The sequence below is a fragment of the Aquila chrysaetos genome, chromosome 13 (assembly GCF_900496995.4).
Source record: "Aquila chrysaetos chrysaetos chromosome 13, bAquChr1.4, whole genome shotgun sequence".
Classification (NCBI taxonomy): Eukaryota; Metazoa; Chordata; class Aves; order Accipitriformes; family Accipitridae; genus Aquila; species Aquila chrysaetos.
Window position 1 is genome coordinate 17,143,774 of NC_044016.1, and position 71,448 is coordinate 17,215,221.

General features: G+C 40.2%; 3 protein-coding genes across 7 annotated transcripts; 2 read left to right on the plus strand and 1 right to left on the minus strand.

The window, feature by feature from the left end:
- Nucleotides 1–463: 463 nt before the first annotated feature.
- On the plus strand, nt 464–27,364 carry RHOQ (ras homolog family member Q). 3 transcript variants are annotated; one of them, XR_005933793.1, is made up of 6 exons: nt 558–791; nt 933–991; nt 16,732–16,896; nt 17,640–17,735; nt 18,484–19,210; nt 25,988–27,364. XR_005933793.1 is itself a non-coding variant. In XM_030034358.1 (5 exons), the coding sequence occupies exons 1-5, from the start codon at nt 650–652 to the stop codon at nt 18,637–18,639; spliced, it is 618 nt and encodes a 205-aa protein (XP_029890218.1). In that variant the 5' UTR covers nt 464–649; the 3' UTR covers nt 18,640–25,541. The 3 variants fall into 3 exon arrangements, 2 of the variants coding, with proteins under 2 accessions (XP_029890218.1, XP_029890220.1); XM_030034358.1 differs by lacking the exon at nt 25,988–27,364 and having other exon boundaries at nt 464–791; nt 18,484–25,541; XM_030034360.1 differs by lacking the exon at nt 25,988–27,364 and having other exon boundaries at nt 631–791; nt 16,799–16,896; nt 18,484–25,541.
- Nucleotides 18,820–41,323, minus strand: PIGF (phosphatidylinositol glycan anchor biosynthesis class F). Of its 2 annotated transcripts, none has more exons than XM_030034356.2 (6): nt 41,272–41,323; nt 40,548–40,797; nt 38,855–38,946; nt 38,110–38,226; nt 30,183–30,291; nt 18,820–19,192 (listed from the first exon to the last, which is right to left on the minus strand). In XM_030034356.2, the coding sequence occupies exons 1-6, from the start codon at nt 41,277–41,279 to the stop codon at nt 19,079–19,081; spliced, it is 690 nt and encodes a 229-aa protein (XP_029890216.1). In that variant the 5' UTR covers nt 41,280–41,323; the 3' UTR covers nt 18,820–19,078. The 2 variants fall into 2 exon arrangements, with proteins under 2 accessions (XP_029890216.1, XP_029890217.1); XM_030034357.2 differs by lacking the exon at nt 41,272–41,323 and adding an exon at nt 41,127–41,259.
- CRIPT (CXXC repeat containing interactor of PDZ3 domain) lies at nt 41,287–46,520 on the plus strand. Of its 2 annotated transcripts, XM_030034361.2 has the most exons (5): nt 41,287–41,384; nt 41,641–41,706; nt 42,108–42,162; nt 42,799–42,902; nt 45,769–46,520. In XM_030034361.2, the coding sequence occupies exons 1-5, from the start codon at nt 41,369–41,371 to the stop codon at nt 45,831–45,833; spliced, it is 306 nt and encodes a 101-aa protein (XP_029890221.1). In that variant the 5' UTR covers nt 41,287–41,368; the 3' UTR covers nt 45,834–46,520. The 2 variants fall into 2 exon arrangements, with proteins under 2 accessions (XP_029890221.1, XP_029890222.1); XM_030034362.2 differs by lacking the exon at nt 42,799–42,902.
- The last annotated feature ends 24,928 nt before the right edge of the window (nt 46,521–71,448 follow it).

Below are 71,448 nucleotides of genomic sequence, written 5' to 3' on the forward strand. Positions count from 1 at the left end.
CAGTGCAGAAAAAAAATCCTTTCTCGTCCCGTTGCTTATTTTCATACTGACGCAGTTACGGGCTAACGCCAGAGGATGCGACCGAAGTTTCCTTTGCACACAGTGGGCGATGGCGGGAGTGTGGGGGGGTGTGGGGGGGGGGGGGTCAGCGCAGGAGAATTCACGAGCCCCCGCTGCTTTCTCGGGGCAGCAGCTGCCCGCAGCGCCCGAGTAACTTGCGGAGCGTGCCTGCGCCCGGGCAAGAGCTGGGTGTTGCTGTGCATGCGTGTGCGGGCGGCGGGGCCGGGGCCAGCGGCCGCGCACGCACGCCGGCTCCAGCCCCGCAGCTCCGGCGGCCGCCCGCCCGCCCGCCTCGCCCCGCCGCCAGCCCACGGGTGGGCCTCCGCCCCGCGGAGGGGGGGGGGGGGCCGCTCCCCGCCTCCGCCCGGCCCCGCGCCCGAGCGGGCGCTTCCCCTGCGCGGCGCGGCCGCGGCCGGGGGAAGGCGGCTCCCGCCGGGCCCAGCGCGGCGGCGGATGGCGGGGGGGGCCGCGCCCGGCGGGGGCCGGCGGGGGCGCCCGCTGAGCGGCGGCGGCGGCGGCGGCGGCGGCGATGCCGGGGGGCCCGGCGCGGCGGGGCGCGCCCGCGGGGCCATGAGGGCGGGCTCCGGCCATGGCCCATGGCAGCGCGGCGGTCATGCTGAAGTGCGTGGTGGTGGGGGACGGCGCCGTGGGCAAGACGTGTCTGCTGATGAGCTACGCCAACGACGCCTTCCCCGAGGAGTACGTGCCCACCGTCTTCGACCACTACGCAGGTGAGCGGGCGGAGGGCCCGGCCGCCGGCGGTGGCAGCTGCCCTCTCCCCCCCCCCTCCCCCGGCCTTACCCTGCCGGGGGACGGGGGGGTCGGCCGGGCTTTGCCCCCCTTCACCCGCTGTGTTTCTCCCCCCCTCGCAGTCAGCGTTACCGTCGGGGGCAAGCAGTACCTGCTGGGGCTGTACGACACCGCCGGCCAGGTGAGTGCTGAGCGCTGCCCGCGGCCCCGGCCCCGCGCTGAAGTTGTTTGCAGGGCTGCGGTCCGGGCTGGGTGATTCAGAGGCGGGTTGGCGGCGGGGGTGGGGGTGCCGGGGGGGGAGGGCGACTGATAAAAACCGGCTTTAAAAGAAAACCATGGATCCGACCCTTATTCTCGAGGGCGGGCAGGCGGAGACCGGCTTTATTTTTAGCGGTGCGTGGCCGGTTCCGGGGGAACTGCGGCCGGGGGGGCCACGGCATCGCCCGGCCCTGGGCGAGCCGGCGCGCCCGGCCCAGGCTGTGCCAGCGCTGGCGGGGCATCGCCCCGGGCCGGGCATCGCCCCCGGTCAACCCCCCCCGGAGTGCCGACCCTCCCGCCGGCCTTCAGATGGGGGAAATGTGCCTCCTTTAGCTGGGAGGGAACTTGCTGCCTCAAACGCGGCGGGTCGGATAGAGACCCAGAATGCCGCAGCTTGCCTTGTTTACGCTTTACAGCTCTTAAATAGCTAAAAAGAGTTGTCCAACTTAGAGGTGCAAAATAATAAAATGTAATTCTCAGCCACTGCCTTTCAGATAACCTGGGTTTCTTCTGCTATCCCAGACAATTCAAGTGACTCATTTGGTTAAGATTATTACAGCCTGTTGTGAAAGACGCTATGTCAGCATGTATCTTAAGTAACTTTAATGATGGATAAAATGCTTGATGCTTGGAGGGCTCACTGGTGTAGCGGCTACTGAAGGGCTCCATTATTCAAGTCACTTCTTGGCTAGCTGAACTTGCATGGCACCAGCCACGGGCCGAGCACGGTCTCCTGGCTTAAAGCAGTCCCGGCTCTCTGGAGATGCCTTGTCGGAAACAAAATAGTTTGTGAAGGGCCTGACCCTGGGAGGTGCAGGCATCTCCCAAGGAGGTGCAGAGCATATATACGGAAATGCCGCATGGGTTTTGTAAAGTTGTGTATTCCTTATATTAAAACTTCTTCTTGTGGTATGAGCATGTGTTTTGGTCTCACATGACCTCAGACATGCTTCCGTGTTGTAAAGAGCAACTAGTAAGATAATCTCACTGGACTTGCATAGACTGAAGCCATATTTTTTAACCATGTTATACCTATACTTAATTGAACAGCTGCTGCCTAAATTAGTGTACCTTTTTAGATCTGCATGCAGCCTTAAGTAAGGGAAGCAGCATTTAACCAGTCTTTTATATCTTTGTTAGGCCTGAAATCAGTAATAAAATTAATTCCATGAGAATTGTAGGGAACAGCTCCGTTTCCAGAAAGCTGATACCTGACGGGTATTCCCAAAAAGACTGACTTCATGGTTGTCATCTCACTGACGTAAACACAAACTAGTCAAATTTATGCCAACTAAGTGCATTTCTTATTACTGTCATAGTCCTGTTTTTCAGTAGTAATTGGTTTAAAACACAGCTTGTAAAGTATTGCTTAAGTAGGTTACAAAATGAGGATCTAGTGCTCAGGCAAATAAAGCACTTGGTTAATATGCAACTATTTTTCTCTTTTTATATAATGAGCATTGGAAAATGTGAAAGTGACCCTAGCACTACTGTACATATGCATCACTTATTTGTGGATGCTGTCTCAAACTGCTTGTGCTGGCTTGTTGCTATTAATGGGAACGTGTGCTGTTAGCTCTGTGTGGTTTTGTGGTATCCCACTCTGCCTGAATGTGCTGAGTACAAAACCGAGTGACCTTTGGCCTCCTCAAAAGCTAGTAGGGTAAACCGGCCAGTTTACAGCAAACAGCAAGCGAAGGTATTCCTGTTATACTAAGAAAAACTTTTTAGTGTGAAATTGTATATCCAGATGTGTAAAAAATTCAGGTAAGCTTTTTTTTTTTTTCCCCCAAATTCTGAGAAGCTGAAAGCTTAAGTTTGAATTACAGAGCAGTTTCTGATGTACCCAGGACCAGATCTTGCTGGCCTAATTCAGAGGAGCATCAGCTCACATAGGGTGTTTTAATGAGGCTACCTTTACAAATATATCTGGTCTTGGCAAAACTTCCCTTTTAGTCAGACCTGCAGTGCTAATAAAGTCTACCATTATCCCCATCCCACTTCAGCATGTTTGGGGAACTGGTGGACATCTGGGGCTGCCCACAGGAGCCCTGTCCCAACATCCAGCACACCTAAGGAGGGGAGTCTGTGTGAAGATGCCAGTCCAGCAATTTCATTCAGCTAAAAGCTTCTTTGTCAGAGAGTGTGCTGACAAGCTCATCTTCCCACAGCTATGCCATAACAGAAAGCTTCCTTTAAAGCTTAAACATATAAAGAGCAGAAAAGACATGAGAACAGAAAGCTTACTTTAAAGCTTAAACATATATAGTAAAGAGCAGAAGAGACATGAGCTGATGTTGCCTTCTCTGTGTTGAGGAAACAGCGTGCTGCATCTGGTACACACCTGCAATCAGCAGGTGCAATTGCACAGACTTCTGTACGGCTCGGATTCTTTGGTGCTTGAAGTCGGGATTTCTGTGCCAGCATACGTCAGTGCTTCAATTTCTAATTCTGTCACCCCCAAATAGTTTTACTGTAAAATACTGGCCTGATAGTATCATTTTATCAAAACTTGGCAGTGCGTGATCACTGTGGTATCTAAGCAGCTGCCAGTCTTCAGCATGTTTATACTCCCGGCTCTGCACGGAGTATGTAGGTACAATCTGCAGATCTCATTTTAGGGGGGAGTGAGGGGATAAATGGAGGTTCAGACAGTAACCTACTCCAAATCCATGCAGGAAGCCCATAGCAGAGCAAGGATTGAAGACCTTTTGATTTCTAGCTGGTGCACAGCAGGCTCATCGCACTGAAATACTGACTTACCAGCCTGTGGGTCTCTTTAACTTGCGTGGTTATGTATTTAGAAACTTGTGACAGGCTTCTCTTTGGCAGAGGAGTTGCAAGCTTTTGAGTTCATGGCATTCAGTACTCTTTCTAGCTCACTTCTTCACAACACACACAGGATCACGTGTAGTAACTATACTGATGACATAATGCCTCATATCTTTGTGAGTTTAAAGGAGGTTGAGAATAAATCTATGAAAATCCCATTTTTTTCCAGGTTAAATATAGCAGGGAGAAATGCCACTAGTGGTTCACAAACTTCAGTTTATATGCAGACAGACCTTCCCTGCTTTGGGGGTGTGTGAGTTCAGGCAGGCTTTTCTCTGGCTGAAAATACTGAGGCCCTGGTTCAGCAGAAAATAGCCAGTACAGCTGCTGGGTAGTGGAGGCTCTTGGAGCCCCTTTGGGTTTGCAGCTGTGGAGGCAGGCTCCCCCCGCCAGGGAGTCAGGTGGGAATTCAGTGCCGGTGGTGAGAGGGCATTCCTCCAGCAATTCCTCCCAGAGGTGGAGCCAGCAGCTCCTTTTAGCCTTGCTGCTGCACATAGCCATGCGCTGAGTCTGGGTGGGCTTGGAGTGGGTCCTGGTTTCCCCAGGAAGATGAGAACTGCAGAACCTGCCTGTATTGCCTGGAGCTGGGAGCATCAATGCACTGAAGTTTAAACGTGAGGTGCTTGTAAGACTGATGCTTGGATGCCTTTGGCGTTGCAGTAGCCTCTCTTGCTTTGGGAGACTAACTGCTTGTCGGTACTGCTCTTCACTGAGCAGCGGTATGTGGCAAAATCAGCCTGGGAAGAGGACCGTGGCTTCATCAGGGGTCTGTTAACTTCACTATGTTGGAGTGCTTTTGAACTAGTGACAAGTGATTATCCTTTTGATTTTCCATAATACTAAAACAATACTGCCAACTCTTATGATACTAAAACTTTCGGAGAAATGTCTGTAAGCACTAACGAAGAGGTGTGCTGCGTGTCCCCTTGCCACATTCCAAATGATCAGGATAAGTGGGAGGACACACAGGATTTACGTCTTGGAGATTTTGCTCCATATTGAAGGCTGCTGCTTAAAATGGCAGTTGGGGTCCATCCTCCTCTCAGTCTCTTTTGTTGTGGGGTTTTCATTCGTGGTGTCCCTTTCCTTCAGTATGTACTGACCACGTAGAGATAGAAGCCTTGCTCTGCTCCTGTGTCTTGGCTGTGAAGGACTGTCAGGACCAGGAGGGAGGATGGGGGGGGATGCAGGAGCAGAGCCTGTGCTGCTCCCACTGCCCCAGGAAGAGAGATGCTGAGGCATAGCATTGCTGCCTGGTGCAGGTTTGGCACCAAGCCAGCATCTGGGCAGTGCAGAGTGGGGTACAGCCAGAGCAGAGTGAACCTTACTATGGTGCAGTGCCTAATAATAACATTTGTATCCCTGAGCATCACTTACGTTGTGATACTAGCGTGGCCTGGTTGGACAAAGCTGAGGTAAACTGTGTTCCTTGGCTTTCCACTTGTATTTCTCTGCCTTAAAGGCCCTAACGTGTAAGGGCAAGCTGTAGGTCTGATACAGGGATGCACTCGGTGCCTTCTTAACCGTCACCAAAAGAGTAGCCACAAAACATGCTAAAGCACAAGAGCAGACCAAGCCACTTCTTGGTTCCTCTCAGCTCAGATACCAATGGCTACTCTGGTTGCAGCCGCAGCCATCTTAATTCAGACACACTGATTTTTCGGTTGTAACGGAAGCCCTGATGTTAAAAGCAATTTTATATTAAAGTTGGTTGGGCTGCTAAGGTGTGTAAAGCTAACTCAAATATTAGCAAGATCAGTGCCTGCATTAAGGCCAGGTGTAAAACCAAATGGTTATAACTGTGAATGTGCCTGTGGGAAAGAGAGGGGTGGAGGTGTGGTTATTAAAATGGATGGTCACCAAACTTGCAGTGGTTGCTATAAATAAAACAAGAAATAGCAATAATCTTTCTACTTCTTGCTGGCTATTTGTCTTGGCTTTGGTAGGTAGCCCTGGTCTAGCAGGTAGCACTTCAGTATCCTGCTGAAAGGAGAGGCAGCTGCTGATCATTTTGGCTGGTCCATTGTGAAATAGAAACATCCCTCCTCAGACCACATTACTCCTTCCGAGTTGCACCTACGATGCAGCTGTAGTGCCAAATGTGAGCCTGGAACATGCAAGCACGGTCTCATGCAACACGAAGCCTGCCACCCTTTACTGTAGAGTTGTAAACACCGAAACCTATAATGTGATTTTGGCAGACCTAAAAATGACATGTTAGCAATTAACATCCTGTCCCCTCTCTGTCCCCCGCTGTGCCTCCCTCCTCCCACATGCATTTTCCCTCGCTCCCTTTACATTGTCCCAGCCGAGCTGGCAGCTGGCGCTGGGAAGCTGTGAGCTCACTCACTCAGTCCCTCAATCCCGGCCGGCCAGCGTGCTGGCCTATGAATAGCTCAGCCTCTGCTGAAGCTGCTCTGTGCTTCAGGATGTTGCCAGCCACGTAGGTTTAACGGCTCTGCAGCAACAACTGGATGTATGCAGATAAAATAAAAACTTGCCTAGATTCTCCCTTCGAAATGTAAGTTTTTCAATGCAAAAAGAGGTGAAGTGCCTGAGCTTACAACCTCTACGTTGAGAGTTCTGTAGACAAGTGTGTAAGCAAAGACAGGCTTTCCCTTTAAAAGGAAGGGGACTTGTACCTTCAGATTTGCTTTTAAAAATGGCCTTCCAACAATAATAGCAGTGCAAAGCTTACATTCAGACGCCTCATTGTGAGCTGTGACTCACACTTTGAAAGCGTTGTGGCTTTCCTGTAAAGATTGGTAAGTATTGTTATCGCCAGATGGGGAGTCTTAGGATAGGAGATGCTGCTCTGAGTTCCCCAAAGCATCCACTAAATACGTGTTGGAAACTCAGGACAGTTATGTTCATTTTCAGTGTGTCAGAAGCCCCACGGCACTTCTGAATAGCGGCACTCAGTTATGTTAAAATCAAATGTAAGGGATGTGTTTGAAAATGTAGATCCAGAATGTCTTTGCCAATTTAACAGTAAGTTAATGGCAGACCAAAGTAAAGAACCCAAAGTAAACCAAGTTTGAGAGGTTCTCTGAAACTTCAATTTTTGATATGTTAAAAGCACATTTTTATGAAGACTACTGACCTAGACAAATTCTTGCTAAACATTGATTATGTGGTCACGTAAAAATCCCTTTTTCCTGGGTTAAAAGTCAGTACATATCCTTTAGTTTGTGACAGTTCTCTCTGAATTTTACTCATTTATAATTTCTTCGAGGTACAGTGACATCTTTCACTGCTATCCAAACATCACCAGCTAAAAAGGCAACACTGAATACAAGCAATAATTATTGCTCTTCCAGCACAATGTTATTGCATATCCTCTTACTTGCTGACTTCATTTTAAGATGGTGTGTGCATCTGTACTCATTTGAGTATCATATAATCTACAGCTGTATTGCAGGAGGCAAGAGTCATGGAATAGGGACAACTGCGTAAGGTGGCATGAACTGGCAGAGTTTTTCTGATAGAGAACATATAAGACCCTGGGAATTTTCGGCAGGTCCATAGTCAGACTTCTTGATTGAATCCGTTTCCTTTGCAAAGAGCTCTTTATATTTTGGTAAATACGAAAAGTATAAAAAATGCATATTTTTCATTTATAGCCTAACTCCTGATTCAGCCTCTAAATACATCTTAAAACAAACTAAAGATAATTTAGACTAGAGTACTGCCTCCATAGCACAGACCTGCAATGCAAAAGGACGTACAATGTGTGTTAGGGTCTGATCCAAAGCTCTGTGTTAGCAGGCACCCCATTGCTGATTTCAGTAAGCTTTGTTCCAGTTCCTTTATTGAGAACACATGGACAAAGTGGATGTAAAACTTCAGCAATACTGAGGTTTTGTCAGTCCCAGGCATTCAAAATGATGAGTCAGCTATTTCTATCCGCAGACACCACTACGTAAAAAACCCTAGGAAATCAAAATGGTTTGAGACTTTTTCTTTTGCCCTTTGCTGGATGTGGGTTTTCTTTAAGCCTTTGGGCTTCAAGTGTTCAAGTTTTCTTTGTATCTGTGGGGTACTAGAAATTTATCTTTCATTTAAAGGCAAAAAGGATGTGATTTTTCTTCATAGAATCATGAGACTCTAGGAACCTGGGCTTTAAGAAATAATATAGAGCACACTGATTCCAAATCCTGCAGTTTTATTGTGAATTACTAAAACCAACATTACTAAAATGGATGCTTTGGGACAAAGCTTCAGGACTTTTTTTTAAACCTCCAAATTAGCAGTTACATTTCTAACAAAACTGCCCTTCCTCTAATTAGAGAAGATGCAAAATGAGGGAAGAGAGGAGGGGAACTGTATCTTTTTACTGCTCTGTTCTGTGGTTTTATAAGCAGTCTATTGGTTTGGATTGGCGACTGCATGATTTGTGTTAAGAAAAATGTGTCTGAACGCTACACAACACTTTCAGCAGTTCTGAAGAGGTTGTGTCATTTGATGTGTTAGCGGCTACTGTCCTCAGTCTGTTCTAGTCCTGCTCTGTGCTGCATCCATGTTGTGGCACATGTGCAATAATTCTTTGCAATGGCTGGCACTCACTGGTGTGTGTATAAAAATGCAAGTGGCAGCATTATTCTCCAGAGAAAAGGACCATCTATCAGCATTCTAGGTGAGCTTACTGCTTCAGATGAATAAAACACAGACTGAAAGTGCCTCAGGCAGCTTGCGCTCTAAATTAGATATAGCTGTGAATGCTAAAAGATCATCAGTAGGTCTTAATGCTAGTTCCTTGTTGGTCTGATTTCCATTTGGGATGCAGTGGTGGAGTCAATAAGGGATGGATACCAGGCATGAACTGGGTGGCATCTTTAGCTATGACCAACAGATAGCCCAGCCATGGGCAGTGAGATGGCTTACATATTCCTCACTTAAGAAAGAAAAATTGTAGGCAGTTTTTCAAATGCCTAAACATCTGCTGCTGTGAAATCGTTGAGTGTTTTACTACCTTCTTCCATGGAAGCTGTTAGCCCTGACAAATCGGGACTTGACATAAAATAAGGTGCAGAATACTCTTAGGAACTCCTTTAATTCCAAAAATTGTTTCACTGTTATGTGTTTATTCAATGTGCACATGATGGCACCAGTACTCTGGCACTTCGTCTTCTGAGAAGTTGCGTAATGGGAATTAATCTTGAGGAGTCAGGGTGAAGGCTTAGTCTTCTGTCTTACAAAGCTGTTGCTCAACAGTGGACTGAAGAACATGGGTTTGGGGTTTATTTGTAAAAAGTGAAAGGGAATGAGACACCTAACTGATCAGTCTTTCTTGTCTGGGCAGGATTTATATAGTTAGTAAATGAAAAGACATGGCTGATATGATATGGAGAACTATACTAAACCATCTTTATTCCATAGTCTGTTTTCCCTGTGAGAACAGATTTATTGATGGTCACATTCTTCTGTAAAAACAAAGTGAAAGAACCCATCTTTCCGAAGAGCAGGTTCTTCAGAGGGTAGATCTGACCAGATCCCCTGAGCCAGGGTGAATTTTATATTTTTCCTTTGCTTGCCCATATCTGAAAGAATGGAAAATCCTGATTGTTCATGGCTACAGTCACCAAAACCGGGGTGAATTCCTTTACTGGAGAAAGTGGAAATCCTGTGTGGGAAGAGTGCTGTTCATAAGGTCATTGTCGGTGAGAAAGGAACCAGCACAGGAACACACCGCAGCCTTGTGATTTCTCATGGCTAAGGAGTGAAAGGGCTTGTCCACAGCAGTTACTCTGCCACTTCTTAAGAGCTCCACAGTGGATAAGCAACTGATACAAGGTTTTTAAGCAAAATTGCACTTGGTGATACTGCTTGCAGTCAGTTGAATCCATGTTCTGTTGTTACAGATGCTAAAATAGTAAGTCTTACAGAGAAAATTCAGTGCCTTCCACTTTTATAAAACCATGAAGAAGCCAGCAAGTTGAAGTTCCTTTGGTGATGGAGTGGAGAGAGGGAGTGTTCTGTTGAGACTGTCTAGGAAAATAGTTTAGCATCACCACATGGCAAGATGTAGGATTTGGACAGTATTTAATCCCACATTAAGACTGGGATCAATTCGGATTGCCTAAAGGCAATTTGGTGTATAATTAAAGGAATATTCTGTCCTTGTCTCTAATGCTCTAAAATCCATCTTACTAGGCTCCAGATTCCAGCTAGTTACTTCTGTCTATACAGAAAAGGTTTTCAGACATGTAAGCAGCTGCACAGTCCTCAAATATGCCAGAAGGAAAGTTTTGTCAAAAAAAAAAATATCCGTAATTCACAAACCCTGGGCTTTTTCAATGTATAATTCATACCTCCTTTGAACAGTCTTCCTCACAGGAATTTAGAGATGGATTTAGATCAGCTTACTTCATTTTTAGAATACAATGGAAGAGCACTTACCCTGCATTCTTGCAGCCTTTTCTATAAATTAAAAATAGATGCTGGGTCCAAATTGGCAGCTTTTTGCACTCCCTAGGAAACCTGTGCGAACAAGCCACAACAGGACAATTCTGCTTTCTTTAGCAATGCAAGCTATATCGCCAGAAGCCTGTGAAGAGACAGAGGGTCTGTAGTGCACTTTTCCCCTGCAGCCAGGGAATAATCACCACATCTTGTTTTGCGTGTTCAGAAGCTAGTGGCTACAGATGCAGGCGACTGAAAAAGAAAATGTAGCAATCAGTGTTAACAGGGCTTGGGTTGCAGAATTGGACAAGCAGATGTTTTATGGCAATGCTGTGTCAGACCAAATTGCAGCTTGCCAAGTGGTCCTGCATTAGTGGTGCCTTGTGGGTGGCAGTGCCAGGAAGCCAGCGTCCTGGGGACGCTCCACCCTCCTTCCTTGCAAAGGGTTACAGCATTATACAGCCCAGACTGAAAAAATTTGGAGAGTTTTTTTAGCCAGGGAAGCAGTTTGTGCTTGGCATGGGGCAGTACAGACCATTTCCCTCTTTCTCCTGCCCCACCCAAGCATCTCGTAGAATCAGAAACCACAGGGTGATTCAGTGGGGTGAAGTCTGTTTCCTGGTGTGCTTCTGGAGTAGGCAGTTGCTCTAGGAGGCTTTGCCTGGTGCTTATGGCAAAGCTGCAGATCAACCTTTAATTCTAAATAATCTGGGGGAGATGGCAGGATGTCTCCACTGGGGTAACTGTGAGCTGGTACCAAGTCCCTGGGGCACATGTTAGATACAGCAGTCGTTATGGTTCACTTGTTAACGTTTTCTGAAATATTACAGGGGGCCTTCTGAAACAAATTTATTTTCAGGGAGGAAAACTATGAAAAATGCAGTCTTGAAGGACAGCTTTGAAATGCACTTCAAAAGTTAAAGCATGGCAATTCATATTGAGAGGACTTTCGACTGTCGTTACCGAGACCTGATATGAAATGGGTTAAAACTTGGACTTTTAGCTGGGATTTTGCTCTGCAGAAACCAGCTAGTTACATACGTGTGCCTCACTGAGACCCTCTGAGCAGCAGTAGTGATTACCCTTCACTGCATGAAGGTTGGATTCATCTAGCAACTCTGCCTGATGTCTATTTTTGGCTTCCCCTCTAAAAACAGATGGTTGGGAGTGAGAACTCCCTTTTATTATTGCTGTTGTAAGCTCTGAAAGCAACAGATGGTTGCTAACACAAGAGATCACAAACCTAGAGTTGTTGAGCTCCAGTTTTTCTTCCAGTGGCACAAGCTCTATTTTGTTCCCTCCCATCCACTTTATACCTTCTCAGAATAGAACAGAAATAGGCCTAGCCTTTGTTTATAAGAGTATGTCAGTATGATATAACTGGAGATGTATTGTTAAAATTTTGTTCCTAAGCTGCAAAACACATAAAATCATTAACTACTTTGGTTCTATCAGAGTACAAAACACTGGGCCTGGATTAAAACACAAGCATGACACACCTTGCTCAGGGCCCCTGCCACAATGTTAATGACATACCAGAATTTGGTTTCTCCTGTTTGCTTAAAGACGCTAGCCCTCATATTTGCAAGGAAAAAAAAAATCAAACAGATCTAGGTTAACATCTTCTTTGCTACCTGTAACAGTAGATCTGAGAGGTATGAATTTCCCCAAAGGTCTTGGTCAAGGTGTGGGAAGGTATTGACTGCAAAGGTGACTCCTCTAATTGCCTTTCATCTTTCCAAATTGGATAAAGAGACCCTAATACCATTCCAGAGGAGAAAGAGGCCTGTGGTCTTACATTACTGAGAGAGGGTAAGGACCTCTGTCCCCATCACTTTAACTTGGGCAGGGAGGAGTGTGATACCATAAAACAGGGGAGCTACAGGCACTCTAGTACTATGGGATCTCATGCCTGCACCTCTTCTGTTTTCTAATACAAGGAAATAATGCTTTTTGTGGGTCAAGGAGGTTGTCCAGAAATTATTAGACTTCACTTTGTCTTAGCTTTTTTTTTAAAAAAATATCCCACTGCACATAAGCTATGTACATCAAAGGCTTTTGGAGTGCTTTACAAAGGCTAATGCATTATTAAGCTAGCAATCCCCTACAGATGGGAAGATGCAAGTAGAGAGAGGATAATAATTTGCTAAGGGCTACATATTGTGTCAGTGGCAGAGTTAGGAATACAGTTTGTGTGTTTTTAACTATGTCTCTCAGGTGATATCCGTGGAATTGGGCAAAAGTATTAGTTCAAAATCAGTTGTACAGCTTGAAATACGGCACTGCATTCCGCTTTTAGTCTGAGAAAACCCTTGAAATGAAGAAGAACATAATGCTGCAGAATTGCAATACCATTCTTCAGTCTGCATACACTCAGGTTCCTCAAGACCTCTGTTTTTGAGCAGGTAAATGTCAGGAAAAGAAGTAGCCAAATTTTGAACATGTTAAAACAAATCCACCTGAACATCCAAAATACAATGAAAATTAGTGATTCAGTATTCAAGTACCAGGCAGCAGAAAATCTTAAGAGGCAGATTAGGAGATACTGTAACATGGAAAAAGAGACCTAAAGGAGAGATTTTAAGGAGCTAAGATAAAGGCAATGCTAGACTTACCTGCAGAATATAAAAACTAGGGCAAAATGAAAATTTGAAAGTATGAACTTCCATTGTCCCCTCTTAAAAACAAAACAAAAAACCCAAACAGTCCTTCCCAGTTTGTAGCTGAGAAGCTAAGTCAAGTCATTAGTTCCTCATCTCCTTTCCCATGTCTGTTCTGTGTTTGCAGCTGTCCTGGGTTACCACAGAGATACTAGGTAAATGATGGATGGTCCTGCTGCAATGTTGTATCTTTTATAAGCATCACAGCTCCATGTAACGTTAATTAAGCCAACATACTTGTGTCCAATTTGCTTAAGTTATTACAACTCATATTTTCAGCATGTTTTTCTGTCTGTATTCAACTGCTTCAGCAAACAGCGAACAATTCTGTTTAAAAGTCCAGAGTATGTTGGAGAATGAGCCATTTCACTATTACAGCCTGGAGTTTTTGAGACTTGTATTGCATATTTTGATCCTTAGTGGCTTTCTTACCCATCTAATTCACATTCTTAAAATATTCCAGTTAAATTCTTTAAATATTTTTAATGCCTAAATATACATGCAGTGCCTCCCCCAATTAGTTTGGAAGTGTAATTGCTGTACAGTGTGGTGTGTACATGCACTCAAATTGGAATTTATATTGACTGGCGAGTATAATTAGATTTCGCTATTGCATTTAATTTTAGAATAAACCACATTTATTTCCCTTACACTAGATTCAGGAAATAAATTATAGTTGAAGCAATCAGATTTTTCCAGGCTTCTCTAATTTTCAGTCTAAATTCATTTGGTATTTCAGATTCTTCTGCCAAGTGCAGCAGTTATTTAGACCCAATACATCAGAGAAAGTTTTCATGTTTGATTGCTATTTCTGAGGGGCTGTTGGGGAACAGGAGTCTTTAAGCACAGATGGCCATGGTGGTAACATTTAAGCCAGGGTCTCTCTTGGGAGAACCCAGGACCAGTCTAATCATGTGGTGGGAGGCTTTATTAGAATTATCTGCCATCATTAGTATTAACATGAACCTAATTTTCATAGCACAGACAAGACTTAAAGGAGAGCCTGACAGCACTGACTTGTTTCAAGCAGCAGGATTGGCAGATATAGCCAAATTCTCTGTTAATTTAAGTAAGTGTAAATGCAGTGAAGTCACTGTAGTGAATACCACATACATCTTGGGCCATGATACATGATGTATCCAATCACACTGTACTTGCCTTCATTTTAACTTCTTAATTACACAGGATGGACCCATGGCTTGCCCAGTGCAGATGGGATAGGGTATAAATCAAAAGGCATATAAATAGATGCAGGGACAGGAAAGGAGTTCAGCAATGCACACGCCTTAAAAAGCAGTAACACTGCTCACTCCCAGATGACTGCTGATGAATATGTGGGAAGTAAGGTGCAGTACCAAGATGTGGCTAAATGTACAAGGATTTGTATCCAATGGGATTTAAAAAGATAAACTAAATATGGAAGTTTTGAAGTAAACCATGCAAATGTAACTCAGCTTTGAGATCAGAAAATGATTAGTATTTGCTATGAATAAAAGGTCCATCTGTAATTTGAAATGGATTAACTAAAGAGATTTTTTAAGGTCATTGGACTAACAGTAATTTCTGGCGACAGTGAAATGTTTTCTCCATTCCAGCATTTAATGCTGACAATATTCTAGTTACTGTAACTCAGATGTGAGATTTTTAGAAATGTTGAGTGTAGTGAAGGCAGCACTTCGGTGGTAGGACCAAAATACAATTTTAAAGTAGATTTTTTTTTTTTAAGAAAACGTATTCAGTAATACCACACATACAGTTTAGTAGAACTGAATTTGAGAGCAACTGACAGATCTGCCTGCGTGTTCTTGCAAGCAGATTTTGTGTACCAGTGTAATTTGCAGTTGGGAAGCTTCTTTTAGGATTTTGATCTCCACCCCAGAAAACAGAGTGGCAATCCTGAGCAGGATCTAACTATATTCAGTAGTAGAAGTGAAACATAAAATACATGCTTAAAAAAAGAATTGAATGTTGAATAGTTTCAAGTTGCTGTTGTGATGTTCTTAAAGTTATTTCTGCTTTCCATGATGAACGTCCACAGATGTGGAAAAGACATGGTTACTGGTTTTTTCTTTTGACTCAGGATAGGAGCCTGACACTAGAAGGGAAACAACTAATCTTCAGAAAGGCCTGTCAAATGTTGTAGTTTCACAGTAGTGTCAGTTACTGTGGTTGTGAAATTGGGAGCCCATGTTTACAGCTAAGCATGCTCTAGCTAATTGACAAAACTGAAGAGCATACAAGACTGGCAGTAGAGTGTATAATCAAAATGGCACATGAGAATACCGATTACAAATAAGAATATTATATAAATAGACACCGAAGAGTACTGGCCAATGGTCACCTCATTGCTACTGCAGTCTCCTCCAGTGCTTGTCTTTTCTCCATTTCATGATGAGGGTAATGGTCCTCTTCCCATAGCTGTTGACTTCCAAATGAAAAGATGGGTCTAGCAGAAACTGTTCTGAGGAAGTTCTCACACGTTTTCTGAAATTCTAGTGACACCATCTTTAAAACTTAACAATCAATGAAGGGCTTTTTTGAGGGTGCAACTATAGGTTAATAATCTGGTAATGTGACTGTTGCCAAGGAGACGAAAATTTAATTTTCTGGCTTGTCTCAAACGTGGAGTTGAATTACATTTTTGTCTCTACATTTAATGAACAAATCATTCCAATATTTGTGAGATTTAATTAAGATGGGGAGCTTACGTGGGGAAGAGGGAGGCTGCTGCAGCAGCCATAATAAACTGGTGTTTATTGTGGAAGAGGAAGTATAAACCCAGCATTCTTCACTGTCTCTGCAATGCCTGGGCTCAGTCTTAGTTATTTATGTTAAAAAAAAAAAAAGTAATATAGGAATGATAAGGCATTGTTTCACTGCCATAGACCAAAGGAAGCCTTGCAGAGAGAAGCTGGGGCATGTTGCCTCCTGCTCTTAGCTAAAAAATAGGGCAAAATCCACTTTCTCTCTTGCTAGAGAGAACTCTGTTTTACAATAGGGACAATGCTCCTAGGTACCTCTGTTGCCACAGTACTGTATGCCCTGGCTATGGCTCTAAATGACCCAAATAATAATCTTTTCACACTAACTTTCCCCCAAAAAGGGCATTAATGTTCCCCTGATAGTGTTCTTGATCCTTAATTTCTGTTCCTTCCCACTCTTTGCTGGGCTTGCTTACAGAAAGCAGAGTCTGGACAGAAGAGGTCCCTTCTGATCCTTACTTTGTCTGCCCTGATCACTAGCAACAGGACAGTAAGGTTTTTAAGAGACAGAAAGAAAATTCTAAGGAGAGCTTTAAATATCACCTCTACATACGATCCAAAAGAGAACATTTAAGTGCATTAAATAGCCTTAATCTAGCCTAGCTTTGTATCACCTGTATAACCTATAGCAGCCACATCTGCTTATTTCTCTTTGGTTAAACAAATGCTAAGCTTTGATCTGCAAGTATGTTTGAACCATAAGCCTTTTTTTTTTTCTTTAAGTGAAAACTTTTTAAAAGGTAGTCTTCTGTATATTCTTGTACAGAAGTAAGTTTCTATCAGTATTAACACACTTTTTGAAATATTTATATTCACATATAGTTACCCTCATACGCAGATTTTGCTCTACAGCCACACTAACTAACCTGGAATAGTTGTAAACATTCAAAAAGTTTGCCTCAACAAAATTCCTGAAATGCAAATACAGTTTCTGAATATAACTGTTAAAATTAACAAAATACAAGCAACAATTTAATATTGCAGATAACAGAATTTTTCTTTCTCAGGAAGACTATGATCGTCTGAGACCTTTATCTTATCCTATGACCGATGTCTTCCTTATCTGCTTCTCAGTGGTAAACCCTGCTTCATTTCAAAATGTGAAGGAAGAGTGGGTACCGGAGTTGAAGGAATATGCACCTAATGTTCCCTTTTTACTAGTAGGAACACAGGTATATCTGGTTCTGTTCTACTTTATTTAAACAATTCAGATCATTGTATGGTGCCTTTTCTTTGGGCTGGAAGTTCAGGCCCAACAGGACCTGAGCCGCACCTCCTCCTGGCTTTGGAAGAATGACCCTAACAAGTGGCAGAAAAACCTAGATCTCTGTTGTTCTCTAATGAGCTACCTCCATTTTGTTAAAATAGATTCACTGTAAACAGGGTGGCAAGATTGGCTGCATCTCTCTGTGTGACTTTATAGAAAGTAATGGGAATAAAATTGTCTGTTCCTACCCATGTTACTGGAATTACTTGGGTCTACAACTGTTGGTCATATCCAGTACCTGCTGAAGCAAAGGAGCAAAGGGAGAAGTGAGACAATTTCCTCTTGCTTCTTGTGGGCAGTGGACTGGGCTTCAATTACAAAGTGACCCACATGTTGGTATTATGTTTGGGTTAATCTTTCTGCCACTGCTGGATATACATTCTGTTATCCCAAGATGATCACATCTAATTGAAGAGCTGAGTTACAAAATAAATGTATGTTCCTTCTGGATTAAAGGTAGTAGTTCACAGCTTAAATTTCCAGGGCTTTTGGATCAGGAAGGGTCCATGATCTGAGTCGTGATGTGACTCCATTCTTATACATGTAATATTCCATTAAATAATTCTGCTTTAAAAAGAGGGTATCATATAGCCTGCTGACTTTTGTTTAGAAAAAGTACTCCAACATAACTGCAATCTTTCTTGCTAGATTGATCTTCGTGATGATCCAAAAACTTTGGCAAGACTGAATGATATGAAAGAGAAGCCCATATCTGTGGAGCAAGGACAGAAGTTAGCAAAAGAGGTAAACCGGACACTCCTAAATGAAACCAATTAGCAAAGAAGCAAAAAACCCTATTTCCAATTGACTTTTTCTTCCTTTACTACTTTGCCCATTTTTTTTACCAGCCAACATATGAAACCTTATGACTGGTTACCAGTTAACAATATTTACTTACATTGTTGAATACAGCTAACAAGCAGACCTGTGTAATAGCACTTCCCTGTTAGTAATAGTTCTAACTTTCTGTGTAGACACTTGTAAAAACTACATAAGCATTAGTCAGAGAGAATTAAAATCATGGAGTGGTTGAGGTTGGAAGAGACCTCTCCTGCTCAAGCAAAGTTTTGGAAGCATCTTCAAGAAATTATTAGAGAATGCTGTACTACCATTTTAACACACTGCGTGGATAATGCTTATCTGGACACTTATTTATAGAGTCTTATTTTTGAAACATAAATTGGTCATGTAATTCTGTAATTCTTTTTTGCTGTTCAATTATCAAAAATACCTTAGGACCCCACTGCTAATCCAAAGAGCTTGTTTAATATGCTTCCTTTATAAATGAAACCAACTTAAATACATTCCAGATCTTTGGCCAAAAGACAAACCTTCTTTTCTCCCACAGGGGGATGCACATGCAGATAATTTTTCTAGATCACAGCCAAACATTGTGATGTCACTATAAAAAAAACCCAAAAATGCAGAAGTGCACAGATAGAACTGAACATCTAAAATACATTACTATTGAATTAACTTATTTTCTTGACAGATAGGGGCCTACTGCTATGTGGAGTGTTCAGCTTTAACACAGAAAGGACTGAAGACCGTTTTTGATGAAGCTATTATAGCGATCCTAACTCCAAAGAAACACACAGTGAAGAAGAGAATAGGCTCAAGATGCATAAACTGCTGTTTGATCACGTGAGATATATTTGGCAATGGGCAGGCTTACTGTGAAATTCTACTGAATTTAAATACAATGCATTAAGTACACAGCAAACTTGTTACAGGTCTGAAAGCTAAACTACAATTCTGCCTTCTACAACCAGTGAAATCCAGAGGAATAAAATCAAACTCAATGAACTTGTAATAAGAAGCCACCACATCTGTTAGAAATATTTTATTCAGACTGGAAGGTACAATCTCTCAGGGTTACATAGTCTAGAGGAAGCAAAACTGCACCATGCTGAAACAGCACCTGTGTGATTTTATTGAGTGGAGATGCTTGGTCTGAAATACTCTAAATGAATTTGGATAGTCTTCTGCTTTGACTATACATATATCTCTCTCTTAAAAAAACCAACTTTTGCACAGTCTGTATGGAATCTGCACAAAGAAATACCTTGTCTCTCTCTTTGCTCCAGTTATCTGCTTTTGTATGTAAGCTGCTTCCGGTTCCAGTGTATCCACAGAGGTGCAATAATCAGACCAGCCATATAGCCAAAGGTAGCTCCGAGGGAACAGGAAATGGGCCATACCTGAGGGGAGAACACAAGGTAAAAGCAGGCAATGAGGAAAATGTTTGTGAGCACAAATTCTCAGTGTAATCTAGGTACTAAAAGACAGTACAGTCTTATTCTACTTTAAAGCTTGACGTGCTTTCCTAAAAATGCCAAAAGTGTAAACAATCATCTTCATGAACACTAAATGCTGTTGTACAGGTTTTAATTAATATGCATTAAAATGTAACCAGGCTTCTGGCTATTGCAGACTTTAGTTCGATATTCCCAGAACTGTGTGGAAAAACTTACAAGTATTTATATTCCCTGAAGTGTTCAGCTAACCTAACTTCCTGTTCTGCTGCACACATTTGGAAATCTACAGATTTCTTGGCAATTTCTCCTTCCAATCTCTCATGGTGTTCTGAAACTTTTAGAGGTGTGTATAAATGAATGAATAACCCAATAAGGCCAGAGACTGAGATGGATAGAGGGTTTTTCTTTCTTTTTTTTTTTCTTGAAAAGTAGGCAAACGGATGAATTTCCCTCTGGCTAGCAGTAGGGAGGGAACATAAATTTGGAAACTGACTGAACATCTTGCACCCAGTTCAGCAAACGTAGTAAGCCAAGTTATGCTAAAGAGAGCTTATAATTAAAGCTTTATGTCCTAGTATAAGAACAGGGAACTGACTCAATACAGCTGACTCACTTTTACAGACCGCTTAGTACTGAGGCAAAGTAGTAATGGGATTCTCCTCCTGCCCCCTTTTATTTTTAAAATTGGTATTAATTTGCAGGGAGGATTGGCCAAAACAAACCTTAACCAGTCTGTCCTCAGATGTAGCTTATATTACCAGTCAACTGTGTACTGCATTTGATGAAAGTCTCAACTAAGTTAGTGATTAAAAATATTTATTGTAGAATAAACTGAATTCCCATCCCTCTTCAAAATTCTCCTTTGCATATTTTTTTTGCAAGGACAATTTTGCACTTCCTGCTGTACAGTGCACGTTCCTGAAGCAAGTACAGACTGCACTCTCCTATTTTTTTAAGTTTTAAATTAAGGGGGATATTTCCACCTTCTATCGTACTTGAGACTGAGAAATGCACTAGACATTAAAGAAAATATCCACATCTCTGTGTCCAGCCTTCTTTTCTACTTCATTTTGACTTGCAAGTCATGAATATCAAATGAACTGACTCTTAATGGTACTGGTTCCTCCTAGCTCTGATTCTTCTCTTTACTTCATTATCACTTGGAAAAACATATTTATTCACATCCTTTGATCATGGGAATTTTAACTAGGAATAAGAGTAACGTATTTTGTCCTCTGCTGTTTCATCTTCACAGTCTCCTCAGTTGTTTCATCTTCACATTCCTTAGCATTTGCAGTTTTATATATTATTTGGAGGTCTTAAGAGTGTAGCAAAGATGACTATAAACAAGGTGCCTTAGGTACTCTTTATTGACCTTGTTTCATTCTTCCATTTCTGGACATTCTGTCTCTGCTACTTGTTTTTGTTGCTGAATATTTTGGCTGTTGCCTCTCAAACCAAAGACTTGCTTGTTTTCATTCATTTAACAGTGGTATTGTAGATCTTCTATAAAAAGCCTTGAGAACCTTTGGCATGGTAAGACACTATGTGTATTTAAAACTCACATGAGTTTGTGGCCTTGGCTAAACCTACACTTCAGGTAGATCTTTTCAACTTTTAGATGAAATGTAATTAAGTTATTTCTAGCATTTTGCATATTACATGTCTAAAGGATAAAACAATAAAAAAGTCCCTGCAATCCCAGCTGCTTATTCAGTAACGTTCAGTTGGAACAGGAGCTGTACTTTCTTATCCACTGATGAAGTCAAATACCACTCTAATATCTATAAAACTATGGACAGAGGGTTCATAACTCAGTGGTCTTTTTATATCAAATTCTCTGAGTGATCAATGATCCTTCATTAAATTTTACCTACATTAGGTGGATCTGTAGTTGCCTATTTGCTTTTCAGAAGCATAGGCAGATGTTGGACTCCGAATTTTTCATGATCCCTTAACTAGAGAGTCAATATCCCTGATGACCCATTGACCCTGTACCTTTTGGTATTTTGTGTATAGTGGGTGACTGCTGGTATGATTAAAAGGATCTCTGATGATTGTTGCAGCTTCTTTTACCAGACTGAACTGCAACTTGGAACATGGTTTTTCAATAGTTATGTAACTTTCAATATTAATTATGCCTCTGTCTGTCTTCCAAAGCATTGAATTTTTGCTTTGCTTTTTAAAAAAAACAGTGTTACCTTACAGAAGCTTCAGGCTGTCTCTCACTTAACACATGAGTCTCTGACCTCTGAAATCCAACCCTCACCAATGGCAGTTGGCAAAGATACGGGACACAGCGAAGAGACCATAAAATACTTCATCTCACTGTCTATGAATGAGACAGAAAAGAAACACCACCTCATCCCTTCTAGTGGCATAGAACAGACCTCATTATGCTGGTCAGATGGCCCAAAGTAGTTCTGAAGGCAGTTTGATTGGCCTTTTGAAAACTCCCTAAGCACAGGAATTAAAAGCCTGGACTTAAGAGCGTTGCTGTCCTTATGCTATTTTCTCTAACCCTCAAGGCAGGGCAAAAAAGACCCTAACAAACAGGTAATGATACTAGTTCTGCACCTTTTATTTTTGACTGCTGGCCTTTGGGCTACATATAGCCAGATGCACCACCGATGGGTGTATCTAAAGCAGCAAGTTATCAAAGACAGATAAGATGTGGCTCTTAAGCACATCAGCTGCACTCATGTAATAGCCCTTGCAATAGCCCTTTTTGTCCATCTATGAAAGTGGGTTGCTTTATTTTGCATTAACTACTGGCCTCGTTTTTCTGAGGCCCGATCACTTTCCACTGGACCTTTTTAAATTAATTTGACTTGCTTGATCAGTCTGTTTTTGCCCTGTCTTTCATATTATCTCTTAAACTTGGTTTAGCTTCCCTGACTTGGTATGAACTGCCTCTAAGTGATAAAAATCTAAGCAGTTAATATCCATCTGCCTGTTCTAAGAGATTCCATTCCACTTATTTAAAGTATGCAACTTGTAATACACCACTCTCACCCCCTGAGAGCTATTCAGCTCAGTTTCTCCTACTTTATGCTCCCTTCTGCCGTGAGGAAGCTGACATATCCTATCTCAGTATTGATGTCATTTCTAGGCTGGGTCAGCAGCAGGGGAATAAGATGTTAGGCAACATTGCCTAACTGCACTTCTTCTGAGGGGGAAGATGATTGATCTGGAGAGAAAAGTGTGGGGAGTGCAAGACACAGGACAGAGCATTCTTCAGGAAACTGTCATGAAATGCTTTGTCTGTCCCAGCACCTGGGAAGCATCAGCTACCATCCTCACAGCCTAGTACAAGAAGAGTCAGTTTACGTATCAAATGCAAGAAGAAAAAGGCAATTTTAACAACCTGTATATGATTACTAGAAATCTGAACAGCAGCTTGGCAAAAACAGATCTCCACCTACATGCTTAACAAGCACAAAAATTGCATTTTAAGGGACAGAGCGTGAGCCAGTGGTTAATGCAAAACAATCCTGACTTCTACTATTTGTTTAAACTTTCTTTTTGCCTTTTCATCTGGCAGCAGTGATAGGACTTAGGCTGGCTAAATAGACACTGCAGAACTGCCAGGTTTCTAGTATATGTTAGAACTCATTTTAAGAATAAGGACTCAAAATAGGAATTGCCAACCTTTCAGGACACAAATAAGCTAGTTTCCTGAGTGCTTTTTAGAAGACCTATGAGCTAATGTGAGAATGCTTAGCATATTGCATGGAAAGCAGAGCATGTTGCAGGAGCCCAGCAAGGTACCTAGCTCTGCTCTACTATGCATGTAGCTAGTTAAACCACAATTCTGACTGCATGACAGTTTTGTCATCTATTACAAGTGTGTAACTTGCATCCTATGTAATAGGAATTACATAGACATTGATAAGGACATAGGCCAGATTCTTATAGGCCAGAGCAGCAACACCCTAGTAAAGTTTTTAAAGATACTATAAAGTAAGCAGCTGACTGCTGGAACTTTAATTATACAAATGCAAATACAGTGGGGCAATCTATGGTACTTACTTTTTTTTTTTTTTTCTTTAGGTGAGTGCTTTCCTCATATTCTTAAACTCAATTTTTTTGTATGCTTCCCATTTCAAGCGATCCATTTCTGACTGTCAATTAGAAAGCTATGTAATAATTTGTTTCATTTTAAAACTGAATAAATGAGCACAATTACTTTCCCTCCCTGTTTCTAACATGCCTTAAATTCCTGATTGTTTAGTCCGTACTGTCTTAAAAATTTCAGTACATGCCTTTAATCTATTTTGGTTGCATGCACATGTTAACTAAAAGCGTTTTACCACACTGTACAGAATGTGTGTGTTGACAAGCACATGCTGAGGAGAAGAAAGTGTGAGGTTTTTTTCAGGCTGGCATTTGTAACCAGAAGTTGTTTTTGTGGATTTGTGTTCTAAAGTTATAGCAAGCATAACTGCCTTTGATCTCACTATGAAGGTTTACATTAAGAAAACATATCATTAAATAAACAATGATAACCACACTGAAGTGGAACAAGCTTATACCTCAGTTTTAAAAAACCTAAACCACTGGATATTATATCCCCTTTACTCACATAAAGGAACTTCTTTTACAACAAAACTTTCACAATAGGTAGTAGATCCAAAAGGATATACAAGAAGGGAACTCTCTGACCTGTGTTAAGAATAACAAAGTACTATGAAAGTTTATAGTCCTAATTCAGCTTACTCAAGTAACCACCAAGAACTGTATCCAAGATTCTCCAGATTATTTTTCAGGTTACAAATGTCTGAGAGGTACCTAGGTTAATATTTACAGTCATATTGGCTAAATTACATGGCAGTCAATTAACTCATTTGAGTTACATCAGCACTACCTATTATGTTTGTGGTATCTAGTATAAAGTGGGAATACATCAATATATGAAAACACTATAAGCACAATATTGTTTCAAAGTCACTTCTTATGGTTAGTAACAGGTACTAGGGATCACAACTATGCTACAAAAAAACAGGTGGATGGATGGGCATGCACCCAGTAAACCCAGGAACATGTTTTAAAAGTCTGTTATCAAAACATGCAATAAATCCAGGAACTTCACAATTTCCAAAATTCAGTTGTTGTCAATGATGAATGGAGTGTCTGGAATACTAGTTCCACCACATATAAAGCCTGCTGATAAGGTTCTGGTCTTTAATAATAGCATCTTGTTCTGCAACTAAATTACGTCTGCTGAGCAGAGAAAGGATGTGTCACAATGTGTCTAGTAACACCTTAACGATCCCCTTCTGTTACAGTGGTGTTGTGCTTTAAGGTGCCATTTCTCATATGACACATGAAGCCAGGATCACATGTGGTTATTAAAAGTACACCATCAACTTGAAATAGGCAATCTGAAAAAATTGAGCAACTGTAACAAAGGAAGTTATTTTCTATTTCTTTGCTAGAACGGTCCTAACGAACTGTAATGCTTCGATACCCACTGTGCATCAGAGGGCTAGAGGTGAATGTACAACTCTCTAAATCTTTTGAACGTTGTCTAGAATAGCCTTATTTAAATGATCATAATTAAGTGTTGCAAACCTTTTTTAAAATTGTTTAAGAATTACATAGCAATCTAAAAACTTTGGCAAAATTATTCTACCAGTCTGACACTTGTAATAAACTGAAACATGTCTTGCAGAGTAAGTCTTGAAAAGTTTGGGGGGTGTTTTTGTGGTTGGTTTGTTTTTGTATTTTTTTTCCTTTAAGTACAGAAATGTAACTACTGTAGGGACTAACTTGCAATCCTATAAGGCAACTATCTTTACCTTTGTCTGAGATCGATAGGCTTAATTCTGCAGACCTAGAGCCAGGAACAACCATTGAGTAGGCCTCCCTGACCAACTGTTTTGCATAGTTACAAAATAATTTTTTCTGAAAACTAGCAGGGGGGCAATAGGCATGGCCAACTTATGTTAAAAAGTTACTTTAAGAACAACAACAGAATAATGAAGAACAATGAATCATCAGGATACCAACTGACTTTCAGCAATATATTTTATACTTCCAACAGAAATGCTTTATATATTTTTCATTTCCATTCTGAAAAATTATTCAGATAATTAATGGCATTTTATTTCCAAAACAATATTCTGTTCCTATTAAGTAATATTTACTTAGTGCAAAAGTTGTTGTATGCTAAAAAAATGCATTTTGCATTATTATTTTTAAATGTAGACAGGCCCACTAATCTGAATATCCCCTGTATGCAGTATTTTTCAAACAAACATGGAAAATAAAGTGAAGATTTTCTGAGGAATCTGTATTTTTCTCGGTTTTGTTGCATGTCACAAGAGGTATGTGTAAAGAACCAATATGTTTTCTTTGGTTTATGAATAACTCAGGATGAAGTAGCATTTTGGTTTTAGCCATTAGCACATGAATTGGAACTCCTGATGATTAATTTCATACCAAGTTTACTCCACAGAAGTCTGAAGTACTTTGAATTAAAAACAAATTCTAGTGAAAGATAGACAAAACATTGACATCTGATTTTCTGATCAGGTAAGATATAGGTAATGGTACTACAAACTTCTCAGCTTCTACTAATATATCTCAACCATGATGGGATGACTACCACATAATTTTTCAGTTCTATTCAGATTGCAGGAAAAGATGCTAGTCCCAATACAGACAGCTAAGGATGGGGAAATAGATTAGCAAAAAATGAACCTAATGTTGCCCTCAATTGCTTTTTCTTTTAAGGCCACAAAGCAGCAACAAAGTGACATTAGAAGAACTGCCATATTTATCAGTGTGGCAATTCAGACAACGGGTGCCTTGCAGAAAAATGCAGGCACCTTTTTTCAATGCTCTGTTGGAATTCCAGCATCCTCAGTACTCTCTCTTTCCTTCAATCTCTTGTTTGCTTCAGGTGAGTGACTACAGGCCATTTTCATTTGAAGCCATTTCTGTGAACTAAACTGGCTTCACAGAAGTGGCTTTACATACTCCACTCTCTGAACTGGACTACAGTCAATTTAAAAGTAGACAGTAGACACTCAGAAACTGTCTGCACTTTGAAGTATAGACACTAGATTTGATAAAGTGCTAAATCCTGATCAAGTGGAAAAATGTACCAACTCAAGACACAGTGCTTAACTTTTTGTGTAAACCTCAGGTTATAATAGATTGTTCTAACAGAGCTAAATCAATACCAATAGCATTTTTCATTCCAAACTCATAGTGCATTTCTGCATCTGCTGGATGTCAGGCGTTTTTGCCAACTTTTGACATAAACCACAACACAGGGCTATAGCACAAGAGCAGCAGCAGCAATCCTTTGGTTTGCTTTATCACGTATTTCTCAACTGTTGTTCTCTGGGTTGTTGACCAATCCAATTCTTGTAATATCAATTTCACCTTGTCTACAACAGTCCTTAAATAATGAATTGTCTGAAGCTAAAGGTACAAATGCAGCTGTGTTTTCCATAACATGTTGTTAAACCACAAACACTAACCATAACCAATAGAAAAAACAGAACGAGATTTTGCAACAAGCAGGCTTAAAGGCCTTAACACTGCTCTCTAAAATGCTAATACCACTTTAGTCTTGCCCATATAATAAGATTTAAACCACATTTTCTGTTCTAGAGCAGAGCCATTTCCACTACAGATTTAAAAAACAAACAAATTTGTTTACAACAAAAAGCCTAAAATACAAAAAGGAAAACAATCACTAATGAAACCTGTTCTTATCTCAAAAGCTGGCCTTGAGTCCAAAGACTAAGCTATTCTGTTTAAGTCCCTTTTTGGATCTGAGAAGGGTAAATCCAAAAATGTAATCCTCAAGCTCTCTGCTTCTAGGCTAATAGAAGAAACAGCTGATTTCAAAAGCATGACAGCTTAATACTTTATTCATACAGATGCCTAGAAGTAATTTGGTTTTGACGGGGCTCTGATTACTTTTAAGCCTACATTAAGATCTACATGATTTTTTTTCAGACCTTGCTTGGGACTTAATCTGTAGGTGTTCCCGTAAGCATACCAGTTGGGTTAGGTTCTATACAACACACTGACAGTCCATGTCTTTTGGGGAGATTGTTTGTTTGTTTGTTTGAAATAAAGAACCTCTTCCTGCAACTGCATTATGTACAGGTATTTTTATGTTCAGTAAGTCAGTGGTTAGACTGGTCACTCAGGAGATAAGCAATCTGCACTAAAGATACTCTTCTCCTCTTTCATTGCTACAGTGAAAGAATCTACTATGAATTTCTGTAATCACCTGACATCAGGTAGCAAAAGGAATACTCTTGTAAAAAGAGGTTTTGTTGCTAGTGCCCAGTGAACTTCTGAAGAATAGAAATATCTCTTGGCTCTAAATATTTCTGAAACAGCAATGCAGAACTACTACACACAACTCAATACCTGTGTTGTTGAATCCATACTACTCAGTGGGGATAGAAAGACAAAAGACTCGCATCAACTGTTGCATGAAGTTCAGTGTTTCCAGAGAACCTGATTCGTATATATCTCAGTATGGCTGAACTGGGAAACAGTGTTTCCTGGGCAACTATTGAAAATGCCTGGCCAAGACACCTTTTTTTTTTTTCCCCTTCTGTGCCTTGGTGACCAATATTTAAGAGATCACCTTCACAAAAATATTAAAATTATCAATAGGTGAAAACTTGGAGAGCTGTGAACAGGATCTCTAACAAGCTACTTTAAAGAGGTTAATTTCTGTCTTGGAGATTTGTTACCATTTTGGTGCTTCACTGTTGCTTTGCTGAGATAATTGACTTTAAAAACTACATTACATTTTAACAATAACTTCTTTCATTTCCCTTTATACAGCAGATCTTAAAAAATTAGCACTTAAAACTGCAGTTTTCAAAGACCATTGAAGTGGCAGCCTGCAGGACTGATAAGCAAACTTCTTGAATTGCTCACATGATGATTAATGATCAAGCAGTTCAGACCCAAAATGGAAAGCAAGATTTCTCCCCCCCACACACACTATTTTAAACCCTACAAAGTAAAAGGTGGAGAAATGGGGATGGGGAAGTGAGGGGAACTTAAGGGAAATAAAATAGCAGCAAATGCTATGGATCTAGGTACAGGAAAACTGCTTTGATGCAGGACTTGATAGTCAGAAGCTCCCCTGCCAACTTGGGTATCAGGAGTATATCAGATATGCAGGTGGAGACAGTGAAGGAAAAGGGAAATGCAGACAGAGTTTCTGCTGCTGCCTGAATTCTCTGGGGAGCATTCATGCCCAGAAACAGCTCGTGACAAGTTACGGCATCTGAGGTTTCTGCAGATGCTTTGCTGTTCTGAAGAGTCAGATAATATCTTTTTAGATGTCTAAGTATAGATTATAGAGCTTAACTTCTGTCAGTCATGTTTGGCTTTTATTGACTTGGAAGAGTTTTCAAACAGAAAGAGCTGCCAGACCATCACCAAACTTGTGTCTCCTACTATGGGAGGAGGGGAGAATGGACAAATAAAGTAAAAAATTAACTATACTTAAAGTATCTGTCTTAATCTATCAGTGTCTTTGTTTTGTTAATCAGAGCCTACTGACTTATGATTAAGTTTTCCTTCTATCATTGGTGCATAAAAGGTGAACTTTTTATACACAGCATATTAGCAAAGTCTGATATTTTGGGAATAAAATAAAACCTGCCAGATGTGACATGCCATTTTAAAATCCTAGCTGAGCAAGAAAAAAGTGCATGCCTCTCATTGGAACAGGAAAGCGAATAAGACTTTGCAAGAAGACATGAGATTGTACTTCAATGAAACCCTTGATTTTTGGGTTACATTCACGTCCATCACCAGTTAACTAGTCCCAACACATACTTATGTCAGGCTGATCATGAAACATCTTGCAAGAGTAAAACCAAGTGTTTTTAGGGAAGAAAATGTGATTTTTTTAACTTAAAAGTATTGACCTACTCCTCTATTATTTTTACATAGAAATTTTAATATCTCATTACACTGTTGTAAAAGAAAGGCTGGTGGCATAAAAGCAGTCTGTTAGCTACTTACGGAAGACAATTTTCCATTGCAGCTCTAAGCCACAACATCTCTACAATATCAGAGAAAACTGTGTTGCCTGTTACACTATTTTCTGAAAGAAACCTTTGAAACCATCTGCTTAAGAACAGGCCTGGTAGATACTACTCAGCTGAGAGTTTATGAGTTCAGTAACCTGAGGAAAGAAAATATCCACTGAGGACATTTAGGAAAAAGTGTCTCATCATTTTGTGGCAACTGCAGACTTCAGTTATGTTTAATGGAATCACTTCTCCATGCCAACAAAAATATTAAGAAAATGGCATGGACATTTGAATTTATAAAGACAGAATCTGCGATGCTAGCTTCACATTTTTTATCATGCAACTACAAAGCTAATGCTTGCCTTCCTTTGAAATCAGAAGGTAAGTTTTTAGTACAGTGTGTTGGCCACACCATTTCCACAAATCAATCCAAATCCATTTAAAACGCATTCTGTTAAGTGCTTTTATGGAAGATAGAGGGGAACTAAAACACTAGGAAAGCATCTTTCCTTCCCTATCCATAAACAATAAAAGCTACCAGACTGAAGGCAGACAAACTTGGAGCCATCTTCATCATTTCACATTTCTCCTCCTGCTTGTCTAGCTTCTTCTTATCAAAATACTTACAGCTCTATTTCATGATAAAATTTGCATGCAACAGACACTCATAAATCTGTAACAAAGAACCTATCAAAAATGGAGGTAAAAATTTTGCATTTTACATCCTTACACTGTAAGCACAGATGCTTCCAATGACTTCTTAAATGTCTGGCATAACCCCGTAGGAACAGCTTATGAGTAAGTCCAATATACCTGTACAGTTTCAGAGCAATTTTGTGTGGCATGCATATCCAGAAAATTAATATTTTTATATTTATAATAAAGGTGTGCATACTAACCTGCCAAGGCCGATCCCAATCAAGAGGAATAGGAAATGCTCCAAACCAAGCTCCAAGTATACTGCACATGGTAGTAATCTGTAGACTGCTTTCCCAGATGGACGTAGCTCTGTAAAAACAGTGTTAGAAGATTTCAAGAGCAGAAATTATCATGTCAGAATGTTAGATCTGATTTCTCCCAAGATTTTTGAGACTACAAACAGATATAAAAATCCATATATTTGATAAATAGCATGCAGGTTTCTCCTAAAAGATACAAACTATGTAAAATGTAAGTTGCATATTTTAGCTATAATCACAATCCTTCTATACCACACATTCAGGAGATTTTTTTCCCCCTTGAGATGTTTACTGCAAAAGCTAATTTATTTTACCGGGAAGTACTCCTGTTGAGCTTGAAACACTGACTGAGCAAATGAAAATATCACAATGATATTGTGTGCATTGCAGGGAGAAACAGACATGAAAGGGTAGCTTGGGATTGTACAGAAAAGCGCAAGCACAGTTATGAAGTACTCTATGATATAGACATGTTATTATTTGACAACTACGACAATTTGAAATTTAAAATAGAAGTCCACTGTGTGAATATTCCAAAGCAAGTTTCCATCAACTGAAAAGAAACACTGCAAATAAATGTAACCTGCATGTTGCAGCGCTTCAGCAATATTGCATCCAAGTTCAAGTACGCTGGCTGCCCAATAAATTTATTGCATGCTAAAGAACTCTTGCATTGCCAATCATGGCACATATCATATCATAAGAGATGTTAATGACTTCAGTTCTCAGCTTATTGCCTTCTGCCACTACTGACTTCAAAAGTTTTGTAACAGTTGGATTTCTATTTAATAGATAAGCACTTGCTGCTTATCATCAGTCTACCAAGTGATTGCTTTTGCTTTTCTCAAGCCATGATCATTTGAGTAGAATCATAGAATCATTTAGGTTGGAAAAGACCTTCAAGATCATCAAGTCCAACCATCATCCATACCTGCTAAACCATGTTCTGGAGTACCTCGTCTACATGCTTTTTGAATACCTCCAGGGATGGTGACTCAACCACTTCCTGGGCAGCCTGTTCCAATACCTGACAACCCTCTCAGTAAAGAAATTTTTCCTAATATCCAACCTAAACCTCCCCTGCCACAACTTGAGGCCATTTCCTCTCATCCTATCTCCAGCCACCTGGCAGAAGAGACCAGCACCCACCTCACTACAACCCCCCTTCAGGTAGTTGTAGAGAGCAATAAGGTCTCCCCTCAGCCTCCTCTTCTCCAGACTAAACAACCCCAGCTCCCTCAGCTGCTCCTCATAAGACTTGTGCTCCAGGCCCCTCACCAACTTGGTTGCCCTTCTCTGGACACGCTCCAGCACCTCAATGTCTTTCCTGTAGTGAGGGGCCCAAAACTGAACACAGTACTTGAGGTGCGGCCTCACCAGTGCTGAGTACAGGGGAACAATCACCTCCCTGCTCCTGCTGGCCACACTATTTCTGATGCAGGCCAGGATGCCGTTGGCCTTCTTGGCCACCTGGGCACACTGCTGGCTCATATTCAGCCGGCTGTCAACCAGCACCCCCAGGTCTTTCTCTGCTGGGCAGCTTTCCAGCCACTCTTCCCCAAGCCTGTAGCGCTGCATGAGGTTGCTGTGACCCAAGTGCAGGACCCGGCACTTGGCCTTGTTGAACTCATATAATTGGCCTCAGCCCATCGATCCAGCCTGTCCAGATCTCTCTGTAGAGTCTCCCTTCCCTCAAGCAGATCAACCCTGCCTCCCAAGTTGGTATCATCTGTGAACTTGCTGAGGGTGCACTCAATCCCCTCGTCCAGATCACTGATAAAGATATTAAACAGAACGGGCCCCAACACCGAGCCCTGAGGAACACCACTTGTGACCCGCCGCCAACTGGATTTAACTCCATTCACCACAACCCTCTGGGCTCGTCCATCCAGCCAGTTTTTCACCCAGTGAAGACTAGACTTGTCGAAGCCATGAGATGCCAGCTTCTCAAGGAGTATGCCATGAGAGACAGTGTCAAAGGCCTTGCTGAAGTCAAGGTAGACAACATCCACAGCCTTTCCCTCATCCACTAGGCAGGTCACCTGGTCATAGAAGGAGATCAGGTTGGTCAAGCAGGACCTGCCTCTCGTAAACCCATGCTGACTGGGCCTGATCCCCTGCTTGTCCTGCACATGTCATGTGAGCGCTCTCAAGACAAGCTGTTCCATAATCTTACCCAGTACCGAGGTCAAGCTGACAGGCCTGTAGTTCCCCGGATCCTCCCTCCAACCCTTCTTGTAAATGGGAGTCACGTTGGCAAGCCTCCAGTCCTCTGGGACCTCCCCTGTTGACCAGGATCACTGACAGATAATAGAGAGTGGCTTTACAAGCACCTCTGCCAGTTCCCTCAGTACTCTTGGATGGATCCCATCTGGTCCCATAGATTTGTGAGTGTCCAGATGGCGTAGTAGGTCACTAGTTATTTCCTCCTGGATTAAGGGAGGTATATTCTGCTCTCCATCCTTGCCTTCAGCTCAGGGGGCAGAGTACCCTGAGGATAATTGATCTCCCTATTAAAGACTGAGGCAAAGGTAGCATTAAGTACCTCAGCCTTTTCCTCATCTCCGGTGGCAATGTTCCCTTCTGTATCCATTAAAGGATAGATATTCTCCTTGGGATTCTTTTTACTGTTAACATATTTGTAAAAACATTTTTTGTTGTCCCTTACAATAGTGGCCAGATTGAGCTCTAGCTGAGCTTTTCCCTTTCTAATTTTCTCTCTGTATGATCTAACAAGATCCCTGTACTCCTCCCAAGTTGCCTGAGTACTTGGTACCAATTAAGAAACAAGAACAGCAGAAGTTCAGAACACAGCAGGGCACAGTTCTGAGATAGGAGAACCAGGCTGAAATCCCTGCTCCAAATCAGTAAGGTAAGAGATCTGAATCCTAAGTTTGCTACATCTCAGATTATAAACACAAACCTAGCTTTAGCTAACAGAAGAAAAAAGGTGTGCATTTTTTATGGATAGAACACTAGATGGATAGTAAACTCTGAAATTCACATGTGCTGTTTAGGTTGCATGACGTGAAAGCTTTAACCCTACACCTTGTTTGGAAGAGTCTAAAATTTCTGACTTTACTCCTGAGTACACCTAACTCATTGCTGCATTTGCTATTGACCGAACAGCTCACAAGTGTAAAGCAAACATTTTTTCATTGTTTGCAAAATAAAGGTCATACAGATTATAGTATTTATGTGCACGGTTGACATTTTGAGCAGAACTGTTTCTTCTACAATAACCGCATCCCTTTAACTTAAAACACTCCATTTCAATTCACAATCCTACTAGCTTGAGATTTTTTTTAAAAGGGAAAGGTCCTGATTTAACTATAAAACTGTTTAGGAGTCTGCACATAGAAAATTCTTGTAAATTATTTTCAGAAGCTGAATAACTGAGTGGAGAGCTGTTAGGCAGCACGGGGAAGAGAACATTCACTACAGCCTTAAAGCAGTGAAAGAGCCAGCAGAATACACTGAGGACTGACTGAGGTACATTTATACCCCACAAGACATCTTACCTGGTAAATCTACACGCACATTGCTGCACCATATGGACATATCAGACTGAGTCCAAAAGCAAAACAACAGAATTAGCAAGGCACAGTGCCCAAGTGCAGAACAGCCATTGGTAGTTTGGCAACCATTTGGGCTGCTAATTCAACTACTCTGCAGCATGGACACTGGCTACTCAAATACAACCTGACTTGTCCTCCAATGTTATCCCGATGGAACTATGCTTTGATTATTCTCTTTTCTTTGTGGAATGTCACCTATAGGGATTTTTGCGGGTATTCTTTAACCCACTAACCCATCACTTAAACCCCGCATTCGCACGAGGCTAACAACTGCAGCAACATTTATAAACTTTGAGTTTTATAGGTTTCTTTATTTTTTAACTATGAATGAACTACAACTAAGATCATTCTGCAGGCAAAACTAGCAATACTTAAGATAATAAAATGATCACTAGTGGCACAAAGGCCTTTTAAAGCCTAAAGTAATTATTTAACCCCTTTAAATAATACAATACATTAAGTGCTGTTTTAAATAATGTTTGAATTAAGAGGTTAGCTAACATAAAAGAATTTACTAAGATAACTCCTGAATAGACAAGATCTGGAATTTTGGGCTGCAGCAGCACTTAGCATTTGATGATGCCTACCTTTACAAAGGATGTTTCCAAGACTGTACAAGTTTGCAGGTCACAAACAAGTGATAACATAGGTGAAATGAAAACTGGAAGGAGCCCTAAAGTTATGTTTTTATACTAGATTTTGGCAAGCTCCAAATAAAATCTGTTTCCCATCCAGGTCACATCTTATAATTGCTATTATACCAGAAATTTCAACACAATTACTCAGACTAGTGATTTGAAATAAGTCTCCAAAAGGAGCAATAAAAAAATCAGCAACTGAAAAGCCATTTAAAGAACAGACTGCCTTTAAAGAACAGTCACCTGCTTCCATTAGTGCCGATAACCCTTTCTATAGCTTTTATTTCCCACTGTCAGCTTACAGCAGCACATGATAGCATATGATCAGTGTCACGACATTGGTCACAACACTAGATGTCAGAATATGGCGTCCAGAAATAGCTGGCATGGGCCTACCCCTTCCCAAATGCAGAATTAGTGAAAAGAGCCCTATTTACAGCCTAGTTAGAATTGAAGTTTTTATGATAGAATAAAAAGATAGATAGATAGTTTTTATTGTAGAATACACAAACTTACTTTTCTCACACATTCTATGTGTACACAGAGTATAAATACGTGAGTAAGAACAAATTGTTCAAATTTCTTGATATAAAGTAATTAAAAAAAAAGAAATCTATTTAGTCTATCAAATCAACATTTCTAATTCAAAAGTGTACTCAGTTTGAAAACGTGGAGCATGTGCAATTTTCTAAGCTGCAATTGTTTTTCATGCAATTGTTTCATGTATATAAAAAAACCCACCCCAACCAAATAACACCTCCCCTCCACCCCACCAACAACCCAAACTTTATAATATAAACATTACACCTGCAGTGTCATAGGTTACGTGTTGTCATGAGATGGCACATATAATCCACCTCCTAGAGGCATGGGCACTTAATGACTGATCTTGTAGTAACCTTATTAGAAGTGATTTTAATAGCAGTGATTGCACTTCCAAGTGCTGCAAGTAGAAACAGAGAAAGCTAAGCATCTCTGCAGAAAAAATAAGCACTTTGCAAGTTTATACCCAAAATATTTAAGTCAGACTCAGTTGTACCATAGCTATTATGATGCAATAGATTACATGCAAGATACATGAATGTAACTTTATGAATGGTCCTATGAAAAGACATTACATACATCAGTATTTTCATACTAGATCACCTAAAACATAGCAGAGAGCTATCCAGAGCAATAGCTAGGTAATTAATATCTGTTACTTATTTAGATTTGGTATGTCAAGATAAACTTTCTAGATGTCTTTTTCTGTCTTTCTGCAAAGACAATAGCACAAGCACATTTTGATCTCATAAATATTGCACAGGCAAATAAGAGTAACAAAAATAAATGCCAGTGGTTACTTAAGTCTAAATTGTATTCAGATACATTCTTTTTCCATACTGTCCTGGTTTCGGCTGGGATAGAGTTAATTTTCTTCCTAGTAGCTGGTATAGTGTTACGTCTTGGATTCTGTATGAGAAGAATGTTGGTAACACTGATGGTTTTAGTCTAAACACTACTTGGCAACAACTAAGTCAAGGACTGTTCAGCTTCTGCCCAGCCAGCAAGAAGGCTGGAGGGGCACAAGAAGTTGGGAGGGGACACAGCCAGGACAGCTGACCCAAACTGGCCAAAGGGGTATTCCATACCATGTGATGTCATGCCCAGCATACAAACTGGGGGGAGCTGGCCTGGGGGGGGGGATCGCTGCTCGGGAACTATCTGGGCATCGGTCAGCAGGTGGTGAGCAAATGCATTGTGCATCACTTGTTTTGTATATTACAATCCTTTTATTATTATTATTGTAATTTTATTATTTTTATTATCATTATTAGTTTCTTCCTTTCTGTTCTATTAAACTGTTTTTATCTCAACCCACGACTTCTACCTTTCCCCCCCCCCGATTCTCTCCTCCTTCCCACTGGGTGGGGGGAAAGTGAGTGAGCGGCTGTGTGGTGCTTAGTTGCTGGCTGGAGTTAAAACACTACACATACTAAGCTGTACACTTAATCAGACTTTCCAGCTTGCTGTTCCAGTGCAATTCAATTTGCTAAAATCTTCTTTCAAGGCAAACAGCTGTATTGATCTTACCTAACCATCCTTTTCCTCCATTCAACCAGTCCCACCTCATTCCACATGGTTATGTTAGAGACCTTTTAATACATCATGTCTACACTCAGCTCACGCCTAAACACAATACGTTCCAACTCATTCATGAGGTCAAATGAAAAATCACAGGATTGTTTTTAAAAGAGCAACTTGCTACAATCCATAAAAAATTTGCTACATATTTCTTTGTAGTCTATTTTCATTCAAAGGCTAGTCTGAATAAACATCATTATTAAATAGACATTTTATTCAGATAACGTCATATGGCTCACTAATAACAAGTATGTACAAGTTGTCACAGCAAAAACGTCAAAACAAGACAGCTCTGTTTCCCATGCAATAGTTGTGCTGAAATAACATCAAGATGTAGACTAGGAAAGAACAAAATTGACAGGCAGTCAAAATCTAACCTGGCACAAAGACAGACTGTCGTCAAACATCTGTTACTTCAATTCAACTATTTCCAGTTGCAAAACCTCCAAAGATGACTAAGTGAATCAGCAATGATTTGTTTTGACTAAACAACTCCATGCTTTTATTAGTCTATTCAACCCTTCCACTGAAAATAAAAAAACAAGCATAACTGACTTGAAAAGGATTCAAGATATTTTTCAGTAAGCTGAGAACCGAGATAAACCAAAAGTCAATACCTGAAACTACCATAAAAAGTCTACTTTTGTCCTCTTCTACAGAAGTTTAAACCAAAAGTAACTCCATAGGTCATCAGCATTATACAACTTTTCACTTTCTTTTGAGATGAGACTTTACTCTTATGAACTATTAAAAGGGAATGAATGCTAACATCTTATTATTAAATCTCAAGTGTATGTAGGGCTTCTTTATGTTTCAGCGCCCCAGTCTTTCAACAATCCTGTTATTTAGTGAGTGAAAAAAGACAGAAGAGAGAGAATACTTCTTGAAAAATACATTATCCTTGATACATGCTAATGTAATGGCTGCCACTGAGGTGAAAAGGAGGTTACTTTAAACTTACTCTTGAAAAAAATTAATGCTTGAAAACTCTGACACTGAAAACAGCTTTCTTTGAAATTTGAAAAAGAGCATGAGTGAAGATTACATACTTAAGACCACAGTAAATTATATATAACTTTCAGCATTATATTCAAGTTAAAAATACTGTTAAAATAGTGTTTGTTTTGGCTTGTTATTCCTATTTTTAAAGCTGTATTTATAAAGGTACTGTTAGATCATGTGCAAGATTCTCCCTGTACAGCTCAGTCTCAGGTATCCTCTTTGTTTGACAACCATCATACTGAACTGCACAATGATTTTACACCCATAAAATGTGTGTTTGAAACTTTACTTCCTTCAAACACATACAAAATGAGATTTAGTGTCTGGACATCAAAAATAAAAAGCCAGTTTTCTGAATCAATGTCTTTAAAAAAATGTTCAGAAAAGCTTTCATAAGCCTGTAATTACAAATATGAAAAACACCCATAATTCAGGAAGTTTTCCTTTCTTTACAAAAAATTCCATGATACATTGTTTACATCAATTCTGTCCATTTCTGTTCTGTATATTTAGAATAGAACTTACCCATTTTTACTAAATACCCGTATCCATGCTTGTATGTTTGGTCCCAGCATACACAAGCATTGTAAAGTAGTAAAGGTAGACAGGAGAACTGCAAACAAAAACGTCTCAGTCACTGACCTACAAAGAAGGAATATTACAGAATTAAGTGAGGTAGTTACTAATTTTCTAAGAGTTCCAAGATTTAGGAAAAAAATGCTTGGACATTTACTTCATTATTCCATTTGTGTTTCTAGTTTGATGTTGTGGAAGCAACCATGAAACCAAACTACATGATGCCATTGTTAGTAACTTAGTATCTCTTTCAGAAATCAGGCTGCTTCATGCCCCCCCCCCCCGCTTTTTTTTTTTCTTTTTTAATCATTCCTAAAAATGAAAACACTAATATCAAAAGGATGAAAGATATGCAAGATGCATGTTTTAGAATCTTATGGGGAAAATGGCTAAATGAAACTTAGAAAAATGTTTGTACCTGTTTAACATAAATACTAGTAAGTAAAAGGAGTTGTTTGCAACTACCTTGAGCAACATTATCTCCAAATATTCAGAAATTGCAGGAGGCCAGCTTCTAAAAAAAACCAAATCTCCAAACAGAAAAACCCCCAAAACAGCCACCCATCTTCCCCCAGCCAAGAGCTTATGCTTTAACTTCCAATGTACCAGAAAATACACAAGTACTTATACCAGTATCTGCAAGGAGAAACTGCCCCTTAAAATGTTTAGAGAAAGACAGGGTCTTCTGACTTACTCTATGAGAGGTGCTCCATAAAGAACAATAATCGCATGAAATAGTATGCAAGACATGAAAAAGTATATACAGCATTTTAGAAATCTGGATATCTAAAAAAGAGCAATAAAATATCAGAATAATGTTTCAAAAGAAAAGAGAACATAAGTAACATACATAGTCTATACCTTATCAATAGCATTGTACTCAACCTATTTCTTTAATTTCAGCTACAGCACAGGATGATAATAGTATGGCATATTTCAAAAGTTTTCCCTATGTTTAATACTTTAAATAATTAATTAAAATTGATCACACTCCATCTAAAATTTTTTCATGCACCCTATTATAAGACAAACATACAAAAAATGTAACTGGAAATAACAAGATAAACAGAGATGATTTTATTGGATATTTTTACATTTCTGTTTTACATCTGAGTGTTATATCCATTCATTAAAAGGCATCTTTCACAGAAAGTGAAAAAATATTTAAAAGCAAGAAAATATGTAATATGAAGAAACCCCACTACATTTGAACTTGGCATCTTAAATTCTAAAACCATTTGAGAAATGTCCATGACTTTCTATAAATCTGCAGAACACATATAATTTTCTTTGAATTTAAACAACAGTTTCTGGGTATTCACTATGTCATATAGAAGCATAGCCACTTGATAAACAGTTCTGGTTAGGTCTGTTCTGATCAGGTCACCAATGGAAATCCTTAATTTCACTTGAACACTTTTTTTTGACATGCTAGGCTGGGATGAAATCTCAACTAGAACACGAAGCCTGCTTCATTTTTAAATCACAGATGGTTAAAATACTTGTTTTCCATAAAGATTTTGTGTATGTCACATCCCCCCTCAGTCAGCAAAACTAGACAGAAGCTTTGCATACAAAGACACTGCTTTCAGGGATGTTTGCTTAAATGTTTAAGAATCACCACATCAGAGCGCTAAATCTTGTCTGACTCAGCAAGTTGGGAGTACAAGACTATCCACCCGACTTCAAAACGCTGTATATTCTCCCACTCCTGAGCAAATTGTGTGCTGCTCCAAATTTGCTTTGTTCAAACCTAATTTCATTGGGATTCATACCTTTAATGCTCCTGTTACAAACTGTAACTATAAAAATTTCTCCCAGATTTAGATTCTTCTGTATGCATATTTCATCATTCAGGGAAATGTAGCCATTTCAATACTTTTCCATGTAATTTTTTAAAATTTACCAACTTTGTTTAAACTGTAATGAGCTAGTCTCTCTTGTATGTCTCAAATCCAAAAAACTACTTCTGTTCCTTTAAAGTTATTGGAAACTTATAACTGCACATGAGAACAATGTTTCTTCATAATGCTGAAGGTCAGGCCTGGACTATGAAATGAGTTCTGCGCCTAATCGATTTTGCCAATTTTTGCCACCACACAACTTGCCTGAAAGATCAACTGCTGGGACTACAAACAACAATATATTGACAAGAAAAAGGAAAGGCACAGAATCACTCACCTGAACAGATTATTTACAGGTAGAGAAAGTTTAACATCACAAAAATATTGGAGAACTTATTTCAAAAGGTGCTACACTCAGCTCATTCATGGAAAACAAGAATTCACCAGCAAATTGTCTTCTCTCTTTCTGATTTGATCATTTCAGTGAAAGAATTCGCTTCCCTTCCATACTGCCTGGCAGCAATTTAAGAATAAAAGTCTTACCTTGTGAGCAAACGAACTTCTCTTAGGAGACAGATTTGGTTTAAGGACTAAGTGCAAGATTATATTGAGGGTACTAACACAAACAGAACATATACACAGCCACGTGAGGTGTGTTCCGAAAACTGTGAATCCGTCCCAGAAGGAAGCCGGAACAACCGCTGACAGAATAATTGAAAAAACACAGAGGAGGTTGGCAGCCAAGAGCCTCCTTACTTCTGCTTCTTTCATTGTGTTCCTATTAACCGGCCACCTGCAAGACAGCAAATCGCACCCCGTTACTGAAGCACTACAGGACAACGTTTTTCCCAGTCGCACTACACGGGGCAGAACTCTGGGCTTAGTCTGGAGGTAAAAGTGATTATTTGGGGGCAGAAGAACGTCACTCGTTTAAAAGCCAACCCCAAGCCCACGGACACAGCAGCGCAGCGCTGTGAGAGCCGGGCGAGCTGCTGAGCGCTCCCACCGAGCAGGCAGGCAAGCAGCCTGCCCCGCACCGGCACCCTTCGCGCCACCGAGCTCCCTTCCCAACAGAGGCAACCGCCTCAGCCCCTGCCGCGCCCGGGCTGGGCTGCTCCTCACCGCTCCCTCTTCAGCCGGGAGACAGCGGCGGTGCGGCCTCCTGACAGGCCTCGCTCGGCGGCAACTGTCCCAGGCCGTGGGGTGGAGGGAAGGGGAGGGGAGGGGGACGGTGCAGGTGCCGGTGTGGGTGCCGGCCATCTCTTACCGCAGCATCGCCCCGCCCGGCAACGGAAACCGGCGGCGCCCTCGCCTCAGTTCCGGGGCGGGGCCGGAAGCGGCAGTTTGTTGTGGTGGGGGCCGCCATGGTGTGCGAGAAGTGTGAGTGGGGGCGGTCCGGGAGACTAGGGCCGGGGTAGGGGGGCCCTGCCCGAGCCGCCGGTCCCTGCCCTCGGGTGTCCTGGGCGTCCGCTCAGCTGAGCTGAGCTGAGCAGCAGCAACAACGGACGGCGGGCTGTAGGTGGCGGTTCTGGGAATGTCTGTGTGCGAGCTGTCATTCTCCCGCAGGCAGCGATTGTTGCGGGTGTTAATGCAGTATAGTTTTAATTTTTTCCCTTTGTAATGTTTCCTTACGTAGGTGAGAAGAAACTCGGTACGGTAATCACTCCCGATACGTGGAAAGATGGTGCAAGAAACACTACAGGTAATCTTGGGGAGGTTTAACGCTTGTTTTTCAGGTATCTTAAAGCCAGTTGGGCACCTGAGCTATTTTACAATCTTAAGGCTAAAATTTGTAATAGTTAATCAGGATAATTTTTAATTGCTGTAGTTTTCTTTCTATGCTAATTTAATGCATTGGGAATGTATTTGTCCTGAGCTTTTCAGTATTGAGCTTATCTGGTTTTTTTCTCCTTGTATGGAATGACAATACACAAACAGAGCACAGTAGAAGGAATCGTGCTGTCCTGTGCTTTAATGCTGTCTTACATGTTTTACACATGTGCAAATGAAGCCAGAAAAAGAGGTAAAACCTGTAAACCAAGGTTTTTTAAGTATGCTTGGAAATGGGAAATTTATTGGTTTATGGTTTTATTCTTTTCGTAGAAAGTGGTGGCCGCAAGTTAAATGAAAACAAGGCATTGACCTCAAAGAAGGCACGGTTAGTATTTAATACTATTTTGGCCAAAAAAAATTTGCTGTAACCGAGGCCTGTTTCCTGCATATTTGGGCAACTGTTCAAAACTTGTCCAAAATACTTTTTTTTTTTTTTTTTTTAAAATTTGTGGGGATTGTGACATTTGATTAGTTGGTAAAAGTATGTCCATACATATATCATGGGTGCTTTCTGCTGAATCATAGAGTCTGGGCAACTATTTTACTGTAGTTCTTACCGAAATTGCTAGAGTTTGATGCTTTTGTTAGGAAAGAAGCCGGGAAGGCTTATTTTCTCTGCTGAGATTGCCTTTCCTTAATGTCCAGGGGACATTCTATTATGCAAGGTGGCAAGGTGCTGCTGGAAGGTGTTTAAGTTCAAAATAGTCCAGTACCTTAATAAAAAGACACATTTTAATTCTGCTTTTGTTAAGTTTTTGTCCGTAATGCAAGAAATCTCTCTTAATGGGGAAAGTGGGAGCTTTTCTGTAGACTTTGTGCAGCCTATTAGAAATAATCCTTGTATGTCCCTTTTCTAAATTATACCTTTTGTCTGTACACTCTGGGTTAGACATTTTAGGATGAGGCAGAGGAAATACTTTATTTCAAGGTGTATAAATAAAATACTTGTGCTTTTTCCCAGGTTTGATCCTTATGGAAAGAACAAATTTGCAATATGTCGGATTTGTAAGAGTTCTGTCCATCAGCCAGGGTCTCACTATTGTCAAGGATGTGCCTATAAAAAAGGTAAATTTCACTGAGTACCAAATTACCCCAGTTTGGTTTGAAATTAGAGAGCAAGTGGAACTCTTGATTTTGTTTTGCCTTACAAAGAGAAGGGTAAGATGTGATTTAATTGCTATCTTCAATTACTAATAGGAAGGCATAGAAAAGATGGAGTCAGACCCTTCTGAGGTGCACAGTAATAGAAGAAGAGACAATGTGGGTTAGGATATGGAAAATTCTAATTACATACAAGGAAAGCAGTTTTCACTATGAGGGTGGTCAAATATTGTAATAACAGGGACCCACAGAGGTTGTGGAATCTCTACAGCAGGTATTCAGAGCTTGACTTGAAAAGCCCTGAGCCAGCCTCATCCAAGTTGGCCATGTTTTGAGTGGGGCAGGGGCAGGACTAGCGACTGCTGGAGATCCTTTCCAACCTAATTCATTCTATGATTCTGCTTCTTTTAGAATGTTACTGGAATCTAAAGCAGTATAATTGGAAGAATAACTGTAAGCTTAATCTTGGAAATTGCATAGAAAACTGTCATCTAGCAGTTTTTCTGATTTTTATTAGTTCTAAAAAAAAATTAGGTTTTGTAAAATACAATTGCTTGTTGCAGTCCCTTTTCTACTCCCTTCTCCCCTCTCCCCTTGTTATAATAGCTAAATCTAAATAGTGGTCTCAAAAAAAAAAAAAAAAACAAAACCAAAAAACCAAAAAAAAACCCAGCCACAAAACCCCCACCCCACCAAACCACAAAACAAACACCCCAGACCTATCCACCCTCCCACAAAATGACCAAAAATCCAACTTCTGATCTTGGTACAGTGATAGGCTAGCTTAACAAAAGTAGAATACATGGGCAATAAAAGGCAAAGAGAAAAAAATAAATAAAAGCAATTAAGAAAGTATGTCTGAAGGCAAATCATGCTTATGGTTGTCTTTGTGTCTGCATGTATTCTTATGCATTCGGTGGCTTAACATAAGCCATTGAAAGGTTAATTTCTCTGAAAGGAGTCTCTGGTCCAGTTAGGAACATGCTTGATGCATTGTAAGTCAAGCTTGGCTTAAGGCAAAAATGAAAAATGAAAAAGAATAATATAATCATCGTCCCTAGAAAGCAAGATACTGCACTGTGCAGTACATAATATATAAAACCTTTTTGTACTTATGTATGAATGACTGCACTGAAATTCTGCTTATACCTGGAAGCTTTCTATCTCCTATATTCGTAATAAGTCTTCAGTATTGTTAAAAACTGTTCAAAAATTCCTGAGGGAAAAAGAATGAATTTCAAGCAAATTTGATGGAGAGCCTTAAGGATAGAAAACTTTTACTAGTCTTGTGATTTTGAGTAGGTAAGCAAAAGGGCTCAAACTTGTAATTCCTGGAGGGGGAAAAAAAGCAACACACACTCAAGTTACGTTACTAATACCGAGGAATCCACATAGCACACAGACATGGGGTGAGTCAGTTGCTAGATGTAGAGCTACAGCTAACCAGTAGTAAGTTTTGTTTATGAAATTACTTTTAATTGTTCTATAAATGTGCACTGTGTCACTGAGTCAGTGGTTTAGCAGCCTGCTGTAGGAGGGTTGCCTTTTCTAGTTGCTAGATGCTGACCAGATGGCTGCCTGAATCCCATATGGTAGAACCTTGTTCCCTTTCTCAAACTTATGGCTGATTTGAGTGGGCTTCAGGATTTCGTCTTTGTCTGCTTGTGTATCCTTCCAGGCTGAATCTGGTTTCTTCACAAAGTTCAGAACTTTAAGTGCTTTAGGTTCTAGTTCTGACCATCAAAGACGTGGTTGTGGCATGTTTCTTGAAGCAAATGCAGTCATATGGCTTAGTGCTTCCAACTGTTGCATATCACTGAAATTGAGAGGCAATCTAAAGTTAATTACTCGTCAATTTAGACCTGAAGTGAACAGCCTGTGGGTGGGATTTTGCTCTCCAAAGTAAATCATGTGACATGTTCCCTGCTGTTCTCTTTTCTAGTGGACTCTTAAGTATGTGTCCAGTCACATGCTGTCAATATATGAAAGCACAGGATTTGGAGAGAGTTAACAGGAAGAGATACCGCTTGACTTTTTTTTTTTTTGTCTGCTGATGAATGGTCTTGTAAAATGAGATGTGGCCCTACCAGACAAAAGATTTAGCACCTTTCTGCTTTAGAAGAGGGAAACATTGAGACAACCACCACCTCTGCCCCTGCCGAACTTGGGTGCTTTTTGCTGCTTTAGTCTTCTGATTTGCCACTCTTTCGGTTTAGGTCAAAGTCCTCTGGGACATCAGTGGTCATCTTCACTTCAACTCTCAAGTATTCTTAGTGTCCATTGTTTCTCACTTCTACTCCTCTATAAATAGCTCAATTCTATGAAACTGTATTCTTCTCAACTTTATCCATTATCTGAAGCTCCCTACCTGTTAAACTTCCATTTAGCAGTCAGTTTGTTGGTGACTGTTTTCTTAGCCTAGCTACTTTCTGTCCATCTTGGGCCTCAGTTTGGCTACAGGACTTACAAAGTTTAATAATACACCATTTTTACCTGTTTGCCAGATGGGAGCCTTTCCTGGCTCTCTTCCAATATTCCAGCAAATTACGGAGGCTTCGGGCAGTGTTGTGAATCGTAATGCTCTCAAAATAGAGTTTATTTTTTTGAACTGGCAGTATTACACATATTCTGCAAATACTAATTTGTATTAGGAGTCATATTATTACTTCTGAATTTGCAATATCTGGTGAGAAAATGGACAGATGGATTGTCAATGAGAGCTCATTTAAACAATTTTTTGAAAATTATCTTTACAAATACATAGCAACTGTGTTTTTGAAGAGAAACTAATGATTTTAAAATAATTTACACACCTTTTGTGTGCTTATAGGTATCTGCTCAATGTGTGGCAAGAAGGTCTTGGATACGAAGAACTACAAGCAAACTTCTGTCTAATTGTATTCACTAGTCTTTTTATGAACTTTAACTTCTGTGTCTTTGTATAGTAACTTTTCTCTAAAATAATTTGTGAATATTAGTTTCTGGAAGATAATACATTTACTTGGAATGAGATGAGAGGTAAAGACAGCCTGATTGTTTACCTAGAAATGTACATGATGTTTGATTTTTGTTGTTTTAGCACTAATGTTAACTGATATTTAAAGGTAATCAACTGATGCAGTTCAAAGTGAATGAGAAGATCCTAATGGATAAGTTGAAACTATGTTACTATCATAACACAGATCTTTGAGATTAACACTTTTATTCTTTTACTGTATCTTGAGTCTTCTGCTTGTCTGATAGTAATATTTTATGGATGTACAAAATATGAGCTTGTATCACCTCATTAAAGTAGTATCTTCATTTAGTTCTGTGCTTACAGGTATTTATAGTTACTCTCACCCCAAACTATTACATCCTCCCCTCTAAATGTTGCTCTTCAGATTTTAATGCAATTGTCCTGTTGAGTTTTGTTTCTGCCTACAGTTGAGTTGGTTAAATCACAAATTGTTAAACTACTGAGATCCAGTGTGTTACTCTGCCGGTTCTTACTTTGGCAGTAAGACTTGTCAGCCTCTAAGGAAGCTTTACATACGGCATCGGGTTGCCCAAGGCAATAAAATAATGAGCATCAATTTCTAATGCCAGGTCTTGGTCTCATCATTTCCTAAGTTAGTCTGGCTTTTAAATACTTGGTTTGAAACTGGCTGTTGAATTCTATGATGTAATTGCTTATATACATGTCAAATTTGAAAGATCAAATCAGGCTGCCTTCTTTCAGCATTCGTTTGATATAAGACTTAAAGTGAGCCTCTCTGAACATGGGAGACTGAGTGTGGCTCTGCATTTCTTTTTGTCCTTTGGTTAATTTCTATATAAGAAAGCAATTTCTGTTATGGAGAGTAGTAACTGTTCACTGTTTATGCATGTTAAGGGAAAAGAATTGAACTCTTAATTCATGGTGGGGTTTTAACTAGACCTATTTAAGTGTTTCCTCCTCCCAGCAATCTCCTCTTGGCAATCTCTTATGCTTTTGCAACTTTCTTTCAACTGTAACCGAAAAACTATTAATGGGAATTTCCCTATGAATAGATACTCTGTTTTAGGTTTCCTTTTGTTCTCATATCTTTTACTGAGACAACTGCATGACTAGGCAACTGAAAAATCAATGTTCTTTCTATGTGTTAGTGGGCTTTTCATTTTAAAAGCTTCATCTACCTTAACAATTGAATGGAGGTATGTGGATTAGTTAGCTGGTGATTGCTGGCAGCCTGCAAAGTTATTTCCACATGGTGGTGGCCACTTGTTTCCAAACACATCAAGGAATTCTAATGTTAGTGTACATCTCTATGGCACATCCTTTGTATGGATGAAAAGAAAATGTCTATAATTGGCTTCAAGTTTTGCAGCAAGTGCTTTCAGTAGAGTGTGTGGCAATTTCAGGTGGCAGATTCTCTGATATTCTGTGAACTCTTCACCCTTTATGGGTGTGTTCTATAAAATTGATTGATTTTTGCTATTCTGTGAATAAAATTTCTTGTCATCCTAAAACTTGCCAATATCTATTTCAAAAGCAGTACTGTTTGTAATTCTTGGAATACATGGTATGAATTGAATGTTTATTGCACTCTGTAAATATTGGCACTAAATGAACTCTTACCTCATTTTGTAACTTATTTAAGAATGACAAGGATTTAAATAATATAATCCTTTTTTCATAATTATTTTGTGAATAGAGCTTTTATACACCTGTATCCTATTACTGGGCAGCTGCTTTTGCATGTTAGAATGTATTTTTCTTGGAAGAGGAGGACAGTTTTGGTGGTTTTTTTAATAGTTGATACAGTCGTTTGTTGTTCTAGTGGTTTGTACAGGCCTGGGATCTGCCATCTGTAGCTCTCAACCTTCTTAGCTTTGTGAGAGCTTCAGTTCCTGAGATCTGTAAAATTTGCTGATGTAACAGTCAACTTTCAGAAAAGCCCATTTTCCAAACATTGTTTTGGAGACCTGTTGCTTTAAGTTTAGATCACAAGCCCTCTCCTGCACCTCTGAGACGCACCACAGTTCAAGGCAATCTTGGCAAAGAAGCACTTAAAGTTAGCTTTACACTTATATACACCTTCAGTATAATTGAATTGTCATATAAAAGCATTTTTGTTGATACTGAAAGTGTCTTGTTTGCATGGGCCGCCTTTCCTGAGACATTATGCAGTGAAAAACAAAAGAAAATCTGTAATGGAAAGTTGCCATTTTTGTTTAATGTACTGAGAAGAACACATTAATGTTCCCAGATGATCAGACTGTCCTCTAAATCACAGGTTATGTAAGAGATTTGTGCTGCCAAATTTAGTAGGATTAGAATTTTCCTCAGTACTGCTGAATTCCTATACTGTCCTTGCTGTTTCTGCTTGTTCAATGGCTAGAGCTATTACTGATCTAAGTATAAGCAATGGTTTGATGCAGATTATTGAGAGAAAAGAACAGATTAGATATAAAAATGTTACTATGCTTGTAGCAGCCAGTCAGATGAAAGTTGAACAGGGACTGTTGGAGGGTCCTTGTTGTATTAGAGTGTTCTCATGTTCTTCCCCATCCTTACCATTTGTTACTGTGATGGGGTTTTTTTTTTGGGGGGGGGGGGGGGTTTAACCCTGTTCTTTCTGCTGCAGAAGCTGGAGAAAGAACCATCCAGGACAGTAATTTGGCAATACTGTTCCAAGGCATTAGGACTATTGTAATTGTTTACCTGTAGAAATGTGGCGGGTTTTTTCCCCTCTTGTGTTTATTCTGTTCCTTCATTATCAGAAGGATAGCAAGAAAGACTTTGTCTTAGATACAGGGATGTCACTGAGCACTTTGCATTTAGTTTCTCTTGAGAATGGCCCAGACTTGCACCAAAATATCTTATTTAGCAAAATAAGAGATGTACAGGTTTCAGATTGTCTGTTGCACCTACAAGCTTGTTCTGGTATCACTGCTATTATCAGCCCATCTCTTCACAGTGCCTCAGGTTACACAAATATTCGAGTTCTGTACTAACTGGGCATCACTCTACCCAGAGACACTTAAGCCAGGACCCTCTGGCAATCTCACTGTCATAAATTCTGGGCAAGAATGACTGGTGCCTTGGTATTGTTAGTGGACATAAGAGGTATGTGCAAAAATTAAAAAACAATAGATTGAATTAAGCAGCTGCACAAACAACAAACCATGTTTCTATATTTTCCTAATACAAAGCTGTAAGTTTCCCAGCCGCAGAAAGAATCTCCAGCATGAGAGATTCATTATTCATTGAAAGACAGTAAGCTAAGAGCAGGAGCTGTGGCTCTTTACGTTTGGTATGGCAAAACTTGGTTTGTGATAGGGCCTCTACACTTGAGAATAAGATTCTGTGGCTAATAAAGTCTTTAAAAAACTCCTCAGACAAGTCACTGTATTCCCTGAATTGAAACTGGGCTTTCTGATCTCCTGTAAGTATATACAGCCTAAAGATGAACTGTTTTCTGTCATTTGCTTTGGATGTTGGAGAATCCAAGAGTCGGTTTTGGGATGTTGCTGCCCAGTCACTGACATACTGGTTGCTCAATAGAATGGTCTGCTCAGCGAGCACTGGTTCAGCATGGGATCATGCAGGTATCTCTTTTGCTTGTAGTATCTTACCAGATCACTGGTTTAGAAAAAAATTGTGGCAGGGTGCAAAACGGAATACTGGTGACAGGAAACCTCACCCTGAATATCATGAGAGAATGAACACTTTGCCACATCACAGCTGAGGTTTGCTATTAAGCAAAAATATTTTTGCTCTCCCAATTGGCAGAACTGGTTGGACAATCCGATAAGACATGATGACAGCCCTGACAAATAACAGAAGCAAATGTTTCTTTTAGTTAGGATTATAAATGTGCCTCGTGTGAAGTCCAGCTGCTTTTTGAACTGATTGTCTTCCTCCCAGACTGTTGCTTTATGGAAGAATTTATCATCTGAAATTCATCAGAAACTGATTCTGCATCAACTTGTATGGGTGGGGGCCATAGTTCACAGAACTCGCATGAGGTATACACGTTTGTCATGTCTGGCTAATGCCTGTAGAAAACACGAGTTCTCCTTTGGCAAGGAGTGCTTCCTTCACCCACTTAAGGGCAAGAGGAACAGATGTGTTGAAGGGACCTGGAAGAATTTGTCTGAAATCTTGCCAAGAAACTGAAGGAAGAGCTGAGTGGAGTATTCTCCATGTGGGTATTGGTGGTAAAGATTACTTTCTTACATCATTCACGAAGACACTTCTGACATTTTTTTGCCTTGCTGCCATTCATTTGCAATAAATAGCAAGTAGATTTTTCAGGCACCACTGAACTGATGGTCAAATAACTACCTAATTAAGCAGACATTTCCAGATTGACTTTCTAGTAGAAAACCTCTAGAAACTACTCCTTCCTTTCTGTCTCTCTCTTTACCCTGAAAGATGCAGACTGAACTTAGCAATTTTAGGGATTCATTAAGCCTAAGCACTTCCAGCAAATGCCCTTACTATATGCTCATCTGCCAAGTGGTATTGGGAAAACAAATGTTGAGATTTCTTCTTCTGCCTTATCATGGTTATGATGATTAGGTATCTGTATTGTTAACTGTTTCGGGTCACATGCAAACACACAGAACTCACAGTTGTCATTTTCTACTGGCTAATGGGTCTCATCACAGACATCTTAAACATATCATTATCAGTCCAGTCTTCAGGAAATCACTCCTTTTGCTGTTAATTTTCCGTTACTCATTTTGCTGCCATAGAACGTAAGGATTTTAAATTTATACAGCTCCCAGATTGTGTTGTGGACATTTACTGTTCTTGTATGTTTGCTACTGTTCAGTAACACATCAGCTCAACTGAGATTATGTGTGAAAAAAGGCATGGCTCTCAGGGAGTTGGCATCTAGCCCAGTCCAATTGTCATCTTTTATTGATTAAAATATTTAAATGCTAATTGGATTAGCAAAGACTTTGCTGTCTTAAATCCCTGTCTTTCTATGGAAGGCTTTTGAAAAAGTGATGACATGACATTTCAGTGATGAATAGTTCCTTTTCATGACTTCCAAAATAATTGTTTCCTAAAGGATGGAAAGTAAGCAAAAGCAATAGAAGGGAAGAGTTATTCTACTGATTTTCAGATTTGTTTGTTTGTTTGTTTTGTTTTTTCAGGTAGCCCCTACTTACTAAAGTTTCACAGAAATCTTTAAAACGTCAGGCATATTTTGTGTACACAGTGGTGTCAGCCTGAATTTGCAGAGACCCTGAAGCAGTGACTGAGAGATTAGTTGCTCTAAACTTAAAAATAGATCCTTGTTTGGATAATGAGATACTAGTAACATTAATTGCTGCCGTTGTCATCAGAACACGTAAAATCTAAATTCAGAAACTCACCAAACAGGCATATTTCCCAGCCTAGGTTAGGAGTAGTGGACAGGTAAGTAGATCAATATGAATTTACACAGATTTGGTAGGGCTGCAGTGAAGAGGAAGAGGGGGCCATCACGCACTCACTCCATGTGGCATCCTGCAGTGCTGTTATGGAGGTTCTGGGCAGAGGCTCTGTGTGCCTCTCCTGGCCGTAGCTAAGAAAAAAAGTGTCTGCTACTGAGGGCAGCAGAATTCAGGCTTTAGGAGTCAAAGTGTTCAAATTTAATGTCTGCTGCAGATTCTAAAACATTACAAATAGTGAACTGTGTGAGTGAATCTTTGCAGCTTCTAGGAAAACTCTGTAGAGAAGAGCAAACACAATTGATTTCTTAAGATTTGCTGATAATACTCACCCCATTTCCTTCTGTTTTATCCAGATTTCCTGTTGTAACTACCTCTCCGCACCTGGCTAACATGCAAGCATACGTTATTGCTGAACTTTGAGTAAGTGCAGCAGTGATAGTTGCACTGAGTTAAAAATAGACAACCAGGTATTGTGGTACATGAAGAAAAAAAACCCTGTTTTTTAAAGACTGTCACATACATTCATTATAAAAGAGAAAACTTTTAAAATTATTTATCTTAGCTAAATTAAAAACAAATGATCATGCAAATATTAAGGATATGAACTAGCTTGCAATCTCCATGCCTTTTTAGTCTATAAAAGATTTCTGAAGATTGGTGTTTTTTTCAGAAACAGCTGGGTGCCAGGGACAATTTTTTTAAAGGTTAAGTTTATTTAAGCAAATAATCACAAGTTTCAAATCCTTTCCAATATAAGACTATATATGGCAAGGTCATGAAGATTGTTTGGAGGTGAATATATAGGTTAGCCAGGTTTTGTCAGGTGCACCTGTCACATGCTAGGTGTGAAATGTGATTTTATAAAGACTGCTCTACCATAAAGTGCTATATGCTCTGGCTTTATTCCTGACTTTATATTTGTAATGAAAAATCAATGCTTAGATTGAGGGAGGAAATTGTAGTACTAGCAACAGTAAAAGTGTGTGGAGCACAGGTGCATGCTTCTGTCATTGAGCACTTGGTAAGCATTAATTTTCCCTCATAATGTCATGCAAGGTGGATAAATAAGAACCATTCAGCCAGTTTGTCCAAGGCTTCTGAGGAAGTTGATGTCAGGTTGGGGTTAGAACTAATTTTAAAAAACTGTGGCATATATATAGATTGCTAAGAGATGGCTTGTCTCTGTGTGTCTTTTGCATGTGTAATACTTCCAATACCTGTATGACCAGGGCAGACTAAGCCAAGAGTTTGACACGACAACCCCTGTATTGAAGGAATTAGTTAATTTGGAAAACAAATACAGCATAGTTTTCATATGGGATTTTTTTCCCCTGGAGGTCCATTCAAGCAGTTTTCAGTAACATTTTATGAGTGTATGTGCATGTGTGTGTGTACGTAAGTTGCACCACCAGTACTTAACACTTTGGGCTACACAGCTGTTTTATTTGTGTAAGCACTTTCTCTGTATAATTGTTCAACTTCCAGCGTTGATTAAAGTTAGGCAGGAAATGTGATATTTATTGAACATTTCATACATAAAACTATCTATCAGTTTAACTTTTTCTTCTTTGGACACCTATGAGTTATGATATATTACCCCAATTCTGCCAAAGATTAAGGCATATCCAGGTTGTTGTAGGACAACTTTTTCTCAGGAAGATGGGTCAACAGAATTACAGTACATTGAGGAACACACAACTATATCTCAAGGTACATTTGCATGTGAAACGTTATATTTATAAAATTGGTAAAACTAAGAATGCTGAAGAAAGAGCAGGTATTAAAATAAATCAATAATCCAATAGGAAAAAACCCAAACATCTCTAGAAGATAAACTTTTGATTCAAATTCAGGTTAACAATCAGATTTTGCGACTCTTCTTGATGTAGAATAGTATCTTTTTCTCCAAGTATTGCTCCTAGTTTGGTTCAGAGGTGCAAATATTTGAAGGTAGTTAGGGGCCTAATTCCCATTGAGTTGGTTCCATTGAGAATGGGTGCTTGCATCAAGCTGTGTAATAAGGTACTGCACAGTATGAATAAGGTACAAAATGTGGGATATTAGGGATGGTATATAAAAAATGCCACTTGTTCTATCTGATTTACTGTTACTGCAGGTTTATTTCCCATAAAGCTTTAATAAAAATTCAGCTTGCCACTAGCAGGTAAATAGCAATATGGTAGCAACTGATCTCTTCCCTATGTAAGACTATTTGATCCCAGAGATCTTAAGAAACAGCATCATGTTAACTTGTTGGTTCTGTATTCCCTTCAAAAAGTGGCAAACAGGACTTCTGAGCTGGAATTTCTAGGTAGTGTTAAATAAATTGCCTTCACAGGAGGAATGAGGCAGCCTCTTAACTGATGATTGAGCATTTTCCATGTATCTAAACAGGCTGATAGTGCAGCACTGATTTACTACAATATGTACATTGCATGGTATATCATTTCATGATACAGTATATCATCCAAACCTTTTCCAGGCTGTCTTTGGAAATTGCTTTAGGTTAAGGAAAAGGATTAAAAATATTTTTTGAGGGCTAAACAAATACAGCTTTGTCCTCTTCTTTGAATCCTGCAGAAGGCGCCATAACATTTCTATGTATTTGAGAGTCCTAGTGGCGGAATGTAGAAGCATTTGTGCAGAGGAAAGGGGTGGTTCTGGAGGAGAATTACTCTCTGCAGCCATTTACCCATATTTTATTGTAGTCCACCTAAATTTCTGCTAGTGACTTTTAGGAAAGGGCACATAATTGCCTTGCTGTTTTTCCAGTGGGCTGTGACTTCCAAAGGGCAGCTTACCAGGCAGCAGTTTCTGAAGCATTGTGGCATGCTTGTCTTGCCATGCCAGCTGGGAATTTTAGCTTACACTCTAATTCTGCGAGCCAGAAAGGATAGAGGACTGTGTAGAAGCAGATTACATCAATCTTACATCTTTTGGCTATTCACAGGGGGAATGCTGGCTGGGGAGACCTATTTTGGTTTTTTTTTTTTTTTTGATCGAAGCATCTTTTGGAGAGTAACCATAGAATCCTTTGAAATGGGATAGTATCCTCACGAGCAAGGATTAGGGGTCTGGATCCTCAAAGGAGTGTGGTCATCCAGCTCTTACTGAAATCTGCCTGAGTGTGTCTTTGGGGACACATAGTTAATTTTGTCTTCTGTAAGCTTTGTTAGTAGTTGGGATGAGTTGGTTTGGTTTTGATTTCTTGTGTGGGGATGAGTAGGTCATTTTAGATTCCAGCTAGTAGAATATTACAGTGGTATTGTGCTGTAAACAGTGAGAGAATACGTTGTCTGGTTCTTGTTGGGTAGCTATGAATTAAATACTTTTATCCTTTAGCAAGAATTTCAGGAGACTGCAAGGTGCTAACAAGAAGTGAGAACAAAACTGTGAAATAGCTGTTTCTCTTGTACAGAGTCTCCAAACATAACACAAACATACCACATATGGTAATCACTGTCTGGCAATTGTTTTTACTGTCAGTGCCGTCAAACTGTGATTTGGAATCTGTTTCCATTTAATTCTTGATCAGCATGAGAAAATCCTTCCTTGGATTTTGCATCTTCTTGCAGGACTGCAAAATGATGCTGGTGACTGTCCTGCTGTTTGTCAACACTGAGCAATACCATGCATATGTGTCTACAAAGTGAGTTGTTAAATGTTCAACCTTAATTTAATATTCTAAAATATTGTAAGTCTGGATGAAAGTTCGTAGGAGTATCATTCTTAACTTCTGAGAACAGCTCTGAAGTGAACTGTTGTTTTTCAGTAGTCAATATTTAAACATGTTTCAGTTAATCAGAAAACCCATATATCACCCACTGTGTATTCCTCTTTCTTATAAGAATGATCTGCCTTTTATCTCTAGAATGGAGTTCATGGTGAAAGTCTGACTGAAGACATGTTCCTCCTCTTCATATTGGGGAATTTGATCCCTAGCAACCTGTAAGCATTAAGACTTTAACACAGCTTAGGTAGCTTCTCACTCAGATTGTTGCCTTTTGAGGATCTGATCCTTCAGCCCCCAATAACACACAGGCTTTTGTGCAGGAAAGCTGCAGTGCCCATCTCAAGGCTGAAGATGAATCCCATTGCACGTGAGTTGGCCTAACAATGAAGCACTGGAACATTGACGTCTCTTTTGTGGAGGTAGCTGCAAATGACTTCACCAAGGTCATGGTATCTGCGTCATTAGCAAAATCAGCTTCGGGAGGTGGCTCAAAATCTCCCCTAAAATCTCCCAAAAGGGAGGTGACAGTGGTACACTGGGACTGTGTAGCTGTTCCTGACTTTTTAATAGCAGGCACTACGATTAAACACCAGGAATTCTTTTACTTCTACAATTGTGGGCACCCCAGCAGGTTTCCGATCTTCAGTGACTGTAAAAGCAATCTGTTTTGTAAGCTACTTTTAAACTAGAGGAAGAAAAGTAAGATCTTGGAAACCCTGCTGTTATTGCCAGTACTTGTGAAGTAACATTGAGATGGTCCTACTGCACTCCAGGTACACACCATCAAATTCTAACACCAAGAAACTAAGTGAGCTCTTGTGCTAGAAGCATTTCTTTAATGCTTTGGAAAGCCAGTAAGTGTAGTGCTAACGAGGAGTACTGGGCTGGCAGCTCTAAAGCTCGGAGTATTTAAAAAGGTGTTTTCCTGATTATTAGTGAACATAAATGATTGTACACCACCATATGTAATCTGATTAAAAATTAGTTTTAGACATCCAGGCCTATTTATAATATCTTATATACTAATTGCCATTACTATGTTCTTCTTCGTAGAATTCTCTCTCAAAATATTTCTTGTTTTTTTTTTTTTTTCTTTTAATACTCAGATGCTATTGCAGTTTAGGTTATGTGACTGTTGTGGCAGTTCTGAGGTGCATTCAAAGAAGGCATGGGACTCCCAGTCCTATTAGTATAAGCCAGTGAAGTACATGCCTCTCATTCTGTGGTTCAGCTATGGTCAAACCCATTTGCTCCTCCCCTTCAGCCCAGTCTTTGTCAGGCCGGAGTTACACCAGCATCCACTTATTTTAATCCATGTAGTTTATAAATGTAGTTACAGTCTTCTAAAGTCAGCATATGAAAACCTCTGCTTTTTCTGTGGGACATCTGCCAGTCAAAACAAAGAGATCGTATTTTACCAGTGTGATCTATTTCCAGTGCATTATCAGCCTTGCTATCACAATTATAAAGCAACCTCCAATATCACAGTGTGTTTGTTGCAGTTCAGAGTACAGTAGGAATATAGTAGGGTCACTGGCAAACATTCTTATTATTTTTGGCTCTTTGGTATGTAGACGATTTTTTCAAATCTAGGGAGTATGCTGATTATATGATAGCCTCAGCCCCTTCAACAGAAAGGAGAGCTCCTCACTCATGAGAAATCTTTTTTTCTATCTAGAAAGAGGCACCAGTGTGAAAGTTACAGGTATCTCTGATATGCTTACAGAACTTATCTGGCAAACCTAGCAGATGACCAGCAGGGCCATCAGCAGCTGCCAGTAAAATATATATGCTTGGTGGTTAGATCTTAACTACACAGATCATGGAATCTACCCTTCATAGAGACCTTAGCTTCCTGCCAAGTCCCTCCCCACTGAGAAGTCTGGGCAATAGGAAAATATTTGCAGCATGCCCGTGAAGCTATTTCAGTTCAGGATGAGGTGCCAACTCCTCAATTAAGTACCTCTCACAGAGAACACACTCCTGCCAATCTCCTTCTGCTTGTAGAAGATGGCAAGTGTTTTGTGTGCAAGATTTCAAGAAGTCTGATTAGGAAATGCTGTCAGAAGAGATAGCATTTCTGTGGCATAAACAGTCCTGCCCTGAAAAAGCTGCAAATAACTATATAATAAAATCATATTATGTAAACCCTACTTTCCTACTAAAAAAAAAATCGAGATCACTGTCATAATCTTTGTTACTGGTATAAACAAACCACAGACAATCTATTGTTGGCACCGTTCCTGTTGTCTGTAAAAGACCCTTGCCTCCTGTGAGAAGGGGAACATATTCCCGGAATTTGGGATGGAGATGGAGTTTCATCTGTGTATGTTTCAGCTGGTCCCTGGAGGTCTTTCTACTTCTTCAGGTTAGGAGACACTGCAGAGCTATATGCCAGTTTTTTCATGACTCAAAGGAGGCACAGCTCTACCACAGTGTCAAGACTTCAGTCCTAGCTGTGAATCTGAGTGACTCACCACCATGCAGTCTCAGTTCTGAAAATGAGACTTATGTCATGCACCTTACCTGTAGTATTCCACAGGTTTGGTTGTCTGTATTCATCCAGTTACCTTGGAAGCTTGTGTAGTGCAAGTGTCTGACGCACACCTGCAAAAAGAAAGGGTATAAGTGCTGAATGACTAGTAGGAGTGATCTTAGAAGGAGAGGTGAAGTCTAAATAAAGTAAGGACTGAAGAGGATTTCTGTGCCAAGTCTTCGGGGCTGCCCATGGTCGCAGCAGTATAGGTGGCAAATCAGAAACTGTAAACACTGAGCTCTTGAGCTGTGGTCTTCAAGCCTGCATGTCTTCCTATTAATACCAATGTGAAATTCAATACTGCATCTGAAATTCAGAAGAGGTTGTCAATAAGTCAGACACACAAAGCATGGTAGTTGTAGAGGTAAACAGTGCACATGTAGAGGTGCTTTACAGCTGAGATGTTAAGAAGCTGAGAAACTCAGTTTCCACCAGTTTCAGAATAAAATCCATTTCCTCCAGTTTCAGAATAAAATTACCTTTAATATTGTGAAGGACAGAATGCCCAGGAACAATCATTTAGTTCACGAAGATAAGGTGACATTTTAAATGGAAATTTTGTTTTGACAAACCTTTTTATTCCTATAGCTAGGAATTTAACCTGATTTTAGTCAGCTAATAAAACACTACTTTAATATTCTGAATGTTTGTATTATATTTTAATTCCAATTTGCACCTAAATGTAGCTTAACACTAATCAGGAATCAAAAAGAAATCAACTCTTAAGAAATATCAGCTACCTTTTTCTAGCATCATAAAACATAAACATTAGAAATCTGAATAAATACATGTCATATTAACTAAGTGCTTATGTATGTAGAGAACGTGTTTTACTGATTAGCAAAAAGAAGACCCAATTTAATGTAGAGGCTACATTCTGCTGCAATTGAACACTAGATTACTAGTCAATGAGAATCCAACTTTTTTCAGGAAGTAACAAAAACATGGGAATGGAACATGATAAACTATTCAAGTCAGGAACTTCCATTTGCCAAATTAAATCATAATTAAAACAGTGAATCAAATTACTAATCCATCTACTTTGAGGCACAGTTTATGCATGTCTGGATCACAAGTAGGATTTTTGGTAAGGATGAAAGCAGGCAGGTATATTTTTGCACATTCCAAATGATTCAGGCTGTCAAAGATTCAGATGGAGTAAGTACTAGAGCCATAAACAGAAAGCTTTAGCTAACAGCAGCATGTGTATAGACAAAGTGTATGGCTGAAGGAAAAAAAAATTAAGTTCTACTGGAGAGAAAAAAATAATCTGGTTTGTTTAAATGTCACTCTAGCAAATAAATGCAGTAGGAGTTTCACTTGTGGAAGGATCTCAAGATTAAGCCAGTGAATGTAAAATTTGGATTAAGTTTGTCTGACTTTGGGTAGAGATACTTCCTTGGTGTAGCTTGCATAGTGTTTACATGAGCAATACTCCTGCTATAGTCATTCACTTCACTGGGAATTATGAATGCCTAAAGGAGAGCAGCATCTTTACCCCTTACTAGGCCATCAGCTTTCAGCTATCTAGCTACAGAAATAAATCTAACTCTATCACTTTTGGTTGATATCTGGAGTGACCAGCACTTTTGGTGGATATCTAGAGTTATCAGCTCTGGACTGCTTTATGCCACAGACACAACTACTTTCATGTTTCATGCTCCTCAAACTACCTTCTTAAGAAGCTACTGTTTTACATATCCCTTTAAGGATTAGTATTTGCTATTCTGGTTTACCTCACTGAGCAGTAAGAACTCACAGCATTTTTTCCTCCTTTATTCTCTTTACTATTATGTCCCGTTTTATTTCCTTTTATTCAACACAACATCCAAGATTCTACAAAACAGATCTTTTCCATAAAACAGCTGGAGAATAACTAACTTACAAAAGAAGGGTAGTAAGTGGTGCGTATAAAGGGAGAACTTGTCAATATCCTTGATGGTCATCATCTCATCATGACCTTCATTAAGACAGCATCAGTAAGTGTACTTAAAAGGACAGAGTTGAGCTTTTATGGGAAAGGAAGTATCTTGACTTTAGAGCAGAAAACTCTGCTCTAAAGGGATTTAAGGTTGTAAGGCAACAAATGAGCCGTACAGCCCAAAGAGCCAGAGAAATTTGGTGAATGGGAAATGCAGGTGTACATTCCAACCCTTGAAAATGGCTTTAATGAAGAAACCTGCAGTTAACCTTTGGGGTTACTCTGAAGACTCAGTAGTTCTAAGAGGAAGTGGGGGTTTGCATCCAGACCTGCCCTTTCCTTTTTCCATCCATTCAAGAAAGTGTGGATTCTGCTCTGGGTTCAGATCTGTGACTCAGGTACATTTCCAGTCTTGAACGGTCCACCTTGATCTGAATGTTGCTGAGATTTCACCAGGTTTGAGTTCTGACCAATTTCAGTCCTGGTCACAGTGTGATAAATTTCTAGGATTGAGCTTGATTTGTTTAACTGTTTGTTTTACTGATTTCAAATCAAGGTGCAGTGACAAACCCTTCTAAATGTGAAGTCTTACAATACTTGTAAGGTAATTTTTCAATATTTTGACAAATGACATGGATTTGTTATACAGAAAAAAATCAAATAAACTCTGAAAAATCAAACTAGAATCCCAGGTTTACAAGTAGTGAGTGTGCTGAGGTAAGGGGATGAGAAAATAGGTCTCCCATGCACAATGCAGCAGTAGAGGAACCTCTTCCCAAATGTATGAATTACAAGGAGAGCAAAATCAAGTTGACACACAGAAGCCATGATCCCTGAATGAAATGAGAGTGATAGCAAAAGCACTGGATAAATCATTATCTTCAGTTTCACAAATAAAAGGCTGCAGCCCAGAAAGCAGTGATAAAAAAGAATGAGCATTTATTTGAGAGGAAGGAAATTTTCCAGTATTAGAGAAACTAAGAAGAAGATGCAATTTATTGAAGGAGGATTTCTGAGTAAAGCAGTTTTCACATTTTCCATATTGTACGTACTTCTTCCCTGCAGCTTATCTCCCATTTTCTTCATTCAAATCCTTCCCTTAAGTCATTGCTGCAGTACTGCCTAAAAAAATGCCTTTACCAATTATTAACAATGGTACACAGCCTTAAACTGGCCAAAGAACTGAGCAGCTTGCCAGGGGAAAAACAGACGTAAGTGCCAGGTGACCTTAGCAAAAGAACCAGAAAGCACAGTCAGACTAAGTACAAAGGATGAGTTCTGCAAACCCTAAATGTTCATTTTTTTAAACTGCTCCTAGATTTTTTTTGGCCTCAAGAGCACTGTCCGTGAGTACTTTCTGACCTGATGCATGCCCTGTTTCAGTGAACACTTTGGCACCAGCATCGCTTTAATCATGTTAGCCCAGGCAAATTCCATGTGAACAGACATAATACATATATGTAAACATTTTCAAGGTCTGGCCTTTGTTTTTAGTATCAAATTATCGTACATAATTGAAGGGGAAGCATTGTAAAATGTGGCTCTGGAATAGATTCTCAGAATGGACGATAAATAAAATTGTGTGTGTTGGTGTTTGTTCTTATTTTCATTTCATTAATGACAAATATGTTTGTAACTTGGTCTTTAAATAGTGACTCATAAAGGACCCTTACTAAAATGCTTATCCTTGACATACTTTCAACAAAAGAAATAGTAGGAGGACTTTCTAACCTACTGCTATGTGAATATCCAGAATTAAAAAAATAACAATAGCAAAGGTGGAACTAATGTGTGCAATGGATTTCTGAAGGAAAGTGAAGATTTTAAAGCATACAAATGTAATCTGTGGGAGTAAAGTTCAGATTATTTATCATCCATGTTATTAAAAATGGAAAAAAGGAAATAAAAACCCTGGGCAGTTTTGGAAGCAAGACCTTTTAAAAAAGAAACAAAATTTTTCCATTAAAAAGATTCTTTATGTGTCTGACGTGGCAGACCCATGAGTTAAAATAGGCCATTATAGCAAGAGGCTATCTCATTAAGTAAAAATGATTTCTCAAGAAGTAGGAATATGGTGCTGTTCAGAAAAGAGGAAACGCTGGCTGTATCCTTTGTATCAGGAATAGCTGGTTTTCCTGGCCTTGGGAGGCACATGCTAAAATCTTACAGCTCAGATCTGTAGGGCATATTTCACGTACTGCAGGAGACAATGGGCAGAGAAGGTCCTGAAGAGGTTAATAGCTAGGAAATGATATTACTGCCCCAGGGCCCTCCTGCCCCATTGCAGGATGGGGCTATAATTGGTCTGAATGTCCTGCTGAGCCCTAAAGTGTCCCGAAGATGGTGGCACCAGCAGCCCCAGATGGCTCACTCCTTTTTGCATCTGACATTAAAATTGGGAGCTCTCCTCCACAGCCCTGCTAGAACAGGATGTCCTTAGGTTTAGGACCTTGTGACAGGGAAAAGGACCTCTGTTTACAGCGACGTGACTAGCAAGGGAGCAGGTAGGAAAGCATCCTATTATCACAACTTTCTCCTAGTTGACTGGTACTGAAATTTATCTCTTTTGGGGAAAGGCTGTCTTTACACAGCTCTCAAAACTTTCCATCCGAAGGTGGAGACCTTGCTGAGTGAAACCTGGCTCTATTTATTTGCAGCAATTTGAGCCAGGAAAATCCAAACACCCTTGTTCTCAACAACTAATTTCCCATTACAGATAACACTTTCTTCCAATACTGTCTAGGATGGAGAAGTTAAGAAGACGGAAATCTAGGGGAGGAATACTCAGTCACCAGTAGAAGAGTAAAAAGCAGTGGAGGTAAGAGCGGTGTGGTCCAGCTGGACAGGCTTGCCTGCAGCTGAGAGGGCCATGCTGCCCTATAGGTGCCTTTGCCTGAAGCACAGCTTGCTATTCCTAGGGCATCCCTGCCTCCCCCAGTCAACCCCAGCCTGCTAGTGAGGTCACGGGGGCTGTCAGCCCAGTATAGCCGAGCACGAGCCAGTATGGCATGACCTGTCACAGCTGGGTATGGTCTGTCCTGGTATGGGACATGCCAGCACAGCATGGTATGGTGCAGTCCAGTATGTCATAAGCTGGGCCATTATGGCCCAGCACAGCATGGCTCAGTGTGGCATGGCACAGCCGCCTTCCCCTCAGCTAAGCTGCACGCTACCTGGCACCCACAGACCACATGTTTCCCTGGTCCAGACCTGGCCCAGCTCCTCCTCCCTGCATCCGGCATGCAACTGAAGCTGCCATTGAGCGATGCTAAACAGCCTATTTTCCTGAGTCTTGATTCATTTATCTTGCCACTCCAACCATCCAGGCTTTCCTTAATGACACATTTGCACTTAACCGATGCTATTGTGAAATCAATCTTGTACTGTGTTTGGAGAATGTTCATTACAAAGAAAATTGTAAAGCTAGCAGAACTAGTGTGGAGCTTCCAGTACCAGTGTGAGCTGTGCACACAGCAGTAAGTACACGGCACTTGTTATGCAGAGGGAACCTGTGAGGCTCTGTACTGGCCAAATCAGAACAAGGTAAAATCTGTTCATATCTATTAATTTGAGACAACATCTTTATGCATAGCAGTGGCTGTTCTGGATCAAATAGTAGATAATTTGCCATTGCTGTCTGATTTTGCCATTCACTTGAAGTATGACATTATTGATTTTCCTTTTACTCAAGCAATTAGCTGAAATTAATCTCTGAACCATTGGCAATCATCTCATAGATACCTACAAGATCTGGAAAAGAGAAATGGTATGGATTCAGCTCCAAAGAGAATGCAGAAATTATAGACTCATCAGCCTAACTTCATGCCCTGAAGAGTTTTGGCATAAAACACCAAAGAATGAATATGTGAGAGCCGAGATAAGGCACTGATAAGTGTCCACCCACAACCTCCCCTCCCCCCCAACCCGTCATTAGATGAACAGGTCTAATTTTCTCCTTTAAGAGGATAACAAGCCTAGGAAAGAAGGGAGAAATTGTAGAGATATATATAGAAAATAACCACCTATGTAGCAGTACAGCAGAAAAGTATGTGGGAACAAAAGTATTTTACAAACTACAGATGAGTCAACTAAATAGTGTCATTCTGGGATGAATGAACAGGGCTGTCATATTTTAAACAAGGGAAGTAATTATTCTGCTCTACTTGATCCTTTTAAAGACTCAGTTGGAAAACTTTGTCCTGATGGCAGATTTTAGAAAACACAACTTAAAGTGAAGGGTAAGGAACTAGTTTGTTCACTTTAAAAAGAGAGGGTTATGGGTCGAGATTTTAACAATTTTCCAATGCAGGAATGGATGTTATAAAAATGTGGTGCTCAGCTGTTCTTCATCCTTACAACAGTAAAATATTTCATATGTTAAACATATATCTTCCTTGCTGAAAATTAGGCTGATTTATTTTCATCTTTTGATTATATAAAGTGCTAAAATAGGTTGTATAGGGATGCTGTATAATTGCCTTCATTGCAGCTTTTCAAGAAAATGGACAAATACATTTGTGGTTGGTCTAAACACACTTTAGCTGGCTTTAATGCATGGAGTTGGACTGTACTATCTCCTGAAGTCCTTTCTGGCTCTGCACTCTTATGTTTCAATAATTCTGTTCTAGTACATCTTTCAGACATAAAACTCTCTGAGGCAGGGTATGTCACCATTGTGTTTGTGCAATGTCTGAAACAATGATGTCCTATATAGTACATCTGTCTGCATAATTATCTAGAGAGTAGTCAAGAATTAATGATGCAGACACAAAAGCTAATGTCATGACAAGTAATACACTGGAAAAGATAAGGTAAATATATCTAGGGTGGTTATCTGAGTAAGATACATATTTATGTTTATTTGTTTATATTTTCTGGTATGGATGTATACAGATACAGATCTTCTCTATATTATAATATCTTAATCTATATACTTTTTTTTTTTGGCATGTGATATTTTATCATCATTTAGCTAACATAGTACTATTAACATTTTTGCAAAGGTCTAGTTTTAATTGGTTGGCATGCTATGGAAAACAAAATTGTTGTAATTCTCCCAAAGTTTCCCTACAACCTTCGATCCACCCATGTATGATTAAAGCTGGGTACAGAAAATTTTCCTGTCTCATAAAACTTACAAAACAAGAATAGTGTTATTCCACAGTGTGGAACTTCCACCAGCTTTCACAGTTCTCCATAAAAAGCAAACCCAAAACCCTAACCAAATAACCATGAGGACCCTTAGTCCTACAGGAAGGTCCTGCTACAGGAAGACCCCTTCCCACCACCCAAACAGCCTCCTGCTTAGTGCACTCACGTTCAGTGAAGGGTACTTGGTTTACTGTATGCCTGGTTTACTTTCATCAGATCAGCACATTGAAGCTCCCTGTACTGTATTTTAAGAGCCTGGTTGCCACCTCCAGCTGGGCTTCACTTTATGAATAAGAATGTAAGAAAGTGCTTAGAACAGAGCAGTTAGAAAGACAGATGGGGAGGACCTACCAGCCCACAAGGAGAAGAGCAGTCCCTCAAGAACTCATGTCTAGCTGTTAAAGTAAGCGTGGCCTACTAGGCTTGCTAACTTGGGGATTTTGGCCTTATGAATCTAGATTACCAGATACTGGTTTTAGAAAAGTTTTCTTGCATACCTATTACTATTTCTGCTAAATCCCCATTTTAGTGCAGGCTTAGGTCACAGACTTAAGCAGAGGCATGGGTGTTTCCAAACTCAGAAATTAAGGGAGCTGCAAAATTCACATGAAGAGCTAGATTCATTGGATACTTGCAGAGGCTGTGTAAGTCCTGGGCCTACACAAAAAATGGTTGACACAAACCCTGCGACTCTGAGAGGCATGTGAAGCCTGGAGACTGAACATGCAGAAGCCTCATTCAAGAGGTGGAAGCTGCTCTGAGAGGCACATCTCCACCTCCAGGCAGAAACGGAGCTAAGACCAGAGCCTCTGCTCAGAGTCAAGACTGGCCAGTCAGTTGGAGAGGAAGGTTCACCTGTTCAGAAAGGTGGGATGAATCTGAGTAAATCTAGATGTCAACACCTAAATGTCAAAATCTAGATGTCAACAGGGGTATACACATGAACTATCTAACCTAGTCTCCCTATATATTCACTAGACTTCTGCACTACTGTCTTTTTCCCTTTTCCTTTGTGGTGATTGTGGTAGGTTGACCTTGGCTGGACACCAGGTGCCCACCAAGCCACTCTATCACTCCCCCCCATCAGCTGGACGGGGGAGAGAAAATATGAACAAAAGGCTCATGGGTCGAGATAAGGACAGGGAGATCACTCAGCAGTTACTGTCACGGGCAAAAGAGACTCAACTTGGGGAAAATGAATTTAATTTATTGCCAATCAAATCAGAGTAGGATAATGAGAAACAAAACCAAAGCTTAAAACACCTTCCCCCCCCTACCCGTCCCTTCTTCCCGGGCTCAACTTTACTCTCAAATTCTCTATTTTCCCCCTGAGCAGCACAGAGGGACAGGGAACGGGTGTTGCAGTCAGTTGATCACACGTTGTCTCTGCTGCTCCTTCCTCCTCACTCTTCCCCTGCTCCAGCGTGGGGTCCCTCCCACAGGACACAGTCCTCCGTGAACTTCTCCAACATGAGTCCTTCCCACAGGCTGCAGTTCTTCATAATCTGCTGCAGCGTGGGTCCCTTCCACTGGGTGCCGTCCTTCAGGAACAGACTGCTCCAGCGTGGGTCCCCCATGGGGTCACAAGTCCTGCCAGCAAACCTGCTCCAGCGTGGGCTCCTCTCTCCACTGGTCCACAGGTCCTGCCAGGAGCCTGCTCCAGCACAGGCTTCCCATGGGGTCACAGCCTCCTTCAGGCATCCACCTGCTCCAGCGTGGGGTCCTCCATGGGCTGCAGATGGATATCTGCTCCACCGTGGACCTCCATGGGTTGCAGGGGGACAGCCTGCCTCACCATGGTCTTCCCCACGGGCTGCAGGGGAATCTCTGCTCTGGTGCCTGGAGCACCTCCTCCCCCTCCTTCTTCACTGACCTTGGTGTCCGCAGGGTTGTTTCTCTTACATGTTCTCACTCCTCTCTCTGGCTGCAGTTTCTGTTCCGCAGCAACTTTTTCTTCTTCTTAAATCTGTTATCCCAGAGGTGCTACCACCATCGCTGATGGGCTCGGCCTTGGCCAGCAGTGGGTCTGACTTGGAGCCGGCTGGCATTGGCTCTGTTGGACATAGGGAAAGCTTCTAGCAGCTTCTCACAGAAGCCACTCCTGTAGCTCCCCCCACTACCAAAACCTTGCCACACAAACCCAATACAGTGATTGATCACACATCATCTGGAAGTTCGATGTCCGGTCTGAGCTAATCACCTTTGTTCTCCCTACCATCAGTGGAAAGAAATCTGTATTTCCAGACTGTGATTCATCCCATCTTAGATGTGCCTCTTATACATCTTCCCCTGGCATGGCTTCTGCAGGCTGGAAACACACAGTGTGATTGCTCCCCCGTAACTGGCTCAGGAGATGGCTTTGTGCATGGCCAGTGGCTGAAACTCAGACACCCACTGCAGACTGAAATGAGGGTCTTGGCGTTTCAGTGGAACATTCAAACTGAACTTTTATGTCCTCTGTGAATTTAGCTCACATTCCCTTCTCATTCCCTGCCTTGAGAAATAAAACCAGGTGTCTTTTAGACTGTAGGTGGTAGGGAGAGATGTACAGAAAATGAAAGTCATGGATGGATATTTAGATAGTACTGCCATAATTCAAGTACTTATCAGTTGTCAGCCAGTGAAATGAGCTGGCAGTGGGCTGTAGGCGTGGATTTCTAATACGTTGACTGTTACCTCTTCTGAAATTCAGAGCTGAAAATATTAATGAAAATCCCCTAATCACAAATCAGGCTAGGTGCCATAAACAGTTCCTTTTCCTACCAGTGTTGTATCAAGGTTTTCCAGCAGAGATGAACCTAAAATATTGTATTAGGACTTGCAGACTTAGGTCTTAATCAGACAGATAAAGAAGTAAGTAACACACAAGAAGTTCCTTGAAATTTCATCCGTGGTCCCCTGATTTGGTGGGAGAGTCTGCATGCCTCTTATGGATCAGAATGCACTGGAAATTCACAGGTGATACCACAAATTCATTCCTGTGAAAACAGCAAGCAGTTTTCTTATGAATAGCAGAGTAGCATAAGATAACTAGGTATGCAGAGATAATAAAGTACTTAGACATTTTTGGAGCAGTATATTATGTAGTTGCTCTTGCAATAGTTTCTGTGTTGAAGAAATTTGGGTACAGCGGCAGATCATATACAGAAAGAGATGGTGCTGTCAGTAATCATTTTTGTACCAGTAACAGAGCCTTGGAATTGCAAATAGCTATTCACATATGCATAAGCATTTGTATATATAAATGTTTGCCAAAGCTGTATTATATTCTGTATATGACACAGGTTTCCCTCTAGATAAAAATAACCTGATGCATTCTTAGATATTTTTGCAGAAGGTCTTCTAACATCTCTTCCAGTTTGATTTTATACAATGATTGAGGCAGACTATAATGTTGTAGTTTAAACAGCATTTTTTAATCCATTTGCATATTAGCTTGTGGTAAAATTAATTTTGCTGACAAGCTACATGACTTTTCCCCTTTTTAAATTTTTAGGTTTTGGACAGCTCTGGCATGATGGGAGTGCTGACTCAGTTGAGAGTCTTTAGGAAATGTCATGGCACAGAGAATAATTATCCAGCACAGTGAGACAGAGTCATTAACAATATTAAGCATTTCAAAGTGAATCAGACCTCCAAACTATGAAGCTGATTTAAAAATCATAGCATCTTACCACAAATCATTTTGGGAAGAGGGACTTGGCCTTCTTATTTTTGAGCTTTTAGGATTTATGGTTTCCTACCTTTCTCTGTAGTCTTAAAAGCAGTTAACTTACTTTTTTCCTTTTGTTCTTTTTTGTTTTTAAGACGAAAGCTGAGAGTTTCACAGAACTCTGGAAACTTATATCAACAGATTGCATTTCATGAAATTCATGCAATTGTGAAGAGCATTGGGTTCCTACTTTCTCTCCAACTTAATAAAGACCCAGAAAGGGCAAAACTATCTGTTTTTTACATTAGGTTTTCACTTTCTGGAATAAATCTTGGAATAAATGTAGTTCTGATGTTCAGCTCTAGCTCAGCTTCCATCACAGTAAATGAAACAGCTTCTGCTGATTTCAATGAGACCTTGGGCAGACCCTCATGAGCAATGGGTTTTTTTTCCACATCTCTGCGTTCAGAAAACAGTTCAGTACTTTGTGACAGTTTCCAACTCACTTTAAATATGGGGAACCTAATGGAAGAAAAGGACTTTAATGTCACATCAAACTAGGCACACGGAAGTGCCTCAGTCAACTTCCTTTTAGGTCAATAGGAACTTTCCATTGACTTCACTGGGCATTGAATCAAGCCAGATAAATCAAACCCTAGCCATAAATTTAAAATCTGAATGGAATCTAAATAAAACTGATAGCCTCGAGAGAGGTCCTAGGTAATAAGCTCCATACGTTGCTGAGCCAAAATTCAGAGGGCATGTGCACAGCAATACAAAAAGTTTAGGCAGAGTGTATCAAAGCATATGGGGAAATTGCTTTGTTGCTGAAAGCATAAGTGAGTAGATTTAAATATAGCAGCAAATCAAATTTAAATTATCAAACATATTATCAGGCTATAGAATGTATAAAAAAACCCTAGATGCATCATTTGACTAGGTTATTGCTACAAGAAATATTTTTCCAAAAGTCCTATGGAAGTAATATCTGCAGCTCTGGCTTCAGTATGTATCAGCACAGTCAATCAAAAATGACTCAAAGCAGGACTTGTGTAATGTCAGTAACAGATGTGACAAATCAGGGCCTGCAAATACTCTACACAAATGACATTTATTAAGACTGAATTCTGTTAATGACACTGCATAGGACTGCATTTGGCAAGCAGTACAGATAAAATGTAGTAATTGTGCACTGGCAGTTTGTCTGCTTTGTCCTGCTGTCACTCAGATATGCCCACAGCTTTCCCCATTTCAGTCCTGGCATGCTTTTGTGTTTCTAGTGTCCTTACTTTTAAACAGAGTTACTGGTGATGATTACAGTAGTACCATATGGTTCCAGTGCAGATGGGGTCTGAGTGACCCTAGTCCACAAAAAAAGAGCAAATGGAAACTGCTGCCACCACAAGCTGAGATACCACTGTGTGTGGGGAAAGATGCCAGCATTGCTACTGTCATTTTGCCAAAATGTCTAAGTACCAATAAAATGTCTACATGTGAACAGAGAAGATGGAAATGGCATCACTGATTCTGGGTGATTCTTTATAGAAGTAATGAATAATGTTTCAATTTTGTGTCTCTGGCTTTTGTCACTTTCTTTAAAGCTTTGTTTTGGACCAGGCTGTTTCTGCTAATCTTTCATTGTTCTGTGGGAAAGCTGTGAGTTTCAGTTAGTATTGTAAATGTTTATTCGGGTCTACAAGTGTTAATGAAGGTTTTGCAATGACTCATGAGAGCTTAGACCGTGATTCATCTAACATCTACTGAAAATTCTTTCCAGAGCCAGGTCTCCCAGACTGAGAATGCTTTGTCCTACGCTCTTACACGCTGTATGTGAGGCTTTGAGATCTGATTCATTCCCTCAGCAGAATCCTTGAGCCTTTTAACTTGAATGGCTTTCAAAGTGATAAGATACAACTTAGCTTTTAGTCTTAAAGTAGTTCTTCACGCAGTATTCCTATCACTTCAATGTATTCCTCCTTATTTCTTCCTGCAATTTGTCCTCCAGATTACTACTCCTTTTTCCTTCTTGCCTAGCCATGTCTTACACTCAGAATATAATGTTCTCCATGACCCATATTCCAGGCAAAATGCCATTCATCTTAATAGAGTGAAACAGAGTATATTTTCCTCCTATTAATTTACCCAACTCTGTTTTTTGTTCAGATCATTTTCTGTACTTTCAAATAAATCTTATTTGTTCCTAACATCTTCTAGCTGAGAATCTCATCACACTTTACAGTTTAATAAATTAGACCTTATAACTTCACTATGAAGCATGTAAATACTAAGATTTGTTGTAATTTTTTTTGAATGAAAAATTCAGATATGGATAACTTACAAAATTTGTTAATAGGTAAATGAGCTGTGATCTGATTCAATATCTCATTATTCCTTAGCTTGAGCTTAGCTCCTACTTACTTGGTACGTAAGCAGAGTTTCCTAGGTGAACATGTGTGTAAAACTCGCTTTCGAGGGTGAAAATTCTGGCATAATCTGTATCACATAAGAAGTTTAGTTTTAAGTTGGGAAAGAAAGTTAGGGAACACAGTTCTGACACCCATGGCCGTTTTAATGCTCTATAATGGTTCCATATTGTAGGTTGAAAATACTGATGTGGTCTGTATCACAAAATGACTTTATTTTTGTAAGCTGCTTGCCAAGTCTAGAGAATGAGCATCCTCTTTATAGGCTGCTCATAGATGCACCCACCAGTTCATCCCTTTGGAGGCTGAACACTGAACTGTGAGCAGTAGCTGTTTATCTCAGCCATTCCTGATAGCTTTTGGAGGAGAATTATGATGGATCTATTTCCAACCTCATGTTGGGAGTGATGTGGTTGACCTGTGCATTATGTACTATTCTAGTGGATATGTTGTTGTTTTTCCTTCTCTCTTGCCTCCAGTAAAAAAGGGTTAAATTAAAACCATTTATTTGATCTTTTGCTTGCTAGTGGGGAAGTTTTGCTTATTGAGCATTGCAGCAGTATCATTTAGTTTGCAGATTCCTGGCTTTGGGCTTGAGTTGATGCTGTGTAGGTGGTTTTGTAAGGACTCTTAGAAACTGAAGTTAGCCTTTTGAAACTAATCAGTCTTTGGCAGATGA

Excerpts from the sequence above, each read along its gene's own strand:
- RHOQ (XM_030034358.1), top strand. The coding sequence starts at position 650 with ATGGCCCATGGCAGCGCGGCGGTCATGCTGAAGTGCGTGGTGGTGGGG. Across the intron at positions 992-16,731 it reads TGTACGACACCGCCGGCCAG|GAAGACTATGATCGTCTGAG; the intron begins GTGAGTGCTGAG and ends TTTCTTTCTCAG. Across the intron at positions 16,897-17,639 it reads TTTTACTAGTAGGAACACAG|ATTGATCTTCGTGATGATCC; the intron begins GTATATCTGGTT and ends CTTTCTTGCTAG.
- PIGF (XM_030034356.2), bottom strand. Across the intron at positions 38,947-40,547 it reads GAAGTTCGTTTGCTCACAAG|ATATCCAGATTTCTAAAATG; the intron begins GTAAGACTTTTA and ends GCTCTTTTTTAG. Across the intron at positions 30,292-38,109 it reads CGGGTATTTAGTAAAAATGG|AGCTACGTCCATCTGGGAAA; the intron begins GTAAGTTCTATT and ends CTGTTTTTACAG.
- CRIPT (XM_030034361.2), top strand. Across the intron at positions 41,707-42,107 it reads TGGTGCAAGAAACACTACAG|AAAGTGGTGGCCGCAAGTTA; the intron begins GTAATCTTGGGG and ends TTCTTTTCGTAG. Across the intron at positions 42,163-42,798 it reads TTGACCTCAAAGAAGGCACG|GTTTGATCCTTATGGAAAGA; the intron begins GTTAGTATTTAA and ends GCTTTTTCCCAG.